The sequence below is a fragment of the Astatotilapia calliptera genome, unplaced genomic scaffold (genome assembly GCF_964374335.1).
Source record: "Astatotilapia calliptera unplaced genomic scaffold, fAstCal68.1 SCAFFOLD_23, whole genome shotgun sequence".
NCBI lineage: Eukaryota > Metazoa > Chordata > Actinopteri > Cichliformes > Cichlidae > Astatotilapia > Astatotilapia calliptera.
The window spans coordinates 41,437-113,525 of NW_027653674.1; the positions used below are offsets into that span (position 1 = coordinate 41,437).

General features: G+C 37.2%; 2 long non-coding RNA genes across 9 annotated transcripts; one reads left to right on the forward strand and one right to left on the reverse strand.

Annotated features, from left to right (window-relative positions):
• Positions 1-20,057: 20,057 nt before the first annotated feature.
• LOC145425098 (uncharacterized) lies at positions 20,058-30,099 on the reverse strand. Of its 8 annotated transcripts, XR_013905758.1 has the most exons (11): positions 30,018-30,064; positions 29,732-29,812; positions 28,354-28,514; positions 27,656-27,817; positions 27,365-27,403; positions 27,070-27,189; positions 26,766-26,927; positions 22,862-22,975; positions 21,978-22,135; positions 21,493-21,550; positions 20,058-20,539 (listed from the first exon to the last, which is right to left on the reverse strand). It is a non-coding gene; the product is annotated as an uncharacterized LOC145425098 (long non-coding RNA). The 8 variants fall into 8 exon arrangements; XR_013905755.1 differs by having other exon boundaries at positions 28,354-29,812; positions 30,018-30,099; XR_013905757.1 differs by lacking the exon at positions 30,018-30,064 and having other exon boundaries at positions 29,732-29,990.
• On the forward strand, positions 23,934-25,950 carry LOC145425099 (uncharacterized). The gene is made up of 2 exons (XR_013905761.1): positions 23,934-24,533; positions 25,482-25,950. It is a non-coding gene; the product is annotated as an uncharacterized LOC145425099 (long non-coding RNA).
• Positions 30,100-72,089: the final 41,990 nt, after the last annotated feature.

Genomic DNA, 72,089 nt, shown 5'->3' on the forward strand with positions numbered 1-72,089 from the left:
CAAAACCTGTTTGCCCAAGCACGGGGATATTGAGTTCTATAAGATAAAGCCATAAACATGTTTGTCTGAGTCTTCTATCAAAAGTTACAGCGATTTATATGAAGTTGTTCAAAAAAACTTTATTTCGCCAAGATAATGCGTTTCTCACTGTTACATGCATTTGAATGGGAAACTCGCCTGAAACAAAGTATAGGTTTTCATTATGTGAATAATTTTAAAATCTTAGCTCAAACGGCTGCAAAACCTGTTTGCCCAGCACGGGGATATTGAGTTCTATAAGATAAAGCCATAAACATGTTTGTCTGAGTCTTCTATCAAAAGTTACAGCGATTTATATGAAGTTGTTCAAAAACGCTTTATTTCGCCAAGACAATGCGTTTCTCACTGTTACATGCATTTGAATGGGAAACTCGCCTGAAACAAAGTATAGGTTTTCATTATGTGAATAATTTTAAAATCTTAGCTCAAACGGCTGCAAAACCTGTTTGCCCAGCACGGGGATATTGAGTTCTATAAGATAAAGCCATAAACATTTTTGTCTGAGTCTTCTATCAAAAGTTACAGCGATTTATATGAAGTTGTTCAAAAAAACTTTATTTCGCCAAGATAATGCGTTTCTCACTGTTACATGCATTTGAATGGGAAACTCGCCTGAAACAAAGTATAGGTTTTCATTATGTGAATAATTTTAAAATCTTAGCTCAAACGGCTGCAAAACCTGTTTGCCCAGCACGGGGATATTGAGTTCTATAAGATAAAGCCATAAACATGTTTGTCTGAGTCTTCTATCAAAAGTTACAGCGATTTATATGAAGTTGTTCAAAAAAAACTTTATTTCGCCAAGACAATGCGTTTCTCACTGTTACATGCATTTGAATGGGAAACTCGCCTGAAACAAAGTATAGGTTTTCATTATGTGAATAATTTTAAAATCTTAGCTCAAACGGCTGCAAAACCTGTTTGCCCAGCACGGGGATATTGAGTTCTATAAGATAAAGCCATAAACATGTTTGTCTGAGTCTTCTATCAAAAGTTACAGCGATTTATATGAAGTTGTTCAAAAACGCTTTATTTCGCCAAGACAATGCGTTTCTCACTGTTACATGCATTTGAATGGGAAACACGCCTGAAACAAAGTATAGGTTTTCATTATGTGAATAATTTTAAAATCTTAGCTCAAACGGCTGCAAAACCTGTTTGCCCAAGCACGGGGATATTGAGTTCTATAAGATAAAGCCATAAACATGTTTGTCTGAGTCTTCTATCAAAAGTTACAGCGATTTATATGAAGTTGTTCAAAAAAACTTTATTTCGCCAAGATAATGCGTTTCTCACTGTTACATGCATTTGAATGGGAAACTCGCCTGAAACAAAGTATAGGTTTTCATTATGTGAATAATTTTAAAATCTTAGCTCAAACGGCTGCAAAACCTGTTTGCCCAGCACGGGGATATTGAGTTCTATAAGATAAAGCCATAAACATGTTTGTCTGAGTCTTCTATCAAAAGTTACAGCGATTTATATGAAGTTGTTCAAAAACGCTTTATTTCGCCAAGACAATGCGTTTCTCACTGTTACATGCATTTGAATGGGAAACTCGCCTGAAACAAAGTATAGGTTTTCATTATGTGAATAATTTTAAAATCTTAGCTCAAACGGCTGCAAAACCTGTTTGCCCAGCACGGGGATATTGAGTTCTATAAGATAAAGCCATAAACATTTTTGTCTGAGTCTTCTATCAAAAGTTACAGCGATTTATATGAAGTTGTTCAAAAAAACTTTATTTCGCCAAGATAATGCGTTTCTCACTGTTACATGCATTTGAATGGGAAACTCGCCTGAAACAAAGTATAGGTTTTCATTATGTGAATAATTTTAAAATCTTAGCTCAAACGGCTGCAAAACCTGTTTGCCCAGCACGGGGATATTGAGTTCTATAAGATAAAGCCATAAACATGTTTGTCTGAGTCTTCTATCAAAAGTTACAGCGATTTATATGAAGTTGTTCAAAAAAAACTTTATTTCGCCAAGACAATGCGTTTCTCACTGTTACATGCATTTGAATGGGAAACTCGCCTGAAACAAAGTATAGGTTTTCATTATGTGAATAATTTTAAAATCTTAGCTCAAACGGCTGCAAAACCTGTTTGCCCAGCACGGGGATATTGAGTTCTATAAGATAAAGCCATAAACATGTTTGTCTGAGTCTTCTATCAAAAGTTACAGCGATTTATATGAAGTTGTTCAAAAACGCTTTATTTCGCCAAGACAATGCGTTTCTCACTGTTACATGCATTTGAATGGGAAACACGCCTGAAACAAAGTATAGGTTTTCATTATGTGAATAATTTTAAAATCTTAGCTCAAACGGCTGCAAAACCTGTTTGCCCAAGCACGGGGATATTGAGTTCTATAAGATAAAGCCATAAACATGTTTGTCTGAGTCTTCTATCAAAAGTTACAGCGATTTATATGAAGTTGTTCAAAAAAACTTTATTTCGCCAAGATAATGCGTTTCTCACTGTTACATGCATTTGAATGGGAAACTCGCCTGAAACAAAGTATAGGTTTTCATTATGTGAATAATTTTAAAATCTTAGCTCAAACGGCTGCAAAACCTGTTTGCCCAGCACGGGGATATTGAGTTCTATAAGATAAAGCCATAAACATGTTTGTCTGAGTCTTCTATCAAAAGTTACAGCGATTTATATGAAGTTGTTCAAAAACGCTTTATTTCGCCAAGACAATGCGTTTCTCACTGTTACATGCATTTGAATGGGAAACTCGCCTGAAACAAAGTATAGGTTTTCATTATGTGAATAATTTTAAAATCTTAGCTCAAACGGCTGCAAAACCTGTTTGCCCAGCACGGGGATATTGAGTTCTATAAGATAAAGCCATAAACATTTTTGTCTGAGTCTTCTATCAAAAGTTACAGCGATTTATATGAAGTTGTTCAAAAAAACTTTATTTCGCCAAGATAATGCGTTTCTCACTGTTACATGCATTTGAATGGGAAACTCGCCTGAAACAAAGTATAGGTTTTCATTATGTGAATAATTTTAAAATCTTAGCTCAAACGGCTGCAAAACCTGTTTGCCCAGCACGGGGATATTGAGTTCTATAAGATAAAGCCATAAACATGTTTGTCTGAGTCTTCTATCAAAAGTTACAGCGATTTATATGAAGTTGTTCAAAAAAAACTTTATTTCGCCAAGACAATGCGTTTCTCACTGTTACATGCATTTGAATGGGAAACTCGCCTGAAACAAAGTATAGGTTTTCATTATGTGAATAATTTTAAAATCTTAGCTCAAACGGCTGCAAAACCTGTTTGCCCAGCACGGGGATATTGAGTTCTATAAGATAAAGCCATAAACATGTTTGTCTGAGTCTTCTATCAAAAGTTACAGCGATTTATATGAAGTTGTTCAAAAACGCTTTATTTCGCCAAGACAATGCGTTTCTCACTGTTACATGCATTTGAATGGGAAACACGCCTGAAACAAAGTATAGGTTTTCATTATGTGAATAATTTTAAAATCTTAGCTCAAACGGCTGCAAAACCTGTTTGCCCAAGCACGGGGATATTGAGTTCTATAAGATAAAGCCATAAACATGTTTGTCTGAGTCTTCTATCAAAAGTTACAGCGATTTATATGAAGTTGTTCAAAAAAACTTTATTTCGCCAAGATAATGCGTTTCTCACTGTTACATGCATTTGAATGGGAAACTCGCCTGAAACAAAGTATAGGTTTTCATTATGTGAATAATTTTAAAATCTTAGCTCAAACGGCTGCAAAACCTGTTTGCCCAGCACGGGGATATTGAGTTCTATAAGATAAAGCCATAAACATGTTTGTCTGAGTCTTCTATCAAAAGTTACAGCGATTTATATGAAGTTGTTCAAAAACGCTTTATTTCGCCAAGACAATGCGTTTCTCACTGTTACATGCATTTGAATGGGAAACTCGCCTGAAACAAAGTATAGGTTTTCATTATGTGAATAATTTTAAAATCTTAGCTCAAACGGCTGCAAAACCTGTTTGCCCAGCACGGGGATATTGAGTTCTATAAGATAAAGCCATAAACATGTTTGTCTGAGTCTTCTATCAAAAGTTACAGCGATTTATATGAAGTTGTTCAAAAAAAACTTTATTTCGCCAAGACAATGCGTTTCTCACTGTTACATGCATTTGAATGGGAAACTCGCCTGAAACAAAGTATAGGTTTTCATTATGTGAATAATTTTAAAATCTTAGCTCAAACGGCTGCAAAACCTGTTTGCCCAGCACGGGGATATTGAGTTCTATAAGATAAAGCCATAAACATGTTTGTCTGAGTCTTCTATCAAAAGTTACAGCGATTTATATGAAGTTGTTCAAAAACGCTTTATTTCGCCAAGACAATGCGTTTCTCACTGTTACATGCATTTGAATGGGAAACACGCCTGAAACAAAGTATAGGTTTTCATTATGTGAATAATTTTAAAATCTTAGCTCAAACGGCTGCAAAACCTGTTTGCCCAAGCACGGGGATATTGAGTTCTATAAGATAAAGCCATAAACATGTTTGTCTGAGTCTTCTATCAAAAGTTACAGCGATTTATATGAAGTTGTTCAAAAAAACTTTATTTCGCCAAGATAATGCGTTTCTCACTGTTACATGCATTTGAATGGGAAACTCGCCTGAAACAAAGTATAGGTTTTCATTATGTGAATAATTTTAAAATCTTAGCTCAAACGGCTGCAAAACCTGTTTGCCCAGCACGGGGATATTGAGTTCTATAAGATAAAGCCATAAACATGTTTGTCTGAGTCTTCTATCAAAAGTTACAGCGATTTATATGAAGTTGTTCAAAAAAACTTTATTTCGCCAAGATAATGCGTTTCTCACTGTTACATGCATTTGAATGGGAAACTCGCCTGAAACAAAGTATAGGTTTTCATTATGTGAATAATTTTAAAATCTTAGCTCAAACGGCTGCAAAACCTGTTTGCCCAGCACGGGGATATTGAGTTCTATAAGATAAAGCCATAAACATGTTTGTCTGAGTCTTCTATCAAAAGTTACAGCGATTTATATGAAGTTGTTCAAAAAAAACTTTATTTCGCCAAGACAATGCGTTTCTCACTGTTACATGCATTTGAATGGGAAACTCGCCTGAAACAAAGTATAGGTTTTCATTATGTGAATAATTTTAAAATCTTAGCTCAAACGGCTGCAAAACCTGTTTGCCCAGCACGGGGATATTGAGTTCTATAAGATAAAGCCATAAACATGTTTGTCTGAGTCTTCTATCAAAAGTTACAGCGATTTATATGAAGTTGTTCAAAAACGCTTTATTTCGCCAAGACAATGCGTTTCTCACTGTTACATGCATTTGAATGGGAAACACGCCTGAAACAAAGTATAGGTTTTCATTATGTGAATAATTTTAAAATCTTAGCTCAAACGGCTGCAAAACCTGTTTGCCCAAGCACGGGGATATTGAGTTCTATAAGATAAAGCCATAAACATGTTTGTCTGAGTCTTCTATCAAAAGTTACAGCGATTTATATGAAGTTGTTCAAAAAAACTTTATTTCGCCAAGATAATGCGTTTCTCACTGTTACATGCATTTGAATGGGAAACTCGCCTGAAACAAAGTATAGGTTTTCATTATGTGAATAATTTTAAAATCTTAGCTCAAACGGCTGCAAAACCTGTTTGCCCAGCACGGGGATATTGAGTTCTATAAGATAAAGCCATAAACATGTTTGTCTGAGTCTTCTATCAAAAGTTACAGCGATTTATATGAAGTTGTTCAAAAACGCTTTATTTCGCCAAGACAATGCGTTTCTCACTGTTACATGCATTTGAATGGGAAACTCGCCTGAAACAAAGTATAGGTTTTCATTATGTGAATAATTTTAAAATCTTAGCTCAAACGGCTGCAAAACCTGTTTGCCCAGCACGGGGATATTGAGTTCTATAAGATAAAGCCATAAACATTTTTGTCTGAGTCTTCTATCAAAAGTTACAGCGATTTATATGAAGTTGTTCAAAAAAACTTTATTTCGCCAAGATAATGCGTTTCTCACTGTTACATGCATTTGAATGGGAAACTCGCCTGAAACAAAGTATAGGTTTTCATTATGTGAATAATTTTAAAATCTTAGCTCAAACGGCTGCAAAACCTGTTTGCCCAGCACGGGGATATTGAGTTCTATAAGATAAAGCCATAAACATGTTTGTCTGAGTCTTCTATCAAAAGTTACAGCGATTTATATGAAGTTGTTCAAAAAAAACTTTATTTCGCCAAGACAATGCGTTTCTCACTGTTACATGCATTTGAATGGGAAACTCGCCTGAAACAAAGTATAGGTTTTCATTATGTGAATAATTTTAAAATCTTAGCTCAAACGGCTGCAAAACCTGTTTGCCCAGCACGGGGATATTGAGTTCTATAAGATAAAGCCATAAACATGTTTGTCTGAGTCTTCTATCAAAAGTTACAGCGATTTATATGAAGTTGTTCAAAAAAACTTTATTTCGCCAAGATAATGCGTTTCTCACTGTTACATGCATTTGAATGGGAAACTCGCCTGAAACAAAGTATAGGTTTTCATTATGTGAATAATTTTAAAATCTTAGCTCAAACGGCTGCAAAACCTGTTTGCCCAGCACGGGGATATTGAGTTCTATAAGATAAAGCCATAAACATGTTTGTCTGAGTCTTCTATCAAAAGTTACAGCGATTTATATGAAGTTGTTCAAAAACGCTTTATTTCGCCAAGACAATGCGTTTCTCACTGTTACATGCATTTGAATGGGAAACTCGCCTGAAACAAAGTATAGGTTTTCATTATGTGAATAATTTTAAAATCTTAGCTCAAACGGCTGCAAAACCTGTTTGCCCAGCACGGGGATATTGAGTTCTATAAGATAAAGCCATAAACATTTTTGTCTGAGTCTTCTATCAAAAGTTACAGCGATTTATATGAAGTTGTTCAAAAAAACTTTATTTCGCCAAGATAATGCGTTTCTCACTGTTACATGCATTTGAATGGGAAACTCGCCTGAAACAAAGTATAGGTTTTCATTATGTGAATAATTTTAAAATCTTAGCTCAAACGGCTGCAAAACCTGTTTGCCCAGCACGGGGATATTGAGTTCTATAAGATAAAGCCATAAACATGTTTGTCTGAGTCTTCTATCAAAAGTTACAGCGATTTCTATGAAGTTGTTCAAAAACGCTTTATTTCGCCAAGACAATGCGTTTCTCACTGTTACATGCATTTGAATGGGAAACTCGCCTGAAACAAAGTATAGGTTTTCATTATGTGAATAATTTTAAAATCTTAGCTCAAACGGCTGCAAAACCTGTTTGCCCAGCACGGGGATATTGAGTTCTATAAGATAAAGCCATAAACATGTTTGTCTGAGTCTTCTATCAAAAGTTACAGCGATTTATATGAAGTTGTTCAAAAAAAACTTTATTTCGCCAAGACAATGCGTTTCTCACTGTTACATGCATTTGAATGGGAAACTCGCCTGAAACAAAGTATAGGTTTTCATTATGTGAATAATTTTAAAATCTTAGCTCAAACGGCTGCAAAACCTGTTTGCCCAGCACGGGGATATTGAGTTCTATAAGATAAAGCCATAAACATGTTTGTCTGAGTCTTCTATCAAAAGTTACAGCGATTTATATGAAGTTGTTCAAAAACGCTTTATTTCGCCAAGACAATGCGTTTCTCACTGTTACATGCATTTGAATGGGAAACACGCCTGAAACAAAGTATAGGTTTTCATTATGTGAATAATTTTAAAATCTTAGCTCAAACGGCTGCAAAACCTGTTTGCCCAAGCACGGGGATATTGAGTTCTATAAGATAAAGCCATAAACATGTTTGTCTGAGTCTTCTATCAAAAGTTACAGCGATTTATATGAAGTTGTTCAAAAAAACTTTATTTCGCCAAGATAATGCGTTTCTCACTGTTACATGCATTTGAATGGGAAACTCGCCTGAAACAAAGTATAGGTTTTCATTATGTGAATAATTTTAAAATCTTAGCTCAAACGGCTGCAAAACCTGTTTTCCCAGCACGGGGATATTGAGTTCTATAAGATAAAGCCATAAACATGTTTGTCTGAGTCTTCTATCAAAAGTTACAGCGATTTATATGAAGTTGTTCAAAAACGCTTTATTTCGCCAAGACAATGCGTTTCTCACTGTTACATGCATTTGAATGGGAAACTCGCCTGAAACAAAGTATAGGTTTTCATTATGTGAATAATTTTAAAATCTTAGCTCAAACGGCTGCAAAACCTGTTTGCCCAGCACGGGGATATTGAGTTCTATAAGATAAAGCCATAAACAATTTTGTCTGAGTCTTCTATCAAAAGTTACAGCGATTTATATGAAGTTGTTCAAAAACGCTTTATTTCGCCAAGACAATGCGTTTCTCACTGTTACATGCATTTGAATGGGAAACTCGCCTGAAACAAAGTATAGGTTTTCATTATGTGAATAATTTTAAAATCTTAGCTCAAACGGCTGCAAAACCTGTTTGCCCAGCATGGGGATATTGAGTTCTATAAGATAAAGCCATAAACATGTTTGTCTGAGTCTTCTATCAAAAGTTACAGCGATTTATATGAAGTTGTTCAAAAACGCTTTATTTCGCCAAGACAATGCGTTTCTCACTGTTACATGCATTTGAATGGGAAACTCGCCTGAAACAAAGTATAGGTTTTCATTATGTGAATAATTTTAAAATCTTAGCTCAAACGGCTGCAAAACCTGTTTGCCCAAGCACGGGGATATTGAGTTCTATAAGATAAAGCCATAAACATGTTTGTCTGAGTCTTCTATCAAAAGTTACAGCGATTTATATGAAGTTGTTCAAAAACGCTTTATTTCGCCAAGACAATGCGTTTCTCACTGTTACATGCATTTGAATGGGAAACTCGCCTGAAACAAAGTATAGGTTTTCATTATGTGAATAATTTTAAAATCTTAGCTCAAACGGCTGCAAAACCTGTTTGCCCAAGCACGGGGATATTGAGTTCTATAAGATAAAGCCATAAACATTTTTGTCTGAGTCTTCTATCAAAAGTTACAGCGATTTATATGAAGTTGTTCAAAAAAACTTTCTTTCGCCAAGACAATGCGTTTCTCACTGTTACATGCATTTGAATGGGAAACTCGCCGGAAACAAAGTATAGGTTTTCATTATGTGAATAATTTTAAAATCTTAGCTCAAACGGCTGCAAAACCTGTTTGCCCAGCACGGGGATATTGAGTTCTATAAGATAAAGCCATAAACATTTTTGTCTGAGTCTTCTATCAAAAGTTACAGCGATTTATATGAAGTTGTTCAAAAAAACTTTATTTCGCCAAGATAATGCGTTTCTCACTGTTACATGCATTTGAATGGGAAACTCGCCTGAAACAAAGTATAGGTTTTCATTATGTGAATAATTTTAAAATCTTAGCTCAAACGGCTGCAAAACCTGTTTGCCCAGCATGGGGATATTGAGTTCTATAAGATAAAGCCATAAACATTTTTGTCTGAGTCTTCTATCAAAAGTTACAGCGATTTATATGAAGTTGTTCAAAAACGCTTTATTTCGCCAAGATAATGCGTTTCTCACTGTTACATGCATTTGAATGGGAAACTCGCCTGAAACAAAGTATAGGTTTTCATTATGTGAATAATTTTAAAATCTTAGCTCAAACGGCTGCAAAACCTGTTTGCCCAGCACGGGGATATTGAGTTCTATAAGATAAAGCCATAAACATTTTTGTCTGAGTCTTCTATCAAAAGTTACAGCGATTTATATGAAGTTGTTCAAAAAAACTTTATTTCGCCAAGATAATGCGTTTCTCACTGTTACATGCATTTGAATGGGAAACTCGCCTGAAACAAAGTATAGGTTTTCATTATGTGAATAATTTTAAAATCTTAGCTCAAACGGCTGCAAAACCTGTTTGCCCAGCACGGGGATATTGAGTTCTATAAGATAAAGCCATAAACATTTTTGTCTGAGTCTTCTATCAAAAGTTACAGCGATTTATATGAAGTTGTTCAAAAAAACTTTATTTCGCCAAGATAATGCGTTTCTCACTGTTACATGCATTTGAATGGGAAACTCGCCTGAAACAAAGTATAGGTTTTCATTATGTGAATAATTTTAAAATCTTAGCTCAAACGGCTGCAAAACCTGTTTGCCCAGCACGGGGATATTGAGTTCTATAAGATAAAGCCATAAACATGTTTGTCTGAGTCTTCTATCAAAAGTTACAGCGATGTATATGAAGTTGTTCAAAAACGCTTTATTTCGCCAAGACAATGCGTTTCTCACTGTTACATGCATTTGAATGGGAAACTCGCCTGAAACAAAGTATAGGTTTTCATTATGTGAATAATTTTAAAATCTTAGCTCAAACGGCTGCAAAACCTGTTTGCCCAGCACGGGGATATTGAGTTCTATAAGATAAAGCCATAAACATTTTTGTCTGAGTCTTCTATCAAAAGTTACAGCGATTTATATGAAGTTGTTCAAAAAAACTTTATTTCGCCAAGATAATGCGTTTCTCACTGTTACATGCATTTGAATGGGAAACTCGCCTGAAACAAAGTATAGGTTTTCATTATGTGAATAATTTTAAAATCTTAGCTCAAACGGCTGCAAAACCTGTTTGCCCAGCACGGGGATATTGAGTTCTATAAGATAAAGCCATAAACATGTTTGTCTGAGTCTTCTATCAAAAGTTACAGCGATTTATATGAAGTTGTTCAAAAACGCTTTATTTCGCCAAGACAATGCGTTTCTCACTGTTACATGCATTTGAATGGGAAACTCGCCTGAAACAAAGTATAGGTTTTCATTATGTGAATAATTTTAAAATCTTAGCTCAAACGGCTGCAAAACCTGTTTGCCCAGCACGGGGATATTGAGTTCTATAAGATAAAGCCATAAACATGTTTGTCTGAGTCTTCTATCAAAAGTTACAGCGATTTATATGAAGTTGTTCAAAAACGCTTTATTTCGCCAAGACAATGCGTTTCTCACTGTTACATGCATTTGAATGGGAAACTCGCCTGAAACAAAGTATAGGTTTTCATTATGTGAATAATTTTAAAATCTTAGCTCAAACGGCTGCAAAACCTGTTTGCCCAAGCACGGGGATATTGAGTTCTATAAGATAAAGCCATAAACATGTTTGTCTGAGTCTTCTATCAAAAGTTACAGCGATTTATATGAAGTTGTTCAAAAACGCTTTATTTCGCCAAGACAATGCGTTTCTCACTGTTACATGCATTTGAATGGGAAACTCGCCTGAAACAAAGTATAGGTTTTCATTATGTGAATAATTTTAAAATCTTAGCTCAAACGGCTGCAAAACCTGTTTGCCCAAGCACGGGGATATTGAGTTCTATAAGATAAAGCCATAAACATTTTTGTCTGAGTCTTCTATCAAAAGTTACAGCGATTTATATGAAGTTGTTCAAAAAAACTTTCTTTCGCCAAGACAATGCGTTTCTCACTGTTACATGCATTTGAATGGGAAACTCGCCTGAAACAAAGTATAGGTTTTCATTATGTGAATAATTTTAAAATCTTAGCTCAAACGGCTGCAAAACCTGTTTGCCCAGCACGGGGATATTGAGTTCTATAAGATAAAGCCATAAACATTTTTGTCTGAGTCTTCTATCAAAAGTTACAGCGATTTATATGAAGTTGTTCAAAAAAACTTTATTTCGCCAAGATAATGCGTTTCTCACTGTTACATGCATTTGAATGGGAAACTCGCCTGAAACAAAGTATAGGTTTTCATTATGTGAATAATTTTAAAATCTTAGCTCAAACGGCTGCAAAACCTGTTTGCCCAGCATGGGGATATTGAGTTCTATAAGATAAAGCCATAAACATTTTTGTCTGAGTCTTCTATCAAAAGTTACAGCGATTTATATGAAGTTGTTCAAAAACGCTTTATTTCGCCAAGACAATGCGTTTCTCACTGTTACATGCATTTGAATGGGAAACTCGCCTGAAACAAAGTATAGGTTTTCATTATGTGAATAATTTTAAAATCTTAGCTCAAACGGCTGCAAAACCTGTTTGCCCAGCACGGGGATATTGAGTTCTATAAGATAAAGCCATAAACATGTTTGTCTGAGTCTTCTATCAAAAGTTACAGCGATTTATATGAAGTTGTTCAAAAACGCTTTATTTCGCCAAGACAATGCGTTTCTCACTGTTACATGCATTTGAATGGGAAACTCGCCTGAAACAAAGTATAGGTTTTCATTATGTGAATAATTTTAAAATCTTAGCTCAAACGGCTGCAAAACCTGTTTGCCCAAGCACGGGGATATTGAGTTCTATAAGATAAAGCCATAAACATTTTTGTCTGAGTCTTCTATCAAAAGTTACAGCGATTTATATGAAGTTGTTCAAAAACGCTTTATTTCGCCAAGACAATGCGTTTCTCACTGTTACATGCATTTGAATGGGAAACTCGCCTGAAACAAAGTATAGGTTTTCATTATGTGAATAATTTTAAAATCTTAGCTCAAACGGCTGCAAAACCTGTTTGCCCAAGCACGGGGATATTGAGTTCTATAAGATAAAGCCATAAACATTTTTGTCTGAGTCTTCTATCAAAAGTTACAGCGATTTATATGAAGTTGTTCAAAAAAACTTTCTTTCGCCAAGACAATGCGTTTCTCACTGTTACATGCATTTGAATGGGAAACTCGCCTGAAACAAAGTATAGGTTTTCATTATGTGAATAATTTTAAAATCTTAGCTCAAACGGCTGCAAAACCTGTTTGCCCAGCACGGGGATATTGAGTTCTATAAGATAAAGCCATAAACATTTTTGTCTGAGTCTTCTATCAAAAGTTACAGCGATTTATATGAAGTTGTTCAAAAAAACTTTATTTCGCCAAGATAATGCGTTTCTCACTGTTACATGCATTTGAATGGGAAACTCGCCTGAAACAAAGTATAGGTTTTCATTATGTGAATAATTTTAAAATCTTAGCTCAAACGGCTGCAAAACCTGTTTGCCCAGCATGGGGATATTGAGTTCTATAAGATAAAGCCATAAACATTTTTGTCTGAGTCTTCTATCAAAAGTTACAGCGATTTATATGAAGTTGTTCAAAAACGCTTTATTTCGCCAAGATAATGCGTTTCTCACTGTTACATGCATTTGAATGGGAAACTCGCCTGAAACAAAGTATAGGTTTTCATTATGTGAATAATTTTAAAATCTTAGCTCAAACGGCTGCAAAACCTGTTTGCCCAGCACGGGGATATTGAGTTCTATAAGATAAAGCCATAAACATTTTTGTCTGAGTCTTCTATCAAAAGTTACAGCGATTTATATGAAGTTGTTCAAAAAAACTTTATTTCGCCAAGATAATGCGTTTCTCACTGTTACATGCATTTGAATGGGAAACTCGCCTGAAACAAAGTATAGGTTTTCATTATGTGAATAATTTTAAAATCTTAGCTCAAACGGCTGCAAAACCTGTTTGCCCAGCACGGGGATATTGAGTTCTATAAGATAAAGCCATAAACATGTTTGTCTGAGTCTTCTATCAAAAGTTACAGCGATTTATATGAAGTTGTTCAAAAAAACTTTATTTCGCCAAGATAATGCGTTTCTCACTGTTACATGCATTTGAATGGGAAACTCGCCTGAAACAAAGTATAGGTTTTCATTATGTGAATAATTTTAAAATCTTAGCTCAAACGGCTGCAAAACCTGTTTGCCCAGCACGGGGATATTGAGTTCTATAAGATAAAGCCATAAACATGTTTGTCTGAGTCTTCTATCAAAAGTTACAGCGATGTATATGAAGTTGTTCAAAAACGCTTTATTTCGCCAAGACAATGCGTTTCTCACTGTTACATGCATTTGAATGGGAAACTCGCCTGAAACAAAGTATAGGTTTTCATTATGTGAATAATTTTAAAATCTTAGCTCAAACGGCTGCAAAACCTGTTTGCCCAGCACGGGGATATTGAGTTCTATAAGATAAAGCCATAAACATTTTTGTCTGAGTCTTCTATCAAAAGTTACAGCGATTTATATGAAGTTGTTCAAAAAAACTTTATTTCGCCAAGATAATGCGTTTCTCACTGTTACATGCATTTGAATGGGAAACTCGCCTGAAACAAAGTATAGGTTTTCATTATGTGAATAATTTTAAAATCTTAGCTCAAACGGCTGCAAAACCTGTTTGCCCAGCACGGGGATATTGAGTTCTATAAGATAAAGCCATAAACATGTTTGTCTGAGTCTTCTATCAAAAGTTACAGCGATTTATATGAAGTTGTTCAAAAACGCTTTATTTCGCCAAGACAATGCGTTTCTCACTGTTACATGCATTTGAATGGGAAACTCGCCTGAAACAAAGTATAGGTTTTCATTATGTGAATAATTTTAAAATCTTAGCTCAAACGGCTGCAAAACCTGTTTGCCCAGCACGGGGATATTGAGTTCTATAAGATAAAGCCATAAACATGTTTGTCTGAGTCTTCTATCAAAAGTTACAGCGATTTATATGAAGTTGTTCAAAAACGCTTTATTTCGCCAAGACAATGCGTTTCTCACTGTTACATGCATTTGAATGGGAAACTCGCCTGAAACAAAGTATAGGTTTTCATTATGTGAATAATTTTAAAATCTTAGCTCAAACGGCTGCAAAACCTGTTTGCCCAAGCACGGGGATATTGAGTTCTATAAGATAAAGCCATAAACATGTTTGTCTGAGTCTTCTATCAAAAGTTACAGCGATTTATATGAAGTTGTTCAAAAACGCTTTATTTCGCCAAGACAATGCGTTTCTCACTGTTACATGCATTTGAATGGGAAACTCGCCTGAAACAAAGTATAGGTTTTCATTATGTGAATAATTTTAAAATCTTAGCTCAAACGGCTGCAAAACCTGTTTGCCCAAGCACGGGGATATTGAGTTCTATAAGATAAAGCCATAAACATTTTTGTCTGAGTCTTCTATCAAAAGTTACAGCGATTTATATGAAGTTGTTCAAAAAAACTTTCTTTCGCCAAGACAATGCGTTTCTCACTGTTACATGCATTTGAATGGGAAACTCGCCTGAAACAAAGTATAGGTTTTCATTATGTGAATAATTTTAAAATCTTAGCTCAAACGGCTGCAAAACCTGTTTGCCCAGCACGGGGATATTGAGTTCTATAAGATAAAGCCATAAACATTTTTGTCTGAGTCTTCTATCAAAAGTTACAGCGATTTATATGAAGTTGTTCAAAAAAACTTTATTTCGCCAAGATAATGCGTTTCTCACTGTTACATGCATTTGAATGGGAAACTCGCCTGAAACAAAGTATAGGTTTTCATTATGTGAATAATTTTAAAATCTTAGCTCAAACGGCTGCAAAACCTGTTTGCCCAGCATGGGGATATTGAGTTCTATAAGATAAAGCCATAAACATTTTTGTCTGAGTCTTCTATCAAAAGTTACAGCGATTTATATGAAGTTGTTCAAAAACGCTTTATTTCGCCAAGACAATGCGTTTCTCACTGTTACATGCATTTGAATGGGAAACTCGCCTGAAACAAAGTATAGGTTTTCATTATGTGAATAATTTTAAAATCTTAGCTCAAACGGCTGCAAAACCTGTTTGCCCAGCACGGGGATATTGAGTTCTATAAGATAAAGCCATAAACATGTTTGTCTGAGTCTTCTATCAAAAGTTACAGCGATTTATATGAAGTTGTTCAAAAACGCTTTATTTCGCCAAGACAATGCGTTTCTCACTGTTACATGCATTTGAATGGGAAACTCGCCTGAAACAAAGTATAGGTTTTCATTATGTGAATAATTTTAAAATCTTAGCTCAAACGGCTGCAAAACCTGTTTGCCCAAGCACGGGGATATTGAGTTCTATAAGATAAAGCCATAAACATTTTTGTCTGAGTCTTCTATCAAAAGTTACAGCGATTTATATGAAGTTGTTCAAAAAAACTTTCTTTCGCCAAGACAATGCGTTTCTCACTGTTACATGCATTTGAATGGGAAACTCGCCTGAAACAAAGTATAGGTTTTCATTATGTGAATAATTTTAAAATCTTAGCTCAAACGGCTGCAAAACCTGTTTGCCCAGCACGGGGATATTGAGTTCTATAAGATAAAGCCATAAACATTTTTGTCTGAGTCTTCTATCAAAAGTTACAGCGATTTATATGAAGTTGTTCAAAAAAACTTTATTTCGCCAAGATAATGCGTTTCTCACTGTTACATGCATTTGAATGGGAAACTCGCCTGAAACAAAGTATAGGTTTTCATTATGTGAATAATTTTAAAATCTTAGCTCAAACGGCTGCAAAACCTGTTTGCCCAGCACGGGGATATTGAGTTCTATAAGATAAAGCCATAAACATGTTTGTCTGAGTCTTCTATCAAAAGTTACAGCGATGTATATGAAGTTGTTCAAAAACGCTTTATTTCGCCAAGACAATGCGTTTCTCACTGTTACATGCATTTGAATGGGAAACTCGCCTGAAACAAAGTATAGGTTTTCATTATGTGAATAATTTTAAAATCTTAGCTCAAACGGCTGCAAAACCTGTTTGCCCAGCACGGGGATATTGAGTTCTATAAGATAAAGCCATAAACATTTTTGTCTGAGTCTTCTATCAAAAGTTACAGCGATTTATATGAAGTTGTTCAAAAAAACTTTATTTCGCCAAGATAATGCGTTTCTCACTGTTACATGCATTTGAATGGGAAACTCGCCTGAAACAAAGTATAGGTTTTCATTATGTGAATAATTTTAAAATCTTAGCTCAAACGGCTGCAAAACCTGTTTGCCCAGCACGGGGATATTGAGTTCTATAAGATAAAGCCATAAACATGTTTGTCTGAGTCTTCTATCAAAAGTTACAGCGATTTATATGAAGTTGTTCAAAAACGCTTTATTTCGCCAAGACAATGCGTTTCTCACTGTTACATGCATTTGAATGGGAAACTCGCCTGAAACAAAGTATAGGTTTTCATTATGTGAATAATTTTAAAATCTTAGCTCAAACGGCTGCAAAACCTGTTTGCCCAGCATGGGGATATTGAGTTCTATAAGATAAAGCCATAAACATGTTTGTCTGAGTCTTCTATCAAAAGTTACAGCGATTTATATGAAGTTGTTCAAAAACGCTTTATTTCGCCAAGACAATGCGTTTCTCACTGTTACATGCATTTGAATGGGAAACTCGCCTGAAACAAAGTATAGGTTTTCATTATGTGAATAATTTTAAAATCTTAGCTCAAACGGCTGCAAAACCTGTTTGCCCAGCACGGGGATATTGAGTTCTATAAGATAAAGCCATAAACATTTTTGTCTGAGTCTTCTATCAAAAGTTACAGCGATTTATATGAAGTTGTTCAAAAAAACTTTATTTCGCCAAGATAATGCGTTTCTCACTGTTACATGCATTTGAATGGGAAACTCGCCTGAAACAAAGTATAGGTTTTCATTATGTGAATAATTTTAAAATCTTAGCTCAAACGGCTGCAAAACCTGTTTGCCCAGCACGGGGATATTGAGTTCTATAAGATAAAGCCATAAACATGTTTGTCTGAGTCTTCTATCAAAAGTTACAGCGATTTATATGAAGTTGTTCAAAAACGCTTTATTTCGCCAAGACAATGCGTTTCTCACTGTTACATGCATTTGAATGGGAAACTCGCCTGAAACAAAGTATAGGTTTTCATTATGTGAATAATTTTAAAATCTTAGCTCAAACGGCTGCAAAACCTGTTTGCCCAGCACGGGGATATTGAGTTCTATAAGATAAAGCCATAAACATTTTTGTCTGAGTCTTCTATCAAAAGTTACAGCGATTTATATGAAGTTGTTCAAAAAAACTTTCTTTCGCCAAGACAATGCGTTTCTCACTGTTACATGCATTTGAATGGGAAACTCGCCTGAAACAAAGTATAGGTTTTCATTATGTGAATAATTTTAAAATCTTAGCTCAAACGGCTGCAAAACCTGTTTGCCCAGCACGGGGATATTGAGTTCTATAAGATAAAGCCATAAACATGTTTGTCTGAGTCTTCTATCAAAAGTTACAGCGATTTCTATGAAGTTGTTCAATGCTTTATTTCGCCAAGACAATGCGTTTCTCACTGTTACATGCATTTGAATGGGAAACTCGCCTGAAACAAAGTATAGGTTTTCATTATGTGAATAATTTTAAAATCTTAGCTCAAACGGCTGCAAAACCTGTTTGCCCAGCACGGGGATATTGAGTTCTATAAGATAAAGCCATAAACATGTTTGTCTGAGTCTTCTATCAAAAGTTACAGCGATTTATATGAAGTTGTTCAAAAAAAACTTTATTTCGCCAAGACAATGCGTTTCTCACTGTTACATGCATTTGAATGGGAAACTCGCCTGAAACAAAGTATAGGTTTTCATTATGTGAATAATTTTAAAATCTTAGCTCAAACGGCTGCAAAACCTGTTTGCCCAGCATGGGGATATTGAGTTCTATAAGATAAAGCCATAAACATGTTTGTCTGAGTCTTCTATCAAAAGTTACAGCGATTTATATGAAGTTGTTCAAAAACGCTTTATTTCGCCAAGACAATGCGTTTCTCACTGTTACATGCATTTGAATGGGAAACACGCCTGAAACAAAGTATAGGTTTTCATTATGTGAATAATTTTAAAATCTTAGCTCAAACGGCTGCAAAACCTGTTTGCCCAAGCACGGGGATATTGAGTTCTATAAGATAAAGCCATAAACATGTTTGTCTGAGTCTTCTATCAAAAGTTACAGCGATGTATATGAAGTTGTTCAAAAACGCTTTATTTCGCCAAGACAATGCGTTTCTCACTGTTACATGCATTTGAATGGGAAACTCGCCTGAAACAAAGTATAGGTTTTCATTATGTGAATAATTTTAAAATCTTAGCTCAAACGGCTGCAAAACCTGTTTGCCCAGCACGGGGATATTGAGTTCTATAAGATAAAGCCATAAACATGTTTGTCTGAGTCTTCTATCAAAAGTTACAGCGATTTATATGAAGTTGTTCAAAAACGCTTTATTTCGCCAAGACAATGCGTTTCTCACTGTTACATGCATTTGAATGGGAAACTCGCCTGAAACAAAGTATAGGTTTTCATTATGTGAATAATTTTAAAATCTTAGCTCAAACGGCTGCAAAACCTGTTTGCCCAGCACGGGGATATTGAGTTCTATAAGATAAAGCCATAAACATGTTTGTCTGAGTCTTCTATCAAAAGTTACAGCGATTTATATGAAGTTGTTCAAAAACGCTTTATTTCGCCAAGACAATGCGTTTCTCACTGTTACATGCATTTGAATGGGAAACTCGCCTGAAACAAAGTATAGGTTTTCATTATGTGAATAATTTTAAAATCTTAGCTCAAACGGCTGCAAAACCTGTTTGCCCAAACACGGGGATATTGAGTTCTATAAGATAAAGCCATAAACATGTTTGTCTGAGTCTTCTATCAAAAGTTACAGCGATTTATATGAAGTTGTTCAAAAATCCATGGCTGATTACAAACATCAAAAAAATGAAATCAGTCAAAAGAAGAAATGTGTGATCTCTCTCTCCACCACCATTCCATTCCAGTCAGAGCAGTGTGGCAGCTCCTTTCACACACAGTTGTGATGAATTTCAATTAAATTTTATTAAAATGATTATTTTTTTTTTTCAAGAATTTTTGTTTAGTTGGTGAGCTATGGCGGTATCTATGGAAGCTGTTTACATAGCTAATAATATACGATGTAACCATGGAGACAGTCAGTCACTTGAGCTAGCGGTGCATGTTTACTACAGTGAATAAGGTGATTGAGTGCACAGCGTCCACACTCTGCAGGGGGTAAAGACATTACTTCAATATTGTTTTATATTGATATATATTAGCCTTCTGTTGACCATCACCTCAGGTTCACCATTACAGTTTCAGATTACAGATGCACACTGTCTAAACACATTCAAAAACTCATGTCTCAGAAATAAGCACAGCTGTTCATGTTTGTCATTAGAGTTTTATTTGTAAGAAAATTATGAACTTCATATTGTGCATTAAATAAAAGAACATTTCACAACTCTGAGTCAACAGAAACAGGTAACAGAAATGTCTCTAATGTGTACAGTGTAGTGTAAGCATTAAAAGATCATAAAGGAAAAACTAACATTTATGTGAAACTAATTGTAATAAAAAATGAGCAGGTGCTTTATAGATTTAAAAGAAAGAATCTGAAAACAACACTTTTTTGGTCTAAGTGATCAAAGTAGAAAACAGAACTGATGTTCAAGAACAAACCGTAGCTGCACTAATATTACACATCTCGATCGTTGTACTGAACAGACATGTTGCTTTTAAAACCACATGCAGTGTGTGACCATGACTGTTCACTGAGACCATGAACGCCACTTCGCTGAAGCATTCTTCTTCTTCTTCTTGCCATTAAATTGGAAGCAGAAGCAGCACGAGCTGATTTGATCTACTGAAAGGAAAAAGCAGAACATCTGAGTTGAAACCAGTCAGCTGAAATCATTAAGACAGGAACAAATTCAATGCAGTGTCTCAAGTGGCTTAGCCTGTTACAACTGTTGATACAAGCTAAATACGGTTAACACACAGTGTCAGGGAGCTCCAGTGTGGGAACTAGTGGCTTTAGGTTTGTAGTCATTTAACTTTCATCCATTCATTCATTTAATTCAGGAGGAAGAAATGCCAGGTTGGTGCAGGCTGGTTACATGCATTTGGTCCCATGCTGTCTTTAATTAAATGACTTGGTTCATTTTATGGCTGGGCTGTATGTGGGGTTATATCATGTTATTTGGGCAGGAGTACCTGTCCCCTGTTAGACTTAGAAAGTTTCTCCATAAGTAGAGTTTCTAACTCTTCTAGCACATCTGTGGCTGACAGCTTTTTGGTGGCTCTTTTTACCCCACACTGGTTGTGAGTGTGTAAATAGCCCCACTAGTTATTTTGGGTTGCAGTTAACTAGGGAGGAAGGGGTGGGTATGCCATGATTAGGTGAATAACAATTATATGTGATACATAAATTTCACAATGCATGCATATATCTCTATCAATTAAACCTGGCCTGAGGGCTGCCATTTTTTACATTCAGTTATTTCTCTTAGAAATGTTGGAACTAAATAATGAATGTGTTACAGATAAAGTGAAACACTGGTCAGTGTAAATGGCTCATTGGGACACAGAAACCTTTAAATTAAACCTGATATCTAGTGTCAAACAATATCAAAGCTGTAAAAGATGTTTACATTCAGAATTTATAAAACTATTATTGTAAATAAATTCAAACAAGTGAGCTTTTCTCTTTGTGCTGAATATCAACACTGTGGTTTCTTAGACTGTAAGCTGTACTTTAGTGCAACCAGTTGCAGAAGCTGCCACTCCAAATGTCTTTTGATAACAAGAAAAAAATACCTTTTCAGTACACGGCCTGAAGTTCTTCTCCGAAATCTTCTGCAATCGGCTTTGTCTGCTGGTTTGAAGACAATAAACCATAAAAAAGATGATTTAGTCACTTTGTCTGCGTCATGCAGCTCGAATGTGTCGTGTAACGATGTTGAATAGCCGTCGTTATCCCTCTGCTGCGTCAGTAGGATTGTACTGTACAGCATCTCATTGATATGTGAGGAATGCTAATGTAACACGATAACAGACTTACATCATTAAAATATAAAGTGCAGGAGATATTTAGATATTTTTTATATTTATATTACATTTTATAGCTGACGGATATTACTAAATAGATAGAATTTACTAAATAGCTGGATGAACATGAAAAATATGTCTATAATAACAAATGACCATGAGAGCCAGTAGAATTAATTCAGCTGGACACTCAAAAGACGTCCTTAAATGCTCTTTAAGTGGCAGAACAGATGAACAAACAGTTAATCGCTTACTTGAGATGAAATCTGCTCAGCTACTTTGAAAACAGCTTCTAACTGGTTCCTCCTTTAACAGGATGACTGCTCAGGGGTAAGGCCATCATGCAATCCAGCAACCTTTATGGTTCTGCTTTGATTCACCAGGAACTATTAGGGAAACCTTCCAGCGCCTCCTGTGAAAGACACAGGCATAAACACACAAACATTTATTAACATGTTCCACAGTGTTCCAGTTTGATTTTCTTATCCTGTGGACAACAACGTACATGGATGCAGGTTTATTGTTAACTTTTGTAAGGTTTATTTAATGAACATATCCAGCTGCAGCTCCACTGTGATCCTGAACTGGAGAAGCACTTAAGAAAATGTGTCAATAAATGGACAAACATCAACTTACTATATTTATCCAAACAGACGGGACCAATAATGCTTCGCTGAGTTAGAGACTTTAACAGACTCTTCTATGTAAGAATGTCTCGTGCTGATATACCTGCAAACTTGACAACAAAGGTTTTTCAGACTACATGTAGCTGTCCTCTATGTCAGCTAACACATTTACATTTATGTCACACTTATTTCTGCTTTCCCATTTTATAATTATTACTTACATTTTGATTAGATACCTTGAGTTTGTAAATGATCAGATTACATAATTGGAATACAATGTATCCAATTCAGGGTTGCGGGAGGATGAAGCCTATCCCAGCTGATACAGGACAAAGACAGGCTGCCAGTTTATTGCAGGGCTAATACAACATGTGTAACAGAAAATCCACTTAAATGTTTGATATTTCTTATAATAATCATAATTATGACTATTATTTAAAGGTTTCTTCATAAATACATTTTGATTTTTTATAACCCCTAAAATATAAACCTGAGCTGTTTCAGATTCTGACCTCTGACCTCAGTGACCTGGCTGTGTCCTCACTGCAGCTCCCTCTTGGAAGTACGTCTGCTTCTTGTCTTCCCCCAGTGTTGACCGCCTGATATCAAGATATCACGTACTGTAACTGAGGAACAAAAAAGGACAAACACTTGCCTTCATTTAAAAGTACATTCATACAGAGATAATCTATGGAAACACACTAGTTCACAGTTTGGGAGGAACCAGTTCCTGTGAAACATTTCTGTATATGAACATCATGTGGAGAATGAATGAAATGAGTTCTTCAGGTGACTCAGCAGTCCCACACTGACAAATGAAATCTAGTTAAACTATTAAGCATATTTGCTCTTCTGAAATCTGTGTTAAACAACAACAAACATAAATTAGTAACAAAAACTACAGCTGAGTATAGGCTTTACAAACCACCAGCAGCCATAATGCTAAATTTTAATCTTCAAATGTTTCTGAGCTGTCTTCAACCTGCACATTAAAGTCTCAATAAATAAAGTCAATGCAGACTCAATCCTAAATGTTCAGCACACAGAGACACAGAGGTACTGTTTAAAGTTTAGTGTTAACTTGAGTCACTGATCATTCACAGTATTACAGAGTCTGGCAGTCTTTGCATGATGTCCACGTCACTGTAAGTTTCTAGCTGACTCTCAGGTGTGCCAGCAGGAAAGAGTAATAATAACCTGCATCCTGAGGTTTGTCATGCAGGATTAAAGGAGCCAAGCTTTGTTCACACAGCTAGGATTGTATTTTACACTGACCCTGGGTCAGTATCAACTTCAAGAAGACAGCTGTAACTGTTGATAGAAGAATCACACACACATATTTATGGCTTTGCCTTATAGAATTCAGCATCTCAGTGCTCAGGAAATAGGTTTTGCAGCTGTTTGAGCTAAGATTTTCAAGTTATTCACAAATTAAAACCTATACTTTGTGTTGGGCAAGAACTAAATTCAAATGCATGTAACAGTGAGATAGAAGACTCAGACAAACATATTCATGGCTTTATCTTATAGACTTCAATATCCCCCCAATGTGTGTGTGAGTCTTCTCTCAAAATTTACAGCTGTCTTTATGAAGTTTATGGAAAAACGCTTTATTTCACCACGTTAGTGCGTTTCTCGCTATTACATGCATTTGAATGGAGTTCTCGCCCGACACAAAGTATAGGTTTTCAATTTGTGAATAACTTGAAAATCTTAGCTCAAACAGCTGCAAAACCTATTTCCTCAGCACGGAGATGCTGAATTCTATAAGGCAAAGCCATAAATATGTGTGTGTGTGAGTCCTCTATCAAAAGTTACAGCTGTCTTCATGAAGTTGATACTGACCCAGGGTCAGTGTAAAATACAAGTTATTCACATAATGAAAACTTATACTTTGTTTCGTGCAAGAACTCCATTCAAATGCATGTAATAGTCAGAAACGCACTGTCTCGGCGAAATGAAGCCTTTTTGTACAACTTCATGAAGTTAGCTGTAACTTTTGATAAAAGGCTCAAAGCAGAGGGATAACGACGGCTATTCAACATCGTTACACGACACATTCGAGCTGCATGACGCAGACAAAGTGACTAAATCATCTTTTTTGTGGTTTATTGTCTTCAAACCAGCAGACAAAGCCGATTGCAGAAGATGTCGGAGAAGAACTTCAGGCCGTGTACTGAAAAGGTATTTTTTTCTTGTTATCAAAAGACATTTGGAGTGGCAGCTTCTGCAACTGGTTGCACTAAAGTACAGCTTACAGTCTAAGAAACCACAGTGTTGATATTCAGCACAAAGAGAAAAGCTCACTTGTTTGAATTTATTTACAATCATAGTTTTATAAATTCTGAATGTAAACATCTTTTACAGCTTTGATATTGTTTGACACTAGATATCAGGTTTAATTTAAAGGTTTCTGTGTCCCAATGAGCCATTTACACTGACCAGTGTTTCACTTTAACTGTAACACATTCATTATTTAGTTCCAACATTTCTAAGAGAAATAACTGAATGTAAAAAATGGCAGCCCTCAGGCCAGGTTTAATTGATAGAGATATATGCATGCATTGTGAAATTTATGTATCACATATAATTGTTATTCACCTAATCATGGCATACCCACCCCTTCCTCCCTAGTTAACTGCAACCCAAAATAACTAGTGGGGCTATTTACACACTCACAACCAGTGTGGGGTAAAAAGAGCCACCAAAAAGCTGTCAGCCACAGATGTGCTAGAAGAGTTAGAAACTCTACTTATGGAGAAACTTTCTAAGTCTAACAGGGGACAGGTACTCCTGCCCAAATAACATGATATAACCCCACATACAGCCCAGCCATAAAATGAACCAAGTCATTTAATTAAAGACAGCATGGGACCAAATGCATGTAACCAGCCTGCACCAACCTGGCATTTCTTCCATTCAAATGAATGAATGGATGAAAGTTAAATGACTACAAACCTAAAGCCACTAGTTCCCACACTGGAGCTCCCTGACACTGTGTGTTAACCGTATTTAGCTTGTATCAACAGTTGTAACAGGCTAAGCCACTTGAGACACTGCATTGAATTTGTTCCTGTCTTAATGATTTCAGCTGACTGGTTTCAACTCAGATGTTCTGCTTTTTCCTTTCAGTAGATCAAATCAGCTCGTGCTGCTTCTGCTTCCAATTTAATGGCAAGAAGAAGAAGAAGAATGCTTCAGCGAAGTGGCGTTCATGGTCTCAGTGAACAGTCATGGTCACACACTGCATGTGGTTTTAAAAGCAACATGTCTGTTCAGTACAACGATCGAGATGCAGCTACGGTTTGTTCTTGAACATCAGTTCTGTTTTCTACTTTGATCACTTAGACCAAAAAAGTGTTGTTTTCAGATTCTTTCTTTTAAATCTATAAAGCACCTGCTCATTTTTTATTACAATTAGTTTCACATAAATGTTAGTTTTTCCTTTATGATCTTTTAATGCTTACACTACACTGTACACATTAGAGACATTTCTGTTACCTGTTTCTGTTGACTCAGAGTTGTGAAATGTTCTTTTATTTAATGCACAATATGAAGTTCATAATTTTCTTACAAATAAAACTCTAATGACAAACATGAACAGCTGTGCTTATTTCTGAGACATGAGTTTTTGAATGTGTTTAGACAGTGTGCATCTGTAATCTGAAACTGTAATGGTGAACCTGAGGTGATGGTCAACAGAAGGCTAATATATATCAATATAAAACAATATTGAAGTAATGTCTTTACCCCCTGCAGAGTGTGGACGCTGTGCACTCAATCACCTTATTCACTGTAGTAAACATGCACCGCTAGCTCAAGTGACTGACTGTCTCCATGGTTACATCGTATATTATTAGCTATGTAAACAGCTTCCATAGATACCGCCATAGCTCTCTGCAGCTGTAACACTTTCACACTTTGCAAATCATTTCACGATTTTGATAGTTATGAAGACAGAATATGTTTTTAAGGTCATGCTAGGCGGTTGCTATGGTGGTTGCTGTGGACTTGGCTGGACCGCGTCCGATTCCTGTTATTAGCTGTCCACCGTAGGAAGGCTGCGTTCCATTTACAAGTAGTGACAGTCTGCCGCAACTCGAACTCAAACCCCGCTTTGTTCTTTAATTATAGGCCTTTTATAGCCGTTCATGACACGGGCACACACACACATAAAGCACTTTGCCTCACCATGAGAATGGAACTTTACCTAAGCTAACCTTTAAAATATCTGATATAGGATAGAAAAATTGAAGCAACCAGAGATTTAATGATGAAGACTCTGGGTTCTGTAGTGACCTGAATGACTCTTTGCATACAATTTATTGAAGAGGACTTTAGAATGCACTTTACATTTAGACTGTTGCTGTTTAATTTTTTACATTGTTGCGGTGTTATGTCATGAATAAAGTTCACCTGCTGGGGGTTTGATGGATCAGATCATCATAATCAATGGGTCCTGAGGTTGGCGGGACTGTCTCTGGTGATGTCACCATGAAGGAACAGCATCTGGCACGTGTTGCTGAAACATCCCAGTACACTGGTGTAGTTTCCTCTCCAGCTGTTTGACATTTGACACTTCAACATTAAGGAGAAGAAGAAGAAACAGTGTTAGGTCAGGTGACCACATGGTTTCTAAAGTAACTGACAGGAAGTAACCAGGCCGTTAGAAATGGATGGCATGTGTTTAGAGTTACTGGAGTTGGGTAACTCTACTTACCAAAAGCAGAAGCACACAGATGAAGGATCAGATGCTGAATGTTGCAGGAACATGCTCGTGCGGTGGTCATTCAGTGCTGCTCCGGCAGGTTAGACAGTCCAAGACTGATATACTGCCCATCTGAGAGTTTGAAAACACACATGCAAAGATTTATTTTGTATTACAGTCAAAGTTGGATGTTCATTTTTGTCCTTTAAAAATGTTTGTGTATTTGAAAGCGCTAACATTTAAGGATGACTTGGATCGTCTCCTTTAAAGGGGAGACAAGTGTATCCACTGATCCACGTCACTTTACCTGGATGATGACTCCTCTCCCCCTCACTCAGAAACGCTCCTAATATAACCAAGCAAATAAATAATATTGAAGATTTACTTACATCATTACAAAAGCAGGAAAAACATCTCCCTTTGATTCTATTTCTCCATTCCTGCTGAACATCAGGCAACAAATATCTCAATAAATCACAGTAAAATGTAAAGCACATGTTTTCTCTGCTTTGTCTAACCTCTGCAGAGCCTCTGTCAAGAAAAACATATCTGTAAGCATAAAACAAATATACATTTCATAACACGTCACTGGACAAACCTCGGTCAGTTGATTTCCTCTGTGCAGTGTAGACGAACATCAGTCAGCAAGTCAAGGTGGTGAGATGGACTGGTGTCCTTTGTGACTCTGCTGGTTCTTCTGAGGAAATACCACCGTCTCTCCACACCGTCACCATCTGTGAGCACAAACTGCTGCTCTGCTCTGCCAGCATGTAGGAAATCACATATCACACACACAGGGGTGAAGAAACATTAGAACTCAACTTTGGATACTTTAGATCTAAACAGATCAAAGTAGCTCTTAGCTTCAACAATCAGTGAACAGACAAACAATGATACCATACTGATTCTGTATGAATACAATATGGTATTTTCAATACAGGTGTCAAATTAATTTACTAAAACTAATACAGATATATGTATTTTTTTTTTATAAATTCGTTTGCTAAATTATAAGAATATATATTTTTTCATTTAACAATTGCAACTGAAAGAAATTAAATATTGAACAAAAATATATTGTCACATTCTGAGCATGCTCAGCATGCTGACAGACTTGAAGTTGCTACAGATTTTAAGAAGTGATAATTATAGGGAAAAGACTTCTCTTTTTCATCCGTTTAATCAAACATTTGATGCCTTAGATGTCTCAGTCCTATAGCATTCTGCAACTACAACTAAGCTGAAGCTTGGATTTGGCTGCAGGTGCCCTGTACATCCTTCTCAACATGTGGGTACCATTTAATCACACTTCTTCCTGAGCTTTGCTTCATCACAAGACCAAAGGTGGCATCCCGTGTCACGGTCATATCATCATCCAGAAGAAACATTTGAAGAAACATCATGGAGAAGAAACATTTACGCGCCTCCCGGTTTTGTTTTCTGATCCTGCAAAAAGACTGAGGACAACAAAGCCCAGAGAACACGAGATACACAACATCCAACATTCAGACTCAACAGCCTCCATAAATGAAGAGCACCAGGTTGGTTCAGTTATAGTAGATGTCATGGAATTTTTTAAATAAAGTCTGCAACACAGAAAGAGCTGTGATCATGCTATTTATTACTGTGCACAGGAGAGCAAACACACATCAAACATCACAGTTCAGTCATGTCAGCTCTGCCACTTCACGTGTCTCGCTATGAAACCTAACGGATCAATGGTTATGCTGTTTTGTGCCCTTGACGTTATCAGCACCTGTAAAGGGAGTTGTTTTCTCAAACTGCTGAAGTAAGTTCATCTAGTTTTAGAAACCTTCATTGAACAGTCTATAACAGTGTCACAACTAAGCATATGCATAAGCACTTAAATGCTTTAAATGAGAATAACATAAAATTTCTATTACAGGAGCTAGAGCCTGTCCCAGTAGTCATAGGTAGAGCACACCTGGACAGGTCACCAGTCTGTCAGAGGACTAACACAGATGCAGCCTGACTCAATCCTAAATGTTCAGCACACAGAGACACAGAGGTACCGTTTAAAGTTTAGTGTTAACTTGAGTCACTGATCATTCGCAGTATTACAGAGTCTGGCAGTCTTTGCATGATGTCCACGTCACTGTAAGTTTCTAGCTGACTCTCAGGTGTGACAGGTGTGCCAGCAGGAAAGAGTAATAATAGCCTGCATCCTGAGGTTTTTCATGCAGGATTAAAGGAGCCAGGCTTTGTTCACACAGCTAGGATTGTATTTTACACTGACCCTGGGTCAGTATAAGTATCATACAGTTTAAACGAAGCACTGAAACTTGCACATATTTATTACAGATGCACTGAAGCTAATCGAGATATTTGCTGTCAGTCTGTGGCTGCGATTAAACACTTTACTGGAAACTTTATTAACTAGTAACTTCGTCAGTCATGACAGAAGCTAATATTTCTGTGCTAACATCGTTTAAACAGTAACAGCTTTACTCCAATATAAGCTAACGTTTACACCGTAACTTTAAGCTAGCACCATAAAGACGGTAAAACACGTAATAACATCTACAAATGCATCTTAAAGCTGTTATATTAGCACTCGGTGTATTACTAACATAACCACATTAACATTATTGACACTCGCTGGTCTGACTTTTAATAGTCATTCTATAAATGCTGTCCGTTTAAACGGTCTTACCTGTACACACTCCTGTATCCACCGGATTGCAGCCAGAGTGGATTCTGGAGTCTTCCCACGCTCCTGTTAGTGATCCTCCATCTGGATGGATGATAACAACCTTCTGAACAATCTAGCAGGAGATGGTCCATATCTAGGGGATATGGACTGACAACAGCCGAAGCGGGTGAATAAAGTCACCCAGTCGCTAGCTGTGCGATTACCCAGCATACACCAGCACAATATTAGGCACAGCACCACCATAGACATTTTCAGTGGTTTTGAATGCAGGACATGGTTATCTTACCTTGTAAAATGCATGACAATAAAACAGCTAACCACCATAAAATGGTATTGTGTATGTATGTATGTGCATGTGTGTGTGTGTGTGTGAGAGAGAGAGAGAGAGAGAGAGAGGGGGGGGGGGGGAGAGATCAAAGGCGTGCGCTTATGTTTTTTCTTGATCAAGAGTGTGCCTCCTCTCTCTTATTGGATGTATGGTATAGCATGTTTATTCAGGTGCACCTTTGAAGTCTATGAGAATACTTTGCAGCCTGGTCTGAGTGGTCATTTCTGCACAGACACAATGAAGCGTGCACTCAGTTTAGAGGAGGCTGTTGCTGCAGTTTTGCACTCTCCACAAGCAGTGGAGATACTTCTGACAGCGAAGAAGAATTTTTGCCAGGCACCGAGGAGCTTTGCAGCTCATGTGCGGAGGAGGAGAAGGAGAAGGAGGAAGAAGAGCAGGAGGAAGAGACAAGACTGGAGGATGGCCAGTGGAGATCTAAAAATGGAGAAATCATGTGGCAACCCACACACGAAGAGGTCCTGCCATTTTTTCCTCCCCCCATTTTAACCCCAGGACCAACCCATTATGCAATTCGTATAGGATCAGCAGCCCTGTGAGCACTTTCCATCTTTTTTTTGCAGAGGACATTATGCAGCTAATCCTGCATTTCACCAACCTGCAGGGGCAACAGGTCAGTAAAAGACTGGAAGGACATAGATGAGGAGTTGCAGGCTTACATGGGGCTTGTGATGCTGGCTGGCCTGTACAGGTCTCAACATGAAACGACAACAAGCCTGTGAAATGGGGAGACAGGGCTCTTCTGTTTCATGCTACCATGTCAAAAAAAAAATGATTTGAGCAAATTAATCGGGCAGTAAGATTCGATGATCGTCTCTCCCGTCCAGGTCGCTAGGGGGGGGGGGGGGGGGGGGGGGCAAGGCTGTGGTTTCCTACATCCCCAAGCAAAGAAAAAAGGTTGTCTTATTGAGCACCAGGCACCGTGAGCTACAAGTCCAGGACTCTGGGAAGAGAAAGCCCCACATCATCCTGGATTATAACAAATGCAAAGGGACTGTGGATCATTTGGACCAGGTAAGCACAATTATAAGTAATTTATTTGCCAAATTGTTTACCGTTTCTCATTGTTATAACTGATAAAGTCAGATAATGTGATTATAATAGTTTTGATATGAGATGATAGTTTTAGACTATGATAGTTTTGATAGTTACAGTAAGGAGGGGGGGGGGGGGGGTCCAGTTTGACGCCCACAGGCAGAAAGAATCTCTTGCTTATGGCTGTATAAATCTGTTCATGTCACCTGATCATTTCTTTTTGTTTTGCAGGTTTGTAGCAACTACTCCTGCCGTAGAAGGACACGTAGGTGGCCCATGTGTCTGTTCTACCACATGATCGAGGTAAGCTGCTATAATGCTTTCATTCAAGACAGCTGTAACTTTTGATAGAAGACGCATATAAACATATTTATGGCTTTATCTTATAAAGTTCGATATCCCCGTGTTGAGCAAACAGGTTTTGCAGCTGTTTGATCTAAGATTTTCAAGTTATTCACAAAATGAATACCTATACTTTGTTTCGTGCGACAACTCCATTCAAATGCATGTAATAGTCAGAAACGCACTGTCTTGGCGAAATAAAGCGTTTACAACTTCATGAAGACAGCTCTAACTTTTGATAGGAGACTCAGATATGCGTATTTATGGCTTTATCTGATCGAATTCAATATCCCCGTGTTGAGCAAACAGTTTTAAAGCTATGTGAGCTAAGATTTTCAAGTTATTCACAAGATGAAAACCTATACTTTGTTTCGTGCGAGAACTCCATTCAAATGCATGTAATAGTCAGAAACGCACGGTCTCGGCCAAATAAAGTGTTTTTGTACAGCTTGAAGTTACCTGTAACTTTTGATAGAAGGCTCAGACACACATCAATATGGCTTTGCCTTATACAATTCAGTATCTCCGTGCTGGGGAAACAGGTTTTGCAGCTGTTTGAGCCAAGAGCTTCCAGTTATTGAAAAAATGAAAGCCTATACTTTGTTTCGTGCGAGAACTCCATTCAAATGCATGTAAAAGTCAGAAACGCACTGTCTCGGCGAAATAAAGGGTTTACAACTTCATGAAGACAGCTGTAACTTTTGATAGGAAACTCAGATATACGTATTTATGGCTTTATCTTATAGAATTCAATATCCCCGTTGAGCAAACAGTTTTAAAGCTATGTGAGCTAAGATTTTTAAGTTATTCACAAAATAAAAAGCTATACTTTGTTTCGTGTGAGAACTCCATTTATGTTACGCCCCTAATCTAGGCGTGTAGGGACATAAGGTTGGAGGAGAGAGATACAAATCCCCGCCCTGGTTCCCAAGCCAAACATCCAAACCAGTTGTGAGTAAAAAAAAGGTGATTTTATTTAAGGACAAGAAGCATAGCTCCAGGGTGAGCCCAGGCCAAAATAATAAACAAAACCAACTAAGACCCACCAGCAAAGACTAACTAAACCCTAGGAAAGAAAAAGAACAAACAAATGACAGAGCTATCCCTCGCTCCCTGACCAAGAAAACAGGAGAAAACGATTCCAAAAGAAAAGGCAGCTCACCCCTTCCGCTTCAGCCCACGAGTGCCTAAGCTCTCAGCTAATGCACTAGGAGCGGCTTTTACAATTCACCCTCACACAAATACACAAGATAAGCACAGGCTGGGAAAACCATGGTCAGGACCGCCACGGCTGTCAGGCTACTCGCTCGTTGCACACACTCTCTCCCTCTCTCCCCTCTGGAGCTGTCAGAGCGGCTTTTTGAACGTGGTCACCTGTTCCATGGTCCAATCAGCTGCTCACTACTCTTCATTAGGGGAGGGACCTGTAAAGTGTCTTAAACACAGTAAAGAGACACGTCTCGCATGTAATAGTCAGAAACGCACTATCTTTGCAAAATAAAGCCTTTTTGTACAACTTCATGAAGTTAGCTGTAACTTTTGATAGAAGATTCAGATTTACGTAGTTATGGCTTTATCTTATAATATTCAGTATCCCCGTGTTGAGCAAACAGGTTTGAGCTAAGATTTTCGAGTTATTCACATAATGAAAACTTATACTTTGTTTCGTGCGAGAACTGCATTCAAATGCATGTAATAGTCAGAAACGCACTGTCTCGGCGAAATAAAGTGTTTTTGTACAGCTTCATGAAGACAGCTGTAACTTTTGATAGAAGGCTCAGATTGATGTATTTATGGTTTTATCTTATAGAATTCAATATCCCCGTGCTGGGAAAACAGATTTTGCAGCTGTGTGAGCTAAGATTTCCAAGTTATACACATAATGAAAATCTATACTTTGTTTCGGTCGAGTTCCCCATTCAAATGCATGTAACAGTGAGAAACGCACTGTCTTGGCGAAAGAAAGCGTTTTTGTACAACTTCATATAAATAGCTGTAACTTTTGATAGAAGACTCGGATACACATGTTTATGGCTTTATCTTATAGAACTCAAGGTCTCCGTGCTGGGCAAACAAAACAGGTTTTGCAGCTGTTTGAGCTAAGATTTTCAAGTTATACACATAATGAAAACCTATACTTTGTTTCGGTGAGTTCCCCATTCAAATGCATGTAACAGTGAGAAACGCACTGTCTTGGCGAAAGAAAGCGTTTTTGTACAACTTCATATAAATAGCTGTAACTTTTGATAGAAGACTCGGATACACATGTTTATGGCTTTATCTTACAAAACTCAAGGTCCCCGTGCTGGGAAAAAAGAACAGGTTTTGCAGCCGTTTGAGCTAAGATTTTAAAATTATTCACATAATGAAAACCTATACTTTGTTTCAGGCGAGTTTCCCATTCAAATGCATGTAACAGTGAGAAACGCATTGTCTTGGCGAAATAAAGCGTTTTTGAACAACTTCATATAAATCGCTGTAACTTTTGATAGAAGACTCAGACAAACATGTTTATGGCTTTATCTTATAGAACTCAATATCCCCGTGCTGGGCAAACAGGTTTTGCAGCCGTTTGAGCTAAGATTTTAAAAATAATTAACATAATGAAAACCTATACTTTGTTTCAGGCGAGTTTCCCATTCAAATGCATGTAACAGTGAGAAACGCATTGTCTTGGCGAAATAAAGCGTTTTTGAACAACTTCATATAAATCGCTGTAACTTTTGATAGAAGACTCAGACAAACATGTTTATGGCTTTATCTTATAGAACTCAATATCCCCATGCTGGGCAAACAGGTTTTGCAGCCGTTTGAGCTAAGATTTTAAAATTATTCACATAATGAAAACCTATACTTTGTTTCAGGCGAGTTTCCCATTCAAATGCATGTAACAGTGAGAAACGCATTGTCTTGGCGAAATAAAGCGTTTTTGAACAACTTCATAGAAATCGCTGTAACTTTTGATAGAAGACTCAGACAAACATGTTTATGGCTTTATCTTATAGAACTCAATATCCCCGTGCTGGGCAAACAGGTTTTGCAGCCGTTTGAGCTAAGATTTTAAAATTATTCACATAATGAAAACCTATACTTTGTTTCAGGCGAGTTTCCCATTCAAATGCATGTAACAGTGAGAAACGCATTATCTTGGCGAAATAAAGTTTTTTTGAACAACTTCATATAAATCGCTGTAACTTTTGATAGAAGACTCAGACAAAAATGTTTATGGCTTTATCTTATAGAACTCAATATCCCCGTGCTGGGCAAACAGGTTTTGCAGCCGTTTGAGCTAAGATTTTAAAATTATTCACATAATGAAAACCTATACTTTGTTTCAGGCGAGTTTCCCATTCAAATGCATGTAACAGTGAGAAACGCATTGTCTTGGCGAAATAAAGCGTTTTTGAACAACTTCATATAAATCGCTGTAACTTTTGATAGAAGACTCAGACAAACATGTTTATGGCTTTATCTTATAGAACTCAATATCCCCGTGCTGGGCAAACAGGTTTTGCAGCCGTTTGAGCTAAGATTTTAAAATTATTCACATAATGAAAACCTATACTTTGTTTGAGGCGAGTTTCCCATTCAAATGCATGTAACAGTGAGAAACGCATTATCTTGGCGAAATAAAGTTTTTTTGAACAACTTCATATAAATCGCTGTAACTTTTGATAGAAGACTCAGACAAAAATGTTTATGGCTTTATCTTATAGAACTCAATATCCCCGTGCTGGGCAAACAGGTTTTGCAGCCGTTTGAGCTAAGATTTTAAAATTATTCACATAATGAAAACCTATACTTTGTTTCAGGCGAGTTTCCCATTCAAATGCATGTAACAGTGAGAAACGCATTATCTTGGCGAAATAAAGTTTTTTTGAACAACTTCATATAAATCGCTGTAACTTTTGATAGAAGACTCAGACAAAAATGTTTATGGCTTTATCTTATAGAACTCAATATCCCCGTGCTGGGCAAACAGGTTTTGCAGCCGTTTGAGCTAAGATTTTAAAATTATTCACATAATGAAAACCTATACTTTGTTTCAGGCGAGTTTCCCATTCAAATGCATGTAACAGTGAGAAACGCATTGTCTTGGCGAAAGAAAGTTTTTTTGAACAACTTCATATAAATCGCTGTAACTTTTGATAGAAGACTCAGACAAAAATGTTTATGGCTTTATCTTATAGAACTCAATATCCCCGTGCTGGGCAAACAGGTTTTGCAGCCGTTTGAGCTAAGATTTTAAAATTATTCACATAATGAAAACCTATACTTTGTTTCAGGCGAGTTTCCCATTCAAATGCATGTAACAGTGAGAAACGCATTGTCTTGGCGAAATAAAGCGTTTTTGAACAACTTCATATAAATCGCTGTAACTTTTGATAGAAGACTCAGACAAACATGTTTATGGCTTTATCTTATAGAACTCAATATCCCCGTGCTTGGGCAAACAGGTTTTGCAGCCGTTTGAGCTAAGATTTTAAAATTATTCACATAATGAAAACCTATACTTTGTTTCAGGCGAGTTTCCCATTCAAATGCATGTAACAGTGAGAAACGCATTGTCTTGGCGAAATAAAGCGTTTTTGAACAACTTCATATAAATCGCTGTAACTTTTGATAGAAGACTCAGACAAACATGTTTATGGCTTTATCTTATAGAACTCAATATCCCCGTGCTTGGGCAAACAGGTTTTGCAGCCGTTTGAGCTAAGATTTTAAAATTATTCACATAATGAAAACCTATACTTTGTTTCAGGCGAGTTTCCCATTCAAATGCATGTAACAGTGAGAAACGCATTGTCTTGGCGAAATAAAGCGTTTTTGAACAACTTCATATAAATCGCTGTAACTTTTGATAGAAGACTCAGACAAACATGTTTATGGCTTTATCTTATAGAACTCAATATCCCCGTGCTGGGCAAACAGGTTTTGCAGCCGTTTGAGCTAAGATTTTAAAATTATTCACATAATGAAAACCTATACTTTGTTTCAGGCGAGTTTCCCATTCAAATGCATGTAACAGTGAGAAACGCATTATCTTGGCGAAATAAAGTTTTTTTGAACAACTTCATATAAATCGCTGTAACTTTTGATAGAAGACTCAGACAAACATGTTTATGGCTTTATCTTATAGAACTCAATATCCCCGTGCTGGGCAAACAGGTTTTGCAGCCGTTTGAGCTAAGATTTTAAAATTATTCACATAATGAAAACCTATACTTTGTTTCAGGCGAGTTTCCCATTCAAATGCATGTAACAGTGAGAAACGCATTGTCTTGGCGAAATAAAGCGTTTTTGAACAACTTCATATAAATCGCTGTAACTTTTGATAGAAGACTCAGACAAACATGTTTATGGCTTTATCTTATAGAACTCAATATCCCCGTGCTGGGCAAACAGGTTTTGCAGCCGTTTGAGCTAAGATTTTAAAATTATTCACATAATGAAAACCTATACTTTGTTTCAGGCGAGTTTCCCATTCAAATGCATGTAACAGTGAGAAACGCATTGTCTTGGCGAAATAAAGTTTTTTTTGAACAACTTCATATAAATCGCTGTAACTTTTGATAGAAGACTCAGACAAACATGTTTATGGCTTTATCTTATAGAACTCAATATCCCCGTGCTGGGCAAACAGGTTTTGCAGCCGTTTGAGCTAAGATTTTAAAATTATTCACATAATGAAAACCTATACTTTGTTTCAGGCGAGTTTCCCATTCAAATGCATGTAACAGTGAGAAACGCATTGTCTTGGCGAAATAAAGTTTTTTTTGAACAACTTCATAGAAATCGCTGTAACTTTTGATAGAAGACTCAGACAAACATGTTTATGGCTTTATCTTATAGAACTCAAGGTCCCCGTGCTGGGAAAAAAGAACAGGTTTTGCAGCTGTTTGAGCTAAGATTTTAAAATTATTCACATAATGAAAACCTATACTTTGTTTCGGGCGAGTTCCCCATTCAAATGCATGCAACAGTGAGAAACGCACTGTCTTGGCGAAATAAAGCGTTTTTGTACAACTTCATATAAATAGCTGTAACTTTTGATAGAAGACTCGGATACACATGTTTATGGCTTTATCTTATAGAACTCAAGGTCCCCGTGCTGGGAAAAAAGAACAGGTTTTGCAGCTGTTTGAGCCAAGATTTCCAAGTTATACACATAATGAAAACCTATACTTTGTTTCGGGCGAGTTCCCCATTCAAATGCATGCAACAGTGAGAAATGCACTGTCTTGGCGAAATAAAGCGTTTTTGAACAACTTCATATAAATAGCTGTAACTTTTGATAGAAGACTCAGACAAACATGTTTATGGCTTTATCTTATAGAACTCAAGGTCCCCGTGCTGGGAAAACAAAACAGGTTTTGCAGCTGTTTGAGCTAAGATTTTCAAGTTATACACATAATGAAAACCTATACTTTGTTTCGGTGAGTTCCCCATTCAAATGCATGTAACAGTGAGAAACGCACTGTCTTGGCGAAAGAAAGCGTTTTTGTACAACTTCATATAAATAGCTGTAACTTTTGATAGAAGACTCGGATACACATGTTTATGGCTTTATCTTATAGAACTCAAGGTCCCCGTGCTGGGAAAAAAGAACAGGTTTTGCAGCTGTTTGAGCTAAGATTTCCAAGTTATACACATAATGAAAACCTATACTTTGTTTCGGGCGAGTTCCCCATTCAAATGCATGCAACAGTGAGAAACGCACTGTCTTGGCGAAATAAAGCGTTTTTGAACAACTTCATATAAATCGCTGTAACTTTTGATAGAAGACTCAGACAAACATGTTTATGGCTTTATCTTATAGAACTCAATATCCCCGTGCTTGGGCAAACAGGTTTTGCAGCCGTTTGAGCTAAGATTTTAAAATTATTCACATAATGAAAACCTATACTTTGTTTCAGGCGAGTTTCCCATTCAAATGCATGTAACAGTGAGAAACGCATTGTCTTGGCGAAATAAAGCGTTTTTGAACAACTTCATATAAATCGCTGTAACTTTTGATAGAAGACTCAGACAAACATGTTTATGGCTTTATCTTATAGAACTCAATATCCCCGTGCTTGGGCAAACAGGTTTTGCAGCCGTTTGAGCTAAGATTTTAAAATTATTCACATAATGAAAACCTATACTTTGTTTCAGGCGAGTTTCCCATTCAAATGCATGTAACAGTGAGAAACGCATTGTCTTGGCGAAATAAAGCGTTTTTGAACAACTTCATATAAATCGCTGTAACTTTTGATAGAAGACTCAGACAAACATGTTTATGGCTTTATCTTATAGAACTCAATATCCCCGTGCTGGGCAAACAGGTTTTGCAGCCGTTTGAGCTAAGATTTTAAAATTATTCACATAATGAAAACCTATACTTTGTTTCAGGCGAGTTTCCCATTCAAATGCATGTAACAGTGAGAAACGCATTATCTTGGCGAAATAAAGTTTTTTTGAACAACTTCATATAAATCGCTGTAACTTTTGATAGAAGACTCAGACAAACATGTTTATGGCTTTATCTTATAGAACTCAATATCCCCGTGCTGGGCAAACAGGTTTTGCAGCCGTTTGAGCTAAGATTTTAAAATTATTCACATAATGAAAACCTATACTTTGTTTCAGGCGAGTTTCCCATTCAAATGCATGTAACAGTGAGAAACGCATTGTCTTGGCGAAATAAAGCGTTTTTGAACAACTTCATATAAATCGCTGTAACTTTTGATAGAAGACTCAGACAAACATGTTTATGGCTTTATCTTATAGAACTCAATATCCCCGTGCTTGGGCAAACAGGTTTTGCAGCCGTTTGAGCTAAGATTTTAAAATTATTCACATAATGAAAACCTATACTTTGTTTCAGGCGTGTTTCCCATTCAAATGCATGTAACAGTGAGAAACGCATTGTCTTGGCGAAATAAAGCGTTTTTGAACAACTTCATATAAATCGCTGTAACTTTTGATAGAAGACTCAGACAAACATGTTTATGGCTTTATCTTATAGAACTCAATATCCCCGTGCTGGGCAAACAGGTTTTGCAGCCGTTTGAGCTAAGATTTTAAAATTATTCACATAATGAAAACCTATACTTTGTTTCAGGCGAGTTTCCCATTCAAATGCATGTAACAGTGAGAAACGCATTGTCTTGGCGAAATAAAGTTTTTTTTGAACAACTTCATATAAATCGCTGTAACTTTTGATAGAAGACTCAGACAAACATGTTTATGGCTTTATCTTATAGAACTCAATATCCCCGTGCTGGGCAAACAGGTTTTGCAGCCGTTTGAGCTAAGATTTTAAAATTATTCACATAATGAAAACCTATACTTTGTTTCAGGCGAGTTTCCCATTCAAATGCATGTAACAGTGAGAAACGCATTGTCTTGGCGAAATAAAGTTTTTTTTGAACAACTTCATAGAAATCGCTGTAACTTTTGATAGAAGACTCAGACAAACATGTTTATGGCTTTATCTTATAGAACTCAAGGTCCCCGTGCTGGGAAAAAAGAACAGGTTTTGCAGCTGTTTGAGCTAAGATTTTAAAATTATTCACATAATGAAAACCTATACTTTGTTTCGGGCGAGTTCCCCATTCAAATGCATGCAACAGTGAGAAACGCACTGTCTTGGCGAAATAAAGCGTTTTTGTACAACTTCATATAAATAGCTGTAACTTTTGATAGAAGACTCGGATACACATGTTTATGGCTTTATCTTATAGAACTCAAGGTCCCCGTGCTGGGAAAAAAGAACAGGTTTTGCAGCTGTTTGAGCCAAGATTTCCAAGTTATACACATAATGAAAACCTATACTTTGTTTCGGGCGAGTTCCCCATTCAAATGCATGCAACAGTGAGAAATGCACTGTCTTGGCGAAATAAAGCGTTTTTGAACAACTTCATATAAATAGCTGTAACTTTTGATAGAAGACTCAGACAAACATGTTTATGGCTTTATCTTATAGAACTCAAGGTCCCCGTGCTGGGAAAACAAAACAGGTTTTGCAGCTGTTTGAGCTAAGATTTTCAAGTTATACACATAATGAAAACCTATACTTTGTTTCGGTGAGTTCCCCATTCAAATGCATGTAACAGTGAGAAACGCACTGTCTTGGCGAAAGAAAGCGTTTTTGTACAACTTCATATAAATAGCTGTAACTTTTGATAGAAGACTCGGATACACATGTTTATGGCTTTATCTTATAGAACTCAAGGTCCCCGTGCTGGGAAAAAAGAACAGGTTTTGCAGCTGTTTGAGCTAAGATTTCCAAGTTATACACATAATGAAAACCTATACTTTGTTTCGGGCGAGTTCCCCATTCAAATGCATGCAACAGTGAGAAACGCACTGTCTTGGCGAAATAAAGCGTTTTTGAACAACTTCATATAAATAGCTGTAACTTTTGATAGAAGACTCAGACAAACATGTTTATGGCTTTATCTTATAGAACTCAAGGTCCCCGTGCTGGGAAAACAGGATTTGCAGCTGTTTGAGCTAAGATTTTCAAGTTATACACATAATGAAAACCTATACTTTGTTTCGGTGAGTTCCCCATTCAAATGCATGTAACAGTGAGAAACGCACTGTCTTGGCGAAAGAAAGCGTTTTTGTACAACTTCATATAAATAGCTGTAACTTTTGATAGAAGACTCGGATACACATGTTTATGGCTTTATCTTATAGAACTCAAGGTCCCCGTGCTGGGAAAAAAGAACAGGTTTTGCAGCTGTTTGAGCTAAGATTTCCAAGTTATACACATAATGAAAACCTATACTTTGTTTCGGTCGAGTTCCCCATTCAAATGCATGTAACAGTGAGAAACGCACTGTCTTGGCGAAAGAAAGCGTTTTTGTACAACTTCATATAAATAGCTGTAACTTTTGATAGAAGACTCAGACAAACATGTTTATGGCTTTATCTTATAGAACTCAAGGTCCCCGTGCTGGGAAAACAGGATTTGCAGCTGTTTGAGCTAAGATTTTCAAGTTATACACATAATGAAAACCTATACTTTGTTTCGTTCGAGTTCCCCATTCAAATGCATGTAACAGTGAGAAACGCACTGTCTTGGCGAAAGAAAGCGTTTTTGTACAACTTCATATAAATAGCTGTAACTTTTGATAGAAGACTCGGATACACATGTTTATGGCTTTATCTTATAGAACTCAAGGTCCCCGTGCTGGGAAAACAAAACAGGTTTTGCAGCTGTTTGAGCTAAGATTTTCAAGTTATACACATAATGAAAACCTATACTTTGTTTCGGTGAGTTCCCCATTCAAATGCATGTAACAGTGAGAAACGCACTGTCTTGGCGAAAGAAAGCGTTTTTGTACAACTTCATATAAATAGCTGTAACTTTTGATAGAAGACTCGGATACACATGTTTATGGCTTTATCTTATAGAACTCAAGGTCCCCGTGCTGGGAAAAAAGAACAGGTTTTGCAGCTGTTTGAGCTAAGATTTCCAAGTTATACACATAATGAAAACCTATACTTTGTTTCGGTCGAGTTCCCCATTCAAATGCATGTAACAGTGAGAAACGCACTGTCTTGGCGAAAGAAAGCGTTTTTGTACAACTTCATATAAATAGCTGTAACTTTTGATAGAAGACTCAGACAAACATGTTTATGGCTTTATCTTATAGAACTCAAGGTCCCCGTGCTGGGAAAACAGGTTTTGCAGCTGTTTGAGCTAAGATTTCCAAGTTATACACATAATGAAAACCTATATTTTGTTTCGGTCGAGTTCCCCATTCAAATGCATGTAACAGTGAGAAACACACTGTCTTGGCGAAAGAAAGCGTTTTTGTACAACTTCATATAAATAGCTGTAACTTTTGATAGAAGACTCAGACAAACATGTTTATGGCTTTATCTTATAGAACTCAAGGTCCCCGTGCTGGGCAAAAAGGTTTTGCAGCTGTTTGAGCTAAGATTTCCAAGTTATACACATAATGAAAACCTATACTTTGTTTCGGTCGAGTTCCCCATTCAAATGCATGTAACAGTGAGAAACGCACTGTCTTGGCGAAAGAAAGCGTTTTTGTACAACTTCATATAAATAGCTGTAACTTTTGATAGAAGACTCAGACAAACATGTTTATGGCTTTATCTTATAGAACTCAAGGTCCCCGTGCTGGGAAAACAGGTTTTGCAGCTGTTTGAGCTAAGATTTCCAAGTTATACACATAATGAAAACCTATACTTTGTTTCGGTCGAGTTCCCCATTCAAATGCATGTAACAGTGAGAAACACACTGTCTTGGCAAAAGAAAGCGTTTTTGTACAACTTCATATAAATAGCTGTAACTTTTGATAGAAGACTCAGACAAACATGTTTATGGCTTTATCTTATAGAACTCAAGGTCCCCGTGCTGGGAAAAAAGGTTTTGCAGCTGTTTGAGCTAAGATTTCCAAGTTATACACATAATGAAAACCTATACTTTGTTTCGGTCGAGTTCCCCATTCAAATGCATGTAACAGTGAGAAACGCACTGTCTTGGCGAAAGAAAGCGTTTTTGTACAACTTCATATAAATCGCTGTAACTTTTGATAGAAGACTCAGACAAACATGTTTATGGCTTTATCTTATAGAACTCAAGGTCTCCGTGCTGGGAAAACAGGTTTTGCAGCTGTTTGAGCTAAGATTTCCAAGTTATTCACATAATGAAAACCTATACTTTGTTTCGGTCGAGTTCCCCATTCAAATGCATGTAACAGTGAGAAACGCACTGTCTTGGCGAAAGAAAGCGTTTTTGTACAACTTCATATAAATAGCTGTAACTTTTGATAGAAGACTCAGACAAACATGTTTATGGCTTTATCTTATAGAACTCAAGGTCCCCGTGCTGGGAAAACAGGATTTGCAGCTGTTTGAGCTAAGATTTCCAAGTTATACACATAATGAAAACCTATACTTTGTTTCGGTCGAGTTCCCCATTCAAATGCATGTAACAGTGAGAAACGCACTGTCTTGGCGAAAGAAAGCGTTTTTGTACAACTTCATATAAATAGCTGTAACTTTTGATAGAAGACTCAGACAAACATGTTTATGGCTTTATCTTATAGAACTCAAGGTCCCCGTGCTGGGAAAACAGGTTTTGCAGCTGTTTGAGCTAAGATTTCCAAGTTATACACATAATGAAAACCTATACTTTGTTTCAGGCGAGTTCCCCATTCAAATGCATGTAACAGTGAGAAACGCATGGTCTTGGCGAAATAATGCGTTTTTGAACAACTTCATATAAATCGCTGTAACTTTTGATAGAAGACTCGGATACACATGTTTATGGCTTTATCTTATAGAACTCAAGGTCCCCGTGCTGGGAAAAAAGGTTTTGCAGCTGTTTGAGCTAAGATTTCCAAGTTATACACATAATGAAAACCTATACTTTGTTTCGGTCGAGTTCCCCATTCAAATGCATGTAACAGTGAGAAACGCACTGTCTTGGCGAAAGAAAGCGTTTTTGTACAACTTCATATAAATAGCTGTAACTTTTGATAGAAGACTCGGATACACATGTTTATGGCTTTATCTTATAGAACTCAAGGTCCCCGTGCTGGGAAAACAGGTTTTGCAGCTGTTTGAGCTAAGATTTCCAAGTTATACACATAATGAAAACCTATACTTTGTTTCAGGCGAGTTCCCCATTCAAATGCATGTAACAGTGAGAAACGCATGGTCTTGGCGAAATAATGCGTTTTTGAACAACTTCATATAAATCGCTGTAACTTTTGATAGAAGACTCGGATACACATGTTTATGGCTTTATCTTATAGAACTCAAGGTCCCCGTGCTGGGAAAAAAGGTTTTGCAGCTGTTTGAGCTAAGATTTCCAAGTTATACACATAATGAAAACCTATACTTTGTTTCGGTCGAGTTCCCCATTCAAATGCATGTAACAGTGAGAAACGCACTGTCTTGGCGAAAGAAAGCGTTTTTGTACAACTTCATATAAATAGCTGTAACTTTTGATAGAAGACTCAGACAAACATATTTTTGGCTTTATCTTATAGAACTCAAGGTCCCCGTGCTGGGAAAAAAGGTTTTGCAGCTGTTTGAGCTAAGATTTCCAAGTTATTCACATAATGAAAACCTATACTTTGTTTCGGGCGAGTTCCCCATTCAAATGCATGTAACAGTGAGAAACGCACTGTCTTGGCGAAAGAAAGCGTTTTTGTACAACTTCATATAAATAGCTGTAACTTTTGATAGAAGACTCAGACAAACATGTTTATGGCTTTATCTTATAGAACTCAAGGTCCCCGTGCTGGGAAAAAAGGTTTTGCAGCTGTTGGAGCTAAGATTTCCAAGTTATTCACATAATGAAAACCTATACTTTGTTTCGGGCGAGTTCCCCATTCAAATGCATGTAACAGTGAGAAACGCACTGTCTTGGCGAAAGAAAGCGTTTTTGTACAACTTCATATAAATAGCTGTAACTTTTGATAGAAGACTCGGATACACATGTTTATGGCTTTATCTTATAGAACTCAAGGTCCCCGTGCTGGGAAAAAAGGTTTTGCAGCTGTTTGAGCTAAGATTTCCAAGTTATACACATAATGAAAACCTATACTTTGTTTCGGTCGAGTTCCCCATTCAAATGCATGTAACAGTGAGAAACGCACTGTCTTGGCGAAAGAAAGCGTTTTTGTACAACTTCATATAAATAGCTGTAACTTTTGATAGAAGACTCAGACAAACATGTTTATGGCTTTATCTTATAGAACTCAAGGTCCCCGTGCTGGGAAAACAGGTTTTGCAGCTGTTTGAGCTAAGATTTCCAAGTTATACACATAATGAAAACCTATACTTTGTTTCAGGCGAGTTCCCCATTCAAATGCATGTAACAGTGAGAAACGCATGGTCTTGGCGAAATAATGCGTTTTTGAACAACTTCATATAAATCGCTGTAACTTTTGATAGAAGACTCGGATACACATGTTTATGGCTTTATCTTATAGAACTCAAGGTCCCCGTGCTGGGAAAAAAGGTTTTGCAGCTGTTTGAGCTAAGATTTCCAAGTTATACACATAATGAAAACCTATACTTTGTTTCGGTCGAGTTCCCCATTCAAATGCATGTAACAGTGAGAAACGCACTGTCTTGGCGAAAGAAAGGGTTTTTGTACAACTTCATATAAATAGCTGTAACTTTTGATAGAAGACTCGGATACACATGTTTATGGCTTTATCTTATAGAACTCAAGGTCCCCGTGCTGGGAAAAAAGAACAGGTTTTGCAGCCGTTTGAGCTAAGATTTTAAAATTATTCACATAATGAAAACCTATACTTTGTTTCGGGCGAGTTCCCCATTCAAATGCATGCAACAGTGAGAAACGCACTGTCTTGGCGAAATAAAGCGTTTTTGTACAACTTCATATAAATAGCTGTAACTTTTGATAGAAGACTCGGATACACATGTTTATGGCTTTATCTTATAGAACTCAAGGTCCCCGTGCTGGGAAAAAAGAACAGGTTTTGCAGCTGTTTGAGCCAAGATTTCCAAGTTATACACATAATGAAAACCTATACTTTGTTTCGGGCGAGTTCCCCATTCAAATGCATGCAACAGTGAGAAACGCACTGTCTTGGCGAAATAAAGCGTTTTTGAACAACTTCATATAAATAGCTGTAACTTTTGATAGAAGACTCAGACAAACATGTTTATGGCTTTATCTTATAGAACTCAAGGTCCCCGTGCTGGGAAAACAAAACAGGTTTTGCAGCTGTTTGAGCTAAGATTTTCAAGTTATACACATAATGAAAACCTATATTTTGTTTCGGTGAGTTCCCCATTCAAATGCATGTAACAGTGAGAAACGCACTGTCTTGGCGAAAGAAAGCGTTTTTGTACAACTTCATATAAATAGCTGTAACTTTTGATAGAAGACTCGGATACACATGTTTATGGCTTTATCTTATAGAACTCAAGGTCCCCGTGCTGGGAAAAAAGAACAGGTTTTGCAGCTGTTTGAGCTAAGATTTCCAAGTTATACACATAATGAAAACCTATACTTTGTTTCGGGCGAGTTCCCCATTCAAATGCATGCAACAGTGAGAAACGCACTGTCTTGGCGAAATAAAGCGTTTTTGAACAACTTCATATAAATAGCTGTAACTTTTGATAGAAGACTCAGACAAACATGTTTATGGCTTTATCTTATAGAACTCAAGGTCCCCGTGCTGGGAAAACAGGATTTGCAGCTGTTTGAGCTAAGATTTTCAAGTTATACACATAATGAAAACCTATACTTTGTTTCGGTGAGTTCCCCATTCAAATGCATGTAACAGTGAGAAACGCACTGTCTTGGCGAAAGAAAGCGTTTTTGTACAACTTCATATAAATAGCTGTAACTTTTGATAGAAGACTCGGATACACATGTTTATGGCTTTATCTTATAGAACTCAAGGTCCCCGTGCTGGGAAAAAAGAACAGGTTTTGCAGCTGTTTGAGCTAAGATTTCCAAGTTATACACATAATGAAAACCTATACTTTGTTTCGGTCGAGTTCCCCATTCAAATGCATGTAACAGTGAGAAACGCACTGTCTTGGCGAAAGAAAGCGTTTTTGTACAACTTCATATAAATAGCTGTAACTTTTGATAGAAGACTCGGATACACATGTTTATGGCTTTATCTTATAGAACTCAAGGTCCCCGTGCTGGGAAAACAAAACAGGTTTTGCAGCTGTTTGAGCTAAGATTTTCAAGTTATACACATAATGAAAACCTATACTTTGTTTCGGTGAGTTCCCCATTCAAATGCATGTAACAGTGAGAAACGCACTGTCTTGGCGAAAGAAAGCGTTTTTGTACAACTTCATATAAATAGCTGTAACTTTTGATAGAAGACTCGGATACACATGTTTATGGCTTTATCTTATAGAACTCAAGGTCCCCGTGCTGGGAAAAAAGAACAGGTTTTGCAGCTGTTTGAGCTAAGATTTCCAAGTTATACACATAATGAAAACCTATACTTTGTTTCGGTCGAGTTCCCCATTCAAATGCATGTAACAGTGAGAAACGCACTGTCTTGGCGAAAGAAAGCGTTTTTGTACAACTTCATATAAATAGCTGTAACTTTTGATAGAAGACTCAGACAAACATGTTTATGGCTTTATCTTATAGAACTCAAGGTCCCCGTGCTGGGAAAACAGGTTTTGCAGCTGTTTGAGCTAAGATTTCCAAGTTATACACATAATGAAAACCTATACTTTGTTTCGGTCGAGTTCCCCATTCAAATGCATGTAACAGTGAGAAACACACTGTCTTGGCGAAAGAAAGCGTTTTTGTACAACTTCATATAAATCGCTGTAACTTTTGATAGAAGACTCAGACAAACATGTTTATGGCTTTATCTTATAGAACTCAAGGTCTCCGTGCTGGGAAAACAGGTTTTGCAGCTGTTTGAGCTAAGATTTCCAAGTTATTCACATAATGAAAACCTATACTTTGTTTCGGTCGAGTTCCCCATTCAAATGCATGTAACAGTGAGAAACGCACTGTCTTGGCGAAAGAAAGCGTTTTTGTACAACTTCATATAAATAGCTGTAACTTTTGATAGAAGACTCAGACAAACATGTTTATGGCTTTATCTTATAGAACTCAAGGTCCCCGTGCTGGGAAAACAGGATTTGCAGCTGTTTGAGCTAAGATTTCCAAGTTATACACATAATGAAAACCTATACTTTGTTTCGGTCGAGTTCCCCATTCAAATGCATGTAACAGTGAGAAACGCACTGTCTTGGCGAAAGAAAGCGTTTTTGTACAACTTCATATAAATAGCTGTAACTTTTGATAGAAGACTCAGACAAACATGTTTATGGCTTTATCTTATAGAACTCAAGGTCCCCGTGCTGGGAAAACGGGTTTTGCAGCTGTTTGAGCTAAGATTTCCAAGTTATACACATAATGAAAACCTATACTTTGTTTCAGGCGAGTTCCCCATTCAAATGCATGTAACAGTGAGAAACGCATGGTCTTGGCGAAATAATGCGTTTTTGAACAACTTCATATAAATCGCTGTAACTTTTGATAGAAGACTCGGATACACATGTTTATGGCTTTATCTTATAGAACTCAAGGTCCCCGTGCTGGGAAAAAAGGTTTTGCAGCTGTTTGAGCTAAGATTTCCAAGTTATACACATAATGAAAACCTATACTTTGTTTCGGTCGAGTTCCCCATTCAAATGCATGTAACAGTGAGAAACGCACTGTCTTGGCGAAAGAAAGCGTTTTTGTACAACTTCATATAAATAGCTGTAACTTTTGATAGAAGACTCAGACAAACATGTTTATGGCTTTATCTTATAGAACTCAAGGTCCCCGTGCTGGGAAAACAGGTTTTGCAGCTGTTTGAGCTAAGATTTCCAAGTTATACACATAATGAAAACCTATACTTTGTTTCAGGCGAGTTCCCCATTCAAATGCATGTAACAGTGAGAAACGCATGGTCTTGGCGAAATAATGCGTTTTTGAACAACTTCATATAAATCGCTGTAACTTTTGATAGAAGACTCGGATACACATGTTTATGGCTTTATCTTATAGAACTCAAGGTCCCCGTGCTGGGAAAAAAGGTTTTGCAGCTGTTTGAGCTAAGATTTCCAAGTTATACACATAATGAAAACCTATACTTTGTTTCGGTCGAGTTCCCCATTCAAATGCATGTAACAGTGAGAAACGCACTGTCTTGGCGAAAGAAAGCGTTTTTGTACAACTTCATATAAATAGCTGTAACTTTTGATAGAAGACTCGGATACACATGTTTATGGCTTTATCTTATAGAACTCAAGGTCCCCGTGCTGGGAAAAAAGAACAGGTTTTGCAGCCGTTTGAGCTAAGATTTTAAAATTATTCACATAATGAAAACCTATACTTTGTTTCGGGCGAGTTCCCCATTCAAATGCATGCAACAGTGAGAAACGCACTGTCTTGGCGAAATAAAGCGTTTTTGTACAACTTCATATAAATAGCTGTAACTTTTGATAGAAGACTCGGATACACATGTTTATGGCTTTATCTTATAGAACTCAAGGTCCCCGTGCTGGGAAAAAAGAACAGGTTTTGCAGCTGTTTGAGCCAAGATTTCCAAGTTATACACATAATGAAAACCTATACTTTGTTTCGGGCGAGTTCCCCATTCAAATGCATGCAACAGTGAGAAACGCACTGTCTTGGCGAAATAAAGCGTTTTTGAACAACTTCATATAAATAGCTGTAACTTTTGATAGAAGACTCAGACAAACATGTTTATGGCTTTATCTTATAGAACTCAAGGTCCCCGTGCTGGGAAAACAAAACAGGTTTTGCAGCTGTTTGAGCTAAGATTTTCAAGTTATACACATAATGAAAACCTATATTTTGTTTCGGTGAGTTCCCCATTCAAATGCATGTAACAGTGAGAAACGCACTGTCTTGGCGAAAGAAAGCGTTTTTGTACAACTTCATATAAATAGCTGTAACTTTTGATAGAAGACTCGGATACACATGTTTATGGCTTTATCTTATAGAACTCAAGGTCCCCGTGCTGGGAAAAAAGAACAGGTTTTGCAGCTGTTTGAGCTAAGATTTCCAAGTTATACACATAATGAAAACCTATACTTTGTTTCGGGCGAGTTCCCCATTCAAATGCATGCAACAGTGAGAAACGCACTGTCTTGGCGAAATAAAGCGTTTTTGAACAACTTCATATAAATAGCTGTAACTTTTGATAGAAGACTCAGACAAACATGTTTATGGCTTTATCTTATAGAACTCAAGGTCCCCGTGCTGGGAAAACAGGATTTGCAGCTGTTTGAGCTAAGATTTTCAAGTTATACACATAATGAAAACCTATACTTTGTTTCGGTGAGTTCCCCATTCAAATGCATGTAACAGTGAGAAACGCACTGTCTTGGCGAAAGAAAGCGTTTTTGTACAACTTCATATAAATAGCTGTAACTTTTGATAGAAGACTCGGATACACATGTTTATGGCTTTATCTTATAGAACTCAAGGTCCCCGTGCTGGGAAAAAAGAACAGGTTTTGCAGCTGTTTGAGCTAAGATTTCCAAGTTATACACATAATGAAAACCTATACTTTGTTTCGGTCGAGTTCCCCATTCAAATGCATGTAACAGTGAGAAACGCACTGTCTTGGCGAAAGAAAGCGTTTTTGTACAACTTCATATAAATAGCTGTAACTTTTGATAGAAGACTCGGATACACATGTTTATGGCTTTATCTTATAGAACTCAAGGTCCCCGTGCTGGGAAAACAAAACAGGTTTTGCAGCTGTTTGAGCTAAGATTTTCAAGTTATACACATAATGAAAACCTATACTTTGTTTCGGTGAGTTCCCCATTCAAATGCATGTAACAGTGAGAAACGCACTGTCTTGGCGAAAGAAAGCGTTTTTGTACAACTTCATATAAATAGCTGTAACTTTTGATAGAAGACTCGGATACACATGTTTATGGCTTTATCTTATAGAACTCAAGGTCCCCGTGCTGGGAAAAAAGAACAGGTTTTGCAGCTGTTTGAGCTAAGATTTCCAAGTTATACACATAATGAAAACCTATACTTTGTTTCGGTCGAGTTCCCCATTCAAATGCATGTAACAGTGAGAAACGCACTGTCTTGGCGAAAGAAAGCGTTTTTGTACAACTTCATATAAATAGCTGTAACTTTTGATAGAAGACTCAGACAAACATGTTTATGGCTTTATCTTATAGAACTCAAGGTCCCCGTGCTGGGAAAACAGGTTTTGCAGCTGTTTGAGCTAAGATTTCCAAGTTATACACATAATGAAAACCTATACTTTGTTTCGGTCGAGTTCCCCATTCAAATGCATGTAACAGTGAGAAACACACTGTCTTGGCGAAAGAAAGCGTTTTTGTACAACTTCATATAAATCGCTGTAACTTTTGATAGAAGACTCAGACAAACATGTTTATGGCTTTATCTTATAGAACTCAAGGTCTCCGTGCTGGGAAAACAGGTTTTGCAGCTGTTTGAGCTAAGATTTCCAAGTTATTCACATAATGAAAACCTATACTTTGTTTCGGTCGAGTTCCCCATTCAAATGCATGTAACAGTGAGAAACGCACTGTCTTGGCGAAAGAAAGCGTTTTTGTACAACTTCATATAAATAGCTGTAACTTTTGATAGAAGACTCAGACAAACATGTTTATGGCTTTATCTTATAGAACTCAAGGTCCCCGTGCTGGGAAAACAGGATTTGCAGCTGTTTGAGCTAAGATTTCCAAGTTATACACATAATGAAAACCTATACTTTGTTTCGGTCGAGTTCCCCATTCAAATGCATGTAACAGTGAGAAACGCACTGTCTTGGCGAAAGAAAGCGTTTTTGTACAACTTCATATAAATAGCTGTAACTTTTGATAGAAGACTCAGACAAACATGTTTATGGCTTTATCTTATAGAACTCAAGGTCCCCGTGCTGGGAAAACAGGTTTTGCAGCTGTTTGAGCTAAGATTTCCAAGTTATACACATAATGAAAACCTATACTTTGTTTCAGGCGAGTTCCCCATTCAAATGCATGTAACAGTGAGAAACGCATGGTCTTGGCGAAATAATGCGTTTTTGAACAACTTCATATAAATCGCTGTAACTTTTGATAGAAGACTCGGATACACATGTTTATGGCTTTATCTTATAGAACTCAAGGTCCCCGTGCTGGGAAAAAAGGTTTTGCAGCTGTTTGAGCTAAGATTTCCAAGTTATACACATAATGAAAACCTATACTTTGTTTCGGTCGAGTTCCCCATTCAAATGCATGTAACAGTGAGAAACGCACTGTCTTGGCGAAAGAAAGCGTTTTTGTACAACTTCATATAAATAGCTGTAACTTTTGATAGAAGACTCGGATACACATGTTTATGGCTTTATCTTATAGAACTCAAGGTCCCCGTGCTGGGAAAACAGGTTTTGCAGCTGTTTGAGCTAAGATTTCCAAGTTATACACATAATGAAAACCTATACTTTGTTTCAGGCGAGTTCCCCATTCAAATGCATGTAACAGTGAGAAACGCATGGTCTTGGCGAAATAATGCGTTTTTGAACAACTTCATATAAATCGCTGTAACTTTTGATAGAAGACTCGGATACACATGTTTATGGCTTTATCTTATAGAACTCAAGGTCCCCGTGCTGGGAAAAAAGGTTTTGCAGCTGTTTGAGCTAAGATTTCCAAGTTATACACATAATGAAAACCTATACTTTGTTTCGGTCGAGTTCCCCATTCAAATGCATGTAACAGTGAGAAACGCACTGTCTTGGCGAAAGAAAGCGTTTTTGTACAACTTCATATAAATAGCTGTAACTTTTGATAGAAGACTCAGACAAACATGTTTTTGGCTTTATCTTATAGAACTCAAGGTCCCCGTGCTGGGAAAAAAGGTTTTGCAGCTGTTTGAGCTAAGATTTCCAAGTTATTCACATAATGAAAACCTATACTTTGTTTCGGGCGAGTTCCCCATTCAAATGCATGTAACAGTGAGAAACGCACTGTCTTGGCGAAAGAAAGCGTTTTTGTACAACTTCATATAAATAGCTGTAACTTTTGATAGAAGACTCAGACAAACATGTTTATGGCTTTATCTTATAGAACTTAAGGTCCCCGTGCTGGGAAAAAAGGTTTTGCAGCTGTTTGAGCTAAGATTTCCAAGTTATTCACATAATGAAAACCTATACTTTGTTTCGGGCGAGTTCCCCATTCAAATGCATGTAACAGTGAGAAACGCACTGTCTTGGCGAAAGAAAGCGTTTTTGTACAACTTCATATAAATAGCTGTAACTTTTGATAGAAGACTCGGATACACATGTTTATGGCTTTATCTTATAGAACTCAAGGTCCCCGTGCTGGGAAAAAAGGTTTTGCAGCTGTTTGAGCTAAGATTTCCAAGTTATACACATAATGAAAACCTATACTTTGTTTCGGTCGAGTTCCCCATTCAAATGCATGTAACAGTGAGAAACGCACTGTCTTGGCGAAAGAAAGCGTTTTTGTACAACTTCATATAAATAGCTGTAACTTTTGATAGAAGACTCGGATACACATGTTTATGGCTTTATCTTATAGAACTCAAGGTCCCCGTGCTGGGAAAAAAGGTTTTGCAGCTGTTTGAGCTAAGATTTCCAAGTTATACACATAATGAAAACCTATACTTTGTTTCGGTCGAGTTCCCCATTCAAATGCATGTAACAGTGAGAAACGCACTGTCTTGGCGAAAGAAAGCGTTTTTGTACAACTTCATATAAATAGCTGTAACTTTTGATAGAAGACTCAGACAAACATGTTTATGGCTTTATCTTATAGAACTCAAGGTCCCCGTGCTGGGAAAACAAAACAGGTTTTGCAGCTGTTTGAGCTAAGATTTTCAAGTTATACACATAATGAAAACCTATATTTTGTTTCGGTGAGTTCCCCATTCAAATGCATGTAACAGTGAGAAACGCACTGTCTTGGCGAAAGAAAGCGTTTTTGTACAACTTCATATAAATAGCTGTAACTTTTGATAGAAGACTCGGATACACATGTTTATGGCTTTATCTTATAGAACTCAAGGTCCCCGTGCTGGGAAAAAAGAACAGGTTTTGCAGCTGTTTGAGCTAAGATTTCCAAGTTATACACATAATGAAAACCTATACTTTGTTTCGGGCGAGTTCCCCATTCAAATGCATGCAACAGTGAGAAACGCACTGTCTTGGCGAAATAAAGCGTTTTTGAACAACTTCATATAAATAGCTGTAACTTTTGATAGAAGACTCAGACAAACATGTTTATGGCTTTATCTTATAGAACTCAAGGTCCCCGTGCTGGGAAAACAGGATTTGCAGCTGTTTGAGCTAAGATTTTCAAGTTATACACATAATGAAAACCTATACTTTGTTTCGGTGAGTTCCCCATTCAAATGCATGTAACAGTGAGAAACGCACTGTCTTGGCGAAAGAAAGCGTTTTTGTACAACTTCATATAAATAGCTGTAACTTTTGATAGAAGACTCGGATACACATGTTTATGGCTTTATCTTATAGAACTCAAGGTCCCCGTGCTGGGAAAAAAGAACAGGTTTTGCAGCTGTTTGAGCTAAGATTTCCAAGTTATACACATAATGAAAACCTATACTTTGTTTCGGTCGAGTTCCCCATTCAAATGCATGTAACAGTGAGAAACGCACTGTCTTGGCGAAAGAAAGCGTTTTTGTACAACTTCATATAAATAGCTGTAACTTTTGATAGAAGACTCGGATACACATGTTTATGGCTTTATCTTATAGAACTCAAGGTCCCCGTGCTGGGAAAACAAAACAGGTTTTGCAGCTGTTTGAGCTAAGATTTTCAAGTTATACACATAATGAAAACCTATACTTTGTTTCGGTGAGTTCCCCATTCAAATGCATGTAACAGTGAGAAACGCACTGTCTTGGCGAAAGAAAGCGTTTTTGTACAACTTCATATAAATAGCTGTAACTTTTGATAGAAGACTCGGATACACATGTTTATGGCTTTATCTTATAGAACTCAAGGTCCCCGTGCTGGGAAAAAAGAACAGGTTTTGCAGCTGTTTGAGCTAAGATTTCCAAGTTATACACATAATGAAAACCTATACTTTGTTTCAGTCGAGTTCCCCATTCAAATGCATGTAACAGTGAGAAACGCACTGTCTTGGCGAAAGAAAGCGTTTTTGTACAACTTCATATAAATAGCTGTAACTTTTGATAGAAGACTCAGACAAACATGTTTATGGCTTTATCTTATAGAACTCAAGGTCCCCGTGCTGGGAAAACAGGTTTTGCAGCTGTTTGAGCTAAGATTTCCAAGTTATACACATAATGAAAACCTATACTTTGTTTCGGTCAAGTTCCCCATTCAAATGCATGTAACAGTGAGAAACACACTGTCTTGGCGAAAGAAAGCGTTTTTGTACAACTTCATATAAATAGCTGTAACTTTTGATAGAAGACTCAGACAAACATGTTTATGGCTTTATCTTATAGAACTCAAGGTCCCCGTGCTGGGAAAAAAGGTTTTGCAGCTGTTTGAGCTAAGATTTCCAAGTTATACACATAATGAAAACCTATACTTTGTTTCGGTCGAGTTCCCCATTCAAATGCATGTAACAGTGAGAAACGCACTGTCTTGGCGAAAGAAAGCGTTTTTGTACAACTTCATATAAATCGCTGTAACTTTTGATAGAAGACTCAGACAAACATGTTTATGGCTTTATCTTATAGAACTCAAGGTCTCCGTGCTGGGAAAACAGGTTTTGCAGCTGTTTGAGCTAAGATTTCCAAGTTATTCACATAATGAAAACCTATACTTTGTTTCGGTCGAGTTCCCCATTCAAATGCATGTAACAGTGAGAAACGCACTGTCTTGGCGAAAGAAAGCGTTTTTGTACAACTTCATATAAATAGCTGTAACTTTTGATAGAAGACTCAGACAAACATGTTTATGGCTTTATCTTATAGAACTCAAGGTCCCCGTGCTGGGAAAACAGGATTTGCAGCTGTTTGAGCTAAGATTTCCAAGTTATACACATAATGAAAACCTATACTTTGTTTCGGTCGAGTTCCCCATTCAAATGCATGTAACAGTGAGAAACGCACTGTCTTGGCGAAAGAAAGCGTTTTTGTACAACTTCATATAAATAGCTGTAACTTTTGATAGAAGACTCAGACAAACATGTTTATAGCTTTATCTTATAGAACTCAAGGTCCCCGTGCTGGGAAAACAGGTTTTGCAGCTGTTTGAGCTAAGATTTCCAAGTTATACACATAATGAAAACCTATACTTTGTTTCAGGCGAGTTCCCCATTCAAATGCATGTAACAGTGAGAAACGCATGGTCTTGGCGAAATAATGCGTTTTTGAACAACTTCATATAAATCGCTGTAACTTTTGATAGAAGACTCGGATACACATGTTTATGGCTTTATCTTATAGAACTCAAGGTCCCCGTGCTGGGAAAAAAGGTTTTGCAGCTGTTTGAGCTAAGATTTCCAAGTTATACACATAATGAAAACCTATACTTTGTTTCGGTCGAGTTCCCCATTCAAATGCATGTAACAGTGAGAAACGCACTGTCTTGGCGAAAGAAAGCGTTTTTGTACAACTTCATATAAATAGCTGTAACTTTTGATAGAAGACTCGGATACACATGTTTATGGCTTGATCTTATAGAACTCAAGGTCCCCGTGCTGGGAAAACAGGATTTGGAGCTGTTGGAGCTAAGATTTTCAAGTTATACACATAATGAAAACCTATACTTTGTTTCGGTCGAGTTCCCCATTCAAATGCATGTAACAGTGAGAAACGCACTGTCTTGGCGAAAGAAAGCGTTTTTGTACAACTTCATATAAATAGCTGTAACTTTTGATAGAAGAATCGGATACACATGTTTATGGCTTTATCTTATAGAACTCAAGGTCCCCGTGCTGGGCAAACAGGTTTTGCAGCTGTTTGAGCTAAGATTTCCAAGTTATACACATAATGAAAACCTATACTTTGTTTCAGGCGAGTTCCCCATTCAAATGCATGTACAGTGAGAAACGCATGGTCTTGGCGAAATAATGCGTTTTTGAACAACTTCATATAAATCGCTGTAACTTTTGATAGAAGACTCGGATACACATGTTTATGGCTTTATCTTATAGAACTCAAGGTCCCCGTGCTGGGAAAAAAGGTTTTGCAGCTGTTTGAGCTAAGATTTCCAAGTTATACACATAATGAAAACCTATACTTTGTTTCGGTCGAGTTCCCCATTCAAATGCATGTAACAGTGAGAAACGCACTGTCTTGGCGAAAGAAAGCGTTTTTGTACAACTTCATATAAATAGCTGTAACTTTTGATAGAAGACTCAGACAAACATGTTTATGGCTTTATCTTATAGAACTCAAGGTCCCCGTGCTGGGAAAAAAGGTTTTGCAGCTGTTTGAGCTAAGATTTCCAAGTTATACACATAATGAAAACCTATACTTTGTTTCGGTCGAGTTCCCCATTCAAATGCATGTAACAGTGAGAAACGCACTGTCTTGGCGAAAGAAAGCGTTTTTGTACAACTTCATATAAATAGCTGTAACTTTTGATAGAAGACTCAGACAAACATGTTTATGGCTTTATCTTATAGAACTCAAGGTCCCCGTGCTGGGAAAACAGGTTTTGCAGCTGTTTGAGCTAAGATTTCCAAGTTATACACATAATGAAAACCTATACTTTGTTTCGGTCGAGTTCCCCATTCAAATGCATGTAACAGTGAGAAACACACTGTCTTGGCGAAAGAAAGCGTTTTTGTACAACTTCATATAAATAGCTGTAACTTTTGATAGAAGACTCAGACAAACATGTTTATGGCTTTATCTTATAGAACTCAAGGTCCCCGTGCTGGGAAAACAGGTTTTGCAGCTGTTTGAGCTAAGATTTCCAAGTTATACACATAATGAAAACCTATACTTTGTTTCGGGCGAGTTCCCCATTCAAATGCATGTAACAGTGAGAAACGCACTGTCTTGGCGAAAGAAAGCGTTTTTGTACAACTTCATATAAATCGCTGTAACTTTTGATAGAAGACTCAGACAAACATGTTTATGGCTTTATCTTATAGAACTCAAGGTCTCCGTGCTGGGAAAACAGGTTTTGCAGCTGTTTGAGCTAAGATTTCCAAGTTATACACATAATGAAAACCTATACTTTGTTTCAGGCGAGTTCCCCATTCAAATGCATGTAACAGTGAGAAACGCACTGTCTTGGCGAAAGAAAGCGTTTTTGTACAACTTCATATAAATAGCTGTAACTTTTGATAGAAGACTCAGACAAACATGTTTATGGCTTTATCTTATAGAACTCAAGGTCCCCGTGCTGGGAAAACAGGATTTGCAGCTGTTTGAGCTAAGATTTCCAAGTTATACACATAATGAAAACCTATACTTTGTTTCGGTCGAGTTCCCCATTCAAATGCATGTAACAGTGAGAAACGCACTGTCTTGGCGAAAGAAAGCGTTTTGGCGAAATAATGCGTTTTTGAACAACTTCATATAAATCGCTGTAACTTTTGATAGAAGACTCGGATACACATGTTTATGGCTTTATCTTATAGAACTCAAGGTCCCCGTGCTGGGAAAAAAGGTTTTGCAGCTGTTTGAGCTAAGATTTCCAAGTTATACACATAATGAAAACCTATACTTTGTTTCGGTCGAGTTCCCCATTCAAATGCATGTAACAGTGAGAAACGCACTGTCTTGGCGAAAGAAAGCGTTTTTGTACAACTTCATATAAATAGCTGTAACTTTTGATAGAAGACTCAGACAAACATGTTTATGGCTTTATCTTATAGAACTCAAGGTCCCCGTGCTGGGAAAAAAGGTTTTGCAGCTGTTTGAGCTAAGATTTCCAAGTTATACACATAATGAAAACCTATACTTTGTTTCGGTCGAGTTCCCCATTCAAATGCATGTAACAGTGAGAAACGCACTGTCTTGGCGAAAGAAAGCGTTTTTGTACAACTTCATATAAATAGCTGTAACTTTTGATAGAAGACTCAGACAAACATGTTTATGGCTTTATCTTATAGAACTCAAGGTCCCCGTGCTGGGAAAACAGGTTTTGCAGCTGTTTGAGCTAAGATTTCCAAGTTATACACATAATGAAAACCTATACTTTGTTTCGGTCGAGTTCCCCATTCAAATGCATGTAACAGTGAGAAACACACTGTCTTGGCGAAAGAAAGCGTTTTTGTACAACTTCATATAAATAGCTGTAACTTTTGATAGAAGACTCAGACAAACATGTTTATGGCTTTATCTTATAGAACTCAAGGTCCCCGTGCTGGGAAAACAGGTTTTGCAGCTGTTTGAGCTAAGATTTCCAAGTTATACACATAATGAAAACCTATACTTTGTTTCGGGCGAGTTCCCCATTCAAATGCATGTAACAGTGAGAAACGCACTGTCTTGGCGAAAGAAAGCGTTTTTGTACAACTTCATATAAATCGCTGTAACTTTTGATAGAAGACTCAGACAAACATGTTTATGGCTTTATCTTATAGAACTCAAGGTCTCCGTGCTGGGAAAACAGGTTTTGCAGCTGTTTGAGCTAAGATTTCCAAGTTATACACATAATGAAAACCTATACTTTGTTTCGGTCGAGTTCCCCATTCAAATGCATGTAACAGTGAGAAACGCACTGTCTTGGCGAAAGAAAGCGTTTTTGTACAACTTCATATAAATAGCTGTAACTTTTGATAGAAGACTCAGACAAACATGTTTATGGCTTTATCTTATAGAACTCAAGGTCCCCGTGCTGGGAAAAAAGGTTTTGCAGCTGTTTGAGCTAAGATTTCCAAGTTATACACATAATGAAAACCTATACTTTGTTTCGGTCGAGTTCCCCATTCAAATGCATGTAACAGTGAGAAACGCACTGTCTTGGCGAAAGAAAGCGTTTTTGTACAACTTCATATAAATAGCTGTAACTTTTGATAGAAGACTCAGACAAACATGTTTATGGCTTTATCTTATAGAACTCAAGGTCCCCGTGCTGGGAAAACAGGTTTTGCAGCTGTTTGAGCTAAGATTTCCAAGTTATACACATAATGAAAACCTATACTTTGTTTCGGTCGAGTTCCCCATTCAAATGCATGTAACAGTGAGAAACACACTGTCTTGGCGAAAGAAAGCGTTTTTGTACAACTTCATATAAATAGCTGTAACTTTTGATAGAAGACTCAGACAAACATGTTTATGGCTTTATCTTATAGAACTCAAGGTCCCCGTGCTGGGAAAACAGGTTTTGCAGCTGTTTGAGCTAAGATTTCCAAGTTATACACATAATGAAAACCTATACTTTGTTTCGGGCGAGTTCCCCATTCAAATGCATGTAACAGTGAGAAACGCACTGTCTTGGCGAAAGAAAGCGTTTTTGTACAACTTCATATAAATCGCTGTAACTTTTGATAGAAGACTCAGACAAACATGTTTATGGCTTTATCTTATAGAACTCAAGGTCTCCGTGCTTTGAAAACAGGTTTTGCAGCTGTTTGAGCTAAGATTTCCAAGTTATACACATAATGAAAACCTATACTTTGTTTCAGGCGAGTTCCCCATTCAAATGCATGTAACAGTGAGAAACGCACTGTCTTGGCGAAAGAAAGCGTTTTTGTACAACTTCATATAAATAGCTGTAACTTTTGATAGAAGACTCAGACAAACATGTTTATGGCTTTATCTTATAGAACTCAAGGTCCCCGTGCTGGGAAAACAGGATTTGCAGCTGTTTGAGCTAAGATTTCCAAGTTATACACATAATGAAAACCTATACTTTGTTTCGGTCGAGTTCCCCATTCAAATGCATGTAACAGTGAGAAACGCACTGTCTTGGCGAAAGAAAGCGTTTTTGTACAACTTCATATAAATAGCTGTAACTTTTGATAGAAGACTCAGACAAACATGTTTATGGCTTTATCTTATAGAACTCAAGGTCCCCGTGCTGGGAAAACAGGTTTTGCAGCTGTTTGAGCTAAGATTTCCAAGTTATACACATAATGAAAACCTATACTTTGTTTCAGGCGAGTTCCCCATTCAAATGCATGTAACAGTGAGAAACGCATGGTCTTGGCGAAATAATGCGTTTTTGAACAACTTCATATAAATCGCTGTAACTTTTGATAGAAGACTCGGATACACATGTTTATGGCTTTATCTTATAGAACTCAAGGTCCCCGTGCTGGGAAAAAAGGTTTTGCAGCTGTTTGAGCTAAGATTTCCAAGTTATACACATAATGAAAACCTATACTTTGTTTCGGTCGAGTTCCCCATTCAAATGCATGTAACAGTGAGAAACGCATGGTCTTGGCGAAAGAAAGCGTTTTTGTACAACTTCATATAAATAGCTGTAACTTTTGATAGAAGACTCAGACAAACATGTTTATGGCTTTATCTTATAGAACTCAAGGTCCCCGTGCTGGGAAAACAGGTTTTGCAGCTGTTTGAGCTAAGATTTCCAAGTTATACACATAATGAAAACCTATACTTTGTTTCAGGCGAGTTCCCCATTCAAATGCATGTAACAGTGAGAAACGCATGGTCTTGGCGAAATAATGCGTTTTTGAACAACTTCATATAAATCGCTGTAACTTTTGATAGAAGACTCGGATACACATGTTTATGGCTTTATCTTATAGAACTCAAGGTCCCCGTGCTGGGAAAAAAGGTTTTGCAGCTGTTTGAGCTAAGATTTCCAAGTTATACACATAATGAAAACCTATACTTTGTTTCGGTCGAGTTCCCCATTCAAATGCATGTAACAGTGAGAAACGCACTGTCTTGGCGAAAGAAAGCGTTTTTGTACAACTTCATATAAATAGCTGTAACTTTTGATAGAAGAATCGGATACACATGTTTATGGCTTTATCTTATAGAACTCAAGGTCCCCGTGCTGGGAAAAAAGGTTTTGCAGCTGTTTGAGCTAAGATTTCCAAGTTATACACATAATGAAAACCTATACTTTGTTTCGGGCGAGTTCCCCATTCAAATGCATGTAACAGTGAGAAACGGACTGTCTTGGCGAAAGAAAGCGTTTTTGTACAACTTCATATAAATCGCTGTAACTTTTGATAGAAGACTCAGACAAACATGTTTATGGCTTTATCTTATAGAACTCAAGGTCTCCGTGCTGGGAAAACAGGTTTTGCAGCTGTTTGAGCTAAGATTTCCAAGTTATACACATAATGAAAACCTATACTTTGTTTCAGGCGAGTTCCCCATTCAAATGCATGTAACAGTGAGAAACGCACTGTCTTGGCGAAAGAAAGCGTTTTTGTACAACTTCATATAAATAGCTGTAACTTTTGATAGAAGACTCAGACAAACATATTTATGGCTTTATCTTATAGAACTCAAGGTCCCCGTGCTGGGAAAACAGGATTTGCAGCTGTTGGAGCTAAGATTTTCAAGTTATACACATAATGAAAACCTATACTTTGTTTCGGTCGAGTTCCCCATTCAAATGCATGTAACAGTGAGAAACGCACTGTCTTGGCGAAAGAAAGCGTTTTTGTACAACTTCATATAAATCGCTGTAACTTTTGATAGAAGACTCAGACAAACATGTTTATGGCTTTATCTTATAGAACTCAAGGTCTCCGTGCTGGGAAAACAGGTTTTGCAGCTGTTTGAGCTAAGATTTCCAAGTTATACACATAATGAAAACCTATACTTTGTTTCAGGCGAGTTCCCCATTCAAATGCATGTAACAGTGAGAAACGCACTGTCTTGGCGAAAGAAAGCGTTTTTGTACAACTTCATATAAATAGCTGTAACTTTTGATAGAAGACTCAGACAAACATATTTATGGCTTTATCTTATAGAACTCAAGGTCCCCGTGCTGGGAAAACAGGATTTGCAGCTGTTGGAGCTAAGATTTTCAAGTTATACACATAATGAAAACCTATACTTTGTTTCGGTCGAGTTCCCCATTCAAATGCATGTAACAGTGAGAAACGCACTGTCTTGGCGAAAGAAAGCGTTTTTGTACAACTTCATATAAATAGCTGTAACTTTTGATAGAAGACTCAGACAAACATGTTTATGGCTTTATCTTATAGAACTCAAGGTCCCCGTGCTGGGAAAACAGGATTTGCAGCTGTTTGAGCTAAGATTTCCAAGTTATACACATAATGAAAACCTATACTTTGTTTCGGTCGAGTTCCCCATTCAAATGCATGTAACAGTGAGAAACGCATGGTCTTGGCGAAATAATGCGTTTTTGAACAACTTCATATAAATCGCTGTAACTTTTGATAGAAGACTCGGATACACATGTTTATGGCTTTATCTTATAGAACTCAAGGTCCCCGTGCTGGGAAAAAAGGTTTTGCAGCTGTTTGAGCTAAGATTTCCAAGTTATACACATAATGAAAACCTATACTTTGTTTCGGTCGAGTTCCCCATTCAAATGCATGTAACAGTGAGAAACGCATGGTCTTGGCGAAATAATGCGTTTTTGAACAACTTCATATAAATCGCTGTAACTTTTTATAGAAGACTCGGATACACATGTTTATGACTTTATCTTATAGAACTCAAGGTCCCCGTGCTGGGAAAAAAGGTTTTGCAGCTGTTTGAGCTAAGATTTCCAAGTTATACACATAATGAAAACCTATACTTTGTTTCGGTCGAGTTCCCCATTCAAATGCATGTAACAGTGAGAAACGCATGGTCTTGGCGAAAGAAAGCGTTTTTGTACAACTTCATATAAATAGCTGTAACTTTTGATAGAAGACTCAGACAAACATGTTTATGGCTTTATCTTATAGAACTCAAGGTCCCCGTGCTGGGAAAACAGGATTTGCAGCTTTTGGAGCTAAGATTTTCAAGTTATACACATAATGAAAACCTATACTTTGTTTCGGTCGAGTTCCCCATTCAAATGCATGTAACAGTGAGAAACGCACTGTCTTGGCGAAAGAAAGCGTTTTTGTACAACTTCATATAAATAGCTGTAACTTTTGATAGAAGACTCGGATACACATGTTTATGGCTTTATCTTATAGAACTCAAGGTCCCCGTGCTGGGCAAACAGGTTTTGCAGCTGTTTGAGCTAAGATTTCCAAGTTATACACATAATGAAAACCTATACTTTGTTTCAGGCGAGTTCCCCATTCAAATGCATGTAACAGTGAGAAACGCACTGTCTTGGCGAAATAATGCGTTTTTGAACAACTTCATATAAATCGCTGTAACTTTTGATAGAAGACTCAGACAAACATGTTTATGGCTTTATCTTATAGAACTCAAGGTCCCCGTGCTGGGAAAACAGGTTTTGCAGCTGTTTGAGCTAAGATTTCCAAGTTATACACATAATGAAAACCTATACTTTGTTTCGGTCGAGTTCCCCATTCAAATGCATGTAACAGTGAGAAACGCACTGTCTTGGCGAAAGAAAGCGTTTTTGTACAACTTCATATAAATAGCTGTAACTTTTGATAGAAGACTCAGACAAACATGTTTATGGCTTTATCTTATAGAACTCAAGGTCCCCGTGCTGGGAAAACAGGATTTGCAGCTTTTGGAGCTAAGATTTTCAAGTTATACACATAATGAAAACCTATACTTTGTTTCGGTCGAGTTCCCCATTCAAATGCATGTAACAGTGAGAAACGCATGGTCTTTGCGAAAGAAAGCGTTTTTGTACAACTTCATATAAATAGCTGTAACTTTTGATAGAAGACTCAGACAAACATGTTTATGGCTTTATCTTATAGAACTCAAGGTCCCCGTGCTGGGAAAACAGGATTTGCAGCTGTTTGAGCTAAGATTTCCAAGTTATACACATAATGAAAACCTATACTTTGTTTCGGTCGAGTTCCCCATTCAAATGCATGTAACAGTGAGAAACGCACTGTCTTGGCGAAAGAAAGCGTTTTTGTACAACTTCATATAAATAGCTGTAACTTTTGATAGAAGACTCAGACAAACATGTTTATGGCTTTATCTTATAGAACTCAAGGTCCCCGTGCTGGGAAAACAGGATTTGCAGCTTTTGGAGCTAAGATTTTCAAGTTATACACATAATGAAAACCTATACTTTGTTTCGGTCGAGTTCCCCATTCAAATGCATGTAACAGTGAGAAACGCACTGTCTTGGCGAAAGAAAGCGTTTTTGTACAACTTCATATAAATAGCTGTAACTTTTGATAGAAGACTCAGACAAACATGTTTATGGCTTTATCTTATAGAACTCAAGGTCCCCGTGCTGGGAAAACAGGTTTTGCAGCTGTTTGAGCTAAGATTTCCAAGTTATACACATAATGAAAACCTATACTTTGTTTCGGTCGAGTTCCCCATTCAAATGCATGTAACAGTGAGAAACGCACTGTCTTGGCGAAAGAAAGCGTTTTTGTACAACTTCATATAAATCGCTGTAACTTTTGATAGAAGACTCAGACAAACATGTTTATGGCTTTATCTTATAGAACTCAAGGTCTCCGTGCTGGGAAAACAGGTTTTGCAGCTGTTTGAGCTAAGCTTTCCAAGTTATACACATAATGAAAACCTATACTTTGTTTCAGGCGAGTTCCCCATTCAAATGCATGTAACAGTGAGAAACGCACTGTCTTGGCGAAAGAAAGCGTTTTTGTACAACTTCATATAAATAGCTGTAACTTTTGATAGAAGACTCAGACAAACATGTTTATGGCTTTATCTTATAGAACTCAAGGTCCCCGTGCTGGGAAAACAGGATTTGCAGCTGTTTGAGCTAAGATTTCCAAGTTATACACATAATGAAAACCTATACTTTGTTTCAGGCGAGTTCCCCATTCAAATGCATGTAACAGTGAGAAACGCATGGTCTTGGCGAAATAATGCGTTTTTGAACAACTTCATATAAATCGCTGTAACTTTTGATAGAAGACTCGGATACACATGTTTATGGCTTTATCTTATAGAACTCAAGGTCCCCGTGCTGGGAAAAAAGGTTTTGCAGCTGTTTGAGCTAAGATTTCCAAGTTATACACATAATGAAAACCTATACTTTGTTTCGGTCGAGTTCCCCATTCAAATGCATGTAACAGTGAGAAACGCACTGTCTTGGCGAAAGAAAGCGTTTTTGTACAACTTCATATAAATAGCTGTAACTTTTGATAGAAGAATCGGATACACATGTTTATGGCTTTATCTTATAGAACTCAAGGTCCCCGTGCTGGGAAAACAGGTTTTGCAGCTGTTTGAGCTAAGATTTCCAAGTTATACACATAATGAAAACCTATACTTTGTTTCAGGCGAGTTCCCCATTCAAATGCATGTAACAGTGAGAAACGCATGGTCTTGGCGAAATAATGCGTTTTTGAACAACTTCATATAAATCGCTGTAACTTTTGATAGAAGACTCGGATACACATGTTTATGGCTTTATCTTATAGAACTCAAGGTCCCCGTGCTGGGAAAAAAGGTTTTGCAGCTGTTTGAGCTAAGATTTCCAAGTTATACACATAATGAAAACCTATACTTTGTTTCGGTCGAGTTCCCCATTCAAATGCATGTAACAGTGAGAAACGCACTGTCTTGGCGAAAGAAAGCGTTTTTGTACAACTTCATATAAATAGCTGTAACTTTTGATAGAAGACTCAGACAAACATGTTTATGGCTTTATCTTATAGAACTCAAGGTCCCCGTGCTGGGAAAACAGGTTTTGCAGCTGTTTGAGCTAAGATTTCCAAGTTATACACATAATGAAAACCTATACTTTGTTTCGGGCGAGTTCCCCATTCAAATGCATGTAACAGTGAGAAACGGACTGTCTTGGCGAAAGAAAGCGTTTTTGTACAACTTCATATAAATCGCTGTAACTTTTGATAGAAGACTCAGACAAACATGTTTATGGCTTTATCTTATAGAACTCAAGGTCTCCGTGCTGGGAAAACAGGTTTTGCAGCTGTTTGAGCTAAGATTTCCAAGTTATACACATAATGAAAACCTATACTTTGTTTCAGGCGAGTTCCCCATTCAAATGCATGTAACAGTGAGAAACGCACTGTCTTGGCGAAAGAAAGCGTTTTTGTACAACTTCATATAAATAGCTGTAACTTTTGATAGAAGACGCAGACAAACATATTTATGGCTTTATCTTATAGAACTCAAGGTCCCCGTGCTGGGAAAACAGGATTTGCAGCTGTTGGAGCTAAGATTTTCAAGTTATACACATAATGAAAACCTATACTTTGTTTCGGTCGAGTTCCCCATTCAAATGCATGTAACAGTGAGAAACGCATGGTCTTGGCGAAAGAAAGCGTTTTTGTACAACTTCATATAAATAGCTGTAACTTTTGATAGAAGACTCAGACAAACATGTTTATGGCTTTATCTTATAGAACTCAAGGTCCCCGTGCTGGGAAAACAGGATTTGCAGCTGTTTGAGCTAAGATTTCCAAGTTATACACATAATGAAAACCTATACTTTGTTTCGGTCGAGTTCCCCATTCAAATGCATGTAACAGTGAGAAACGCATGGTCTTGGCGAAATAATGCGTTTTTGAACAACTTCATATAAATCGCTGTAACTTTTGATAGAAGACTCGGATACACATGTTTATGGCTTTATCTTATAGAACTCAAGGTCCCCGTGCTGGGAAAAAAGGTTTTGCAGCTGTTTGAGCTAAGATTTCCAAGTTATACACATAATGAAAACCTATACTTTGTTTCGGTCGAGTTCCCCATTCAAATGCATGTAACAGTGAGAAACGCATGGTCTTGGCGAAATAATGCGTTTTTGAACAACTTCATATAAATCGCTGTAACTTTTTATAGAAGACTCGGATACACATGTTTATGACTTTATCTTATAGAACTCAAGGTCCCCGTGCTGGGAAAAAAGGTTTTGCAGCTGTTTGAGCTAAGATTTCCAAGTTATACACATAATGAAAACCTATACTTTGTTTCGGTCGAGTTCCCCATTCAAATGCATGTAACAGTGAGAAACGCATGGTCTTGGCGAAAGAAAGCGTTTTTGTACAACTTCATATAAATAGCTGTAACTTTTGATAGAAGACTCAGACAAACATGTTTATGGCTTTATCTTATAGAACTCAAGGTCCCCGTGCTGGGAAAACAGGATTTGCAGCTTTTGGAGCTAAGATTTTCAAGTTATACACATAATGAAAACCTATACTTTGTTTCGGTCGAGTTCCCCATTCAAATGCATGTAACAGTGAGAAACGCACTGTCTTGGCGAAAGAAAGCGTTTTTGTACAACTTCATATAAATAGCTGTAACTTTTGATAGAAGAATCGGATACACATGTTTATGGCTTTATCTTATAGAACTCAAGGTCCCCGTGCTGGGCAAACAGGTTTTGCAGCTGTTTGAGCTAAGATTTCCAAGTTATACACATAATGAAAACCTATACTTTGTTTCAGGCGAGTTCCCCATTCAAATGCATGTAACAGTGAGAAACGCACTGTCTTGGCGAAATAATGCGTTTTTGAACAACTTCATATAAATCGCTGTAACTTTTGATAGAAGACTCAGACAAACATGTTTATGGCTTTATCTTATAGAACTCAAGGTCCCCGTGCTGGGAAAACAGGTTTTGCAGCTGTTTGAGCTAAGATTTCCAAGTTATACACATAATGAAAACCTATACTTTGTTTCGGTCGAGTTCCCCATTCAAATGCATGTAACAGTGAGAAACGCACTGTCTTGGCGAAAGAAAGCGTTTTTGTACAACTTCATATAAATAGCTGTAACTTTTGATAGAAGACTCAGACAAACATGTTTATGGCTTTATCTTATAGAACTCAAGGTCCCCGTGCTGGGAAAACAGGATTTGCAGCTTTTGGAGCTAAGATTTTCAAGTTATACACATAATGAAAACCTATACTTTGTTTCGGTCGAGTTCCCCATTCAAATGCATGTAACAGTGAGAAACGCATGGTCTTTGCGAAAGAAAGCGTTTTTGTACAACTTCATATAAATAGCTGTAACTTTTGATAGAAGACTCAGACAAACATGTTTATGGCTTTATCTTATAGAACTCAAGGTCCCCGTGCTGGGAAAACAGGATTTGCAGCTTTTGGAGCTAAGATTTTCAAATTATACACATAATGAAAACCTATACTTTGTTTCGGTCGAGTTCCCCATTCAAATGCATGTAACAGTGAGAAACGCACTGTCTTGGCGAAAGAAAGCGTTTTTGTACAACTTCATATAAATAGCTGTAACTTTTGATAGAAGAATCGGATACACATGTTTATGGCTTTATCTTATAGAACTCAAGGTCCCCGTGCTGGGCAAACAGGTTTTGCAGCTGTTTGAGCTAAGATTTCCAAGTTATTCACATAATGAAAACCTATACTTTGTTTCAGGCGAGTTCCCCATTCAAATGCATGTAACAGTGAGAAACGCACTGTCTTGGCGAAAGAAAGCGTTTTTGTACAACTTCATATAAATCGCTGTAACTTTTGATAGAAGACTCAGACAAACATGTTTATGGCTTTATCTTATAGAACTCAAGGTCCCCGTGCTGGGAAAACAGGTTTTGCAGCTGTTTGAGCTAAGATTTCCAAGTTATACACATAATGAAAACCTATACTTTGTTTCGGTCGAGTTCCCCATTCAAATGCATGTAACAGTGAGAAACACACTGTCTTGGCGAAAGAAAGCGTTTTTGTACAACTTCATATAAATCGCTGTAACTTTTGATAGAAGACTCAGACAAACATGTTTATGGCTTTATCTTATAGAACTCAAGGTCCCCGTGCTGGGAAAACAGGATTTGCAGCTGTTGGAGCTAAGATTTTCAAGTTATACACATAATGAAAACCTATACTTTGTTTCGGTCGAGTTCCCCATTCAAATGCATGTAACAGTGAGAAACGCATGGTCTTGGCGAAAGAAAGCGTTTTTGTACAACTTCATATAAATAGCTGTAACTTTTGATAGAAGACTCAGACAAACATGTTTATGGCTTTATCTTATAGAACTCAAGGTCCCCGTGCTGGGAAAACAGGTTTTGCAGCTGTTTGAGCTAAGATTTCCAAGTTATACACATAATGAAAACCTATACTTTGTTTCGGGCGAGTTCCCCATTCAAATGCATGTAACAGTGAGAAACGGACTGTCTTGGCGAAAGAAAGCGTTTTTGTACAACTTCATATAAATCGCTGTAACTTTTGATAGAAGACTCAGACAAACATGTTTATGGCTTTATCTTATAGAACTCAAGGTCTCCGTGCTGGGAAAACAGGTTTTGCAGCTGTTTGAGCTAAGATTTCCAAGTTATACACATAATGAAAACCTATACTTTGTTTCAGGCGAGTTCCCCATTCAAATGCATGTAACAGTGAGAAACGCACTGTCTTGGCGAAAGAAAGCGTTTTTGTACAACTTCATATAAATAGCTGTAACTTTTGATAGAAGACGCAGACAAACATATTTATGGCTTTATCTTATAGAACTCAAGGTCCCCGTGCTGGGAAAACAGGATTTGCAGCTGTTGGAGCTAAGATTTTCAAGTTATACACATAATGAAAACCTATACTTTGTTTCGGTCGAGTTCCCCATTCAAATGCATGTAACAGTGAGAAACGCATGGTCTTGGCGAAAGAAAGCGTTTTTGTACAACTTCATATAAATAGCTGTAACTTTTGATAGAAGACTCAGACAAACATGTTTATGGCTTTATCTTATAGAACTCAAGGTCCCCGTGCTGGGAAAACAGGATTTGCAGCTGTTTGAGCTAAGATTTCCAAGTTATACACATAATGAAAACCTATACTTTGTTTCGGTCGAGTTCCCCATTCAAATGCATGTAACAGTGAGAAACGCATGGTCTTGGCGAAATAATGCGTTTTTGAACAACTTCATATAAATCGCTGTAACTTTTGATAGAAGACTCGGATACACATGTTTATGGCTTTATCTTATAGAACTCAAGGTCCCCGTGCTGGGAAAAAAGGTTTTGCAGCTGTTTGAGCTAAGATTTCCAAGTTATACACATAATGAAAACCTATACTTTGTTTCGGTCGAGTTCCCCATTCAAATGCATGTAACAGTGAGAAACGCATGGTCTTGGCGAAATAATGCGTTTTTGAACAACTTCATATAAATCGCTGTAACTTTTTATAGAAGACTCGGATACACATGTTTATGACTTTATCTTATAGAACTCAAGGTCCCCGTGCTGGGAAAAAAGGTTTTGCAGCTGTTTGAGCTAAGATTTCCAAGTTATACACATAATGAAAACCTATACTTTGTTTCGGTCGAGTTCCCCATTCAAATGCATGTAACAGTGAGAAACGCATGGTCTTGGCGAAAGAAAGCGTTTTTGTACAACTTCATATAAATAGCTGTAACTTTTGATAGAAGACTCAGACAAACATGTTTATGGCTTTATCTTATAGAACTCAAGGTCCCCGTGCTGGGAAAACAGGATTTGCAGCTTTTGGAGCTAAGATTTTCAAGTTATACACATAATGAAAACCTATACTTTGTTTCGGTCGAGTTCCCCATTCAAATGCATGTAACAGTGAGAAACGCACTGTCTTGGCGAAAGAAAGCGTTTTTGTACAACTTCATATAAATAGCTGTAACTTTTGATAGAAGAATCGGATACACATGTTTATGGCTTTATCTTATAGAACTCAAGGTCCCCGTGCTGGGCAAACAGGTTTTGCAGCTGTTTGAGCTAAGATTTCCAAGTTATACACATAATGAAAACCTATACTTTGTTTCAGGCGAGTTCCCCATTCAAATGCATGTAACAGTGAGAAACGCACTGTCTTGGCGAAATAATGCGTTTTTGAACAACTTCATATAAATCGCTGTAACTTTTGATAGAAGACTCAGACAAACATGTTTATGGCTTTATCTTATAGAACTCAAGGTCCCCGTGCTGGGAAAACAGGTTTTGCAGCTGTTTGAGCTAAGATTTCCAAGTTATACACATAATGAAAACCTATACTTTGTTTCGGTCGAGTTCCCCATTCAAATGCATGTAACAGTGAGAAACGCACTGTCTTGGCGAAAGAAAGCGTTTTTGTACAACTTCATATAAATAGCTGTAACTTTTGATAGAAGACTCAGACAAACATGTTTATGGCTTTATCTTATAGAACTCAAGGTCCCCGTGCTGG